The sequence below is a fragment of the Pinus tabuliformis genome, chromosome 6 (assembly GCF_031772625.1).
Source record: "Pinus tabuliformis cultivar Carrire ecotype Pingquan chromosome 6, CPIR1, whole genome shotgun sequence".
Classification (NCBI taxonomy): Eukaryota; Viridiplantae; Streptophyta; class Pinopsida; order Pinales; family Pinaceae; genus Pinus; species Pinus tabuliformis.
The window spans coordinates 83,722,740-83,794,828 of record NC_142292.1 but is presented as its reverse complement, the minus strand read 5'-3'; positions in this window follow the sequence as shown (position 1 = coordinate 83,794,828).

The window sequence follows — 72,089 nt, the reverse complement described above, 5'->3', positions numbered from 1 at the left end:
AAAGAACGACGAGTGTGAGCATAAGTCTTCTGAAAAGCCTACATGCCCTATAGTGGGGGATGAGTGTAACTCTGCCAAAATGCGAATTTTGAGGGAGGATGTTGGCGATATAACTACTTGATCCTTATAGCAAAGAATGCCATCCTTCCAAGAGTAGCCAACTGAGGAATTAGGATATGCTCTCAAGTTATTAATGATTTGGGAGAGAGGGGTGTGAAAACCATTCCTTGTGAGCTTCTTCAATCCAATCTTGTATGGGAAGAGAGATTGATAGCAGGGTGATTTCATCCTCAAACTAGTGCGATAAAGCATATCCTACTACGTTGTCACACCCTTTCTTGTAAATTATCTCATAATCATCTCCCAACATTTTTGCCAACCATTTATTTTGTTGTGGCGAGGATAGACGTTGCTCCAAAAAATATTTGAGGCTTTGATGGTCTGTGCAGATTTGGAAATGCCTCCACAATAAGTATGGTCGCCAGGTATCTACTACATGTAAGATAGCCATCATTGCTTTCTCATAGGTAGATTGTCCCATATGTTTCCCACTTAGTTGTTGCTTGGTGAAAGCTAAGGGTCGAGCTTCATGCATTAAGACAACACCAATACCAGTACCTAAAGCTTCACATTCAATCACAAAATATTTGGTGAAGTTAGGTAGTGTTAATACTGGATTGGAACACATGGTCTGTTTGAGAGCCACAAATTCCTTTTGTGCTACATCGGTCCATAGGAATGAATTTTTCTTGAGAAGGTTAGTGAGGGGTCTAGCAATGCGACCATAATTGCAGACAAATTTGCGATAGTAGTTAGCAAGACCCAAGAATCTCCTCAAACTCTTCAAGGTTTTTGGTTGGGGCGAATCTTGCATTGCCTGTATCTTTTTGGGCTCAACCCTAACTCCTTCATGACCCACAATGTGTCCCAAATAATCGACTTCTTCCACCCCAAAAGAGAACTTGGACAATTTGACAAATAATTTGTGATTCTGGAGTAGTTGCAAGATCAAGTTGACATGATGAAGATGTTTTTCCCAGGTGAGGTTGTAGATGAGAATCTCATCAAAGAAAATGAGGACATTTTTTTGGAGATTTGGTTTCAGCAGGTGATTCGTGAGGCTTTCAAAAGTAGATGGAGCATTACAGATACCAAATGGCATGACCAAGAATTCATAATGGCCTTCATGAGTTCGGAAAGCAGTCTTGGGAATGTCTACTTCTTTCATGCGTATTTGGTGATAGCCCGAGCGAAGATCTAGCTTGGTAAAGAATTTACCACAATGTACTTCATCAAGCAGATCATCAACAACCTGAATAGGTAATTTTCCTTTGACAGTGAGCTTGTTGAGGGCCTGAAAGTTTGGACACATGTGTCATTCCCCATCTTTCTTTAGCACCATGACCACTGGTGATGAATAAGGATTGATGCTAGGATGAATAACACCTACTTCAAGGAGTTCCCTGATGATTTTTTCAATTTCATTCTTTTAGGTGAAAGGATATTGATATGGGCGCACAATCGGTGGTTAAGCCTCTGGGACCAAAGAGATGTTATGATCATGTTACCCTCTAGAGGGTGGAAGCTCTTTAGGTTTGTCAAAGACCTGCTGGTGGTAGTTTAAGACCTGTTGCATCTTGAGATGAATATGAGCTGATGATAGAAGGAGCACCTGCATGGAGTCCATAGAGTGTATGAATGTGGTCATTCTGCTTAAAGCTCATATATAAGTCCTACAAATCCATTGTGATTGGGTCGAGTGTGCGAAGCCATTCAACACCCAAGATAATGTCAGAACCACCCATGTTAATTGCAAACATGTAGGTTATTAGGTGGTAGTCTCCCATATGAAGTTTAATATTTTCACAGCAGCCTTCACATTTCACTTTCCCCCCATCAGCAATAAGGACCTAGAAATTAGAAACTACCCTTACAAAACAATGAACATCTTCGACGACTCGCTTATGGATAAAGTTATGAGTGCTTCCACTATCAATCAATACTACTATAGGGGGATGTTTAAGAAAGCCTCTAATTTTGAGAGTTTGGGACACACAAACGCCTGCCAAAGCATGTGGTGAGATAATTGGTTCATCTGGTGTAGCTGTGAGATCATTTTCCTGCTGGGTTTCCTCAACTTCGTCCTCTGCCCCCCCAAGGGGTGGGGATTCCGCTGATGAGCTGTGATCCATAACATCAATTTGAAAGAATTTTGGCTCCTTTCATTTACGCCCCAAGGATTATTTGTCATCACAATGGTAGCACAATCCTTGTTTTATTCTTTCAGCCATTTCTGCTGGAGACACCTTTTGAACCTTAAGTGTTTGGATAGGGCATTGAGCCTGTGTGGAACGCCCCTTGGCTATGAAATTTGGATGAGTAGACTGGGCAGCTAAAGCAAGTTCCACTTCGATAGCCTTTATGTAAGCATCTATCCATGTAGGTGGGTGGTGAATCTGGACATGTGCTTGGATGGCTTCTTTGAGACCACTGATAAAACACTCAAATTAGAATTCATCTCCTAGACCTTTTATTCAGATGACTAATGTCTCAAAGGCTACAATGTAGTCTTTTAGCATGCTTGTCTATCGAAGGTTAGTAAGATGGCACAAAAAATTAGATTCTCTATCAAAGCGATCACAAAGGGATTTTGAGAACACCTACCAAGTTATGTTCCCCCGATAACATTTCACATGCCACTTCCACCATTGCCATCTCTATTGGTCCAAGTAAAGAGTTCCCACACGTAGTTTAGTTGGATCATCGCGGATATCATTCAGAATGAAATATTATTCCATTTGTGCTACCCATACTACTGGATTAGAGCCATCAAATTTATACAGGTCTAGCTTGGGTTGTAAGGTCCCACCTTACCAACACTCAGTATTATAATAAGGCTCACTCAAAATGTGATTTAAGTTTAAGTTTTTAAGATGTAAAAGTTAATGCAAGGTTATATATCTATATTTTTATTGGCATTCTTTACACAAGATACTAATTTCTACTAACTAACTAACCCATGGTAATATTAAATTTCTCATTAAGGCTAAAGGGTCATGGTTCCTCAAGATCCAAAACTTACAACCATAAGTCTTAAAATCACATTTAAATGATAGAGTCTTTAGTGGGATAAATAATATCAATATTTACAAACCACAATTTTCAATAAGCTAATTGTTCATTCTATTGCAATTAAGACTGTTTAAGAGTGACTAATTTGATTTTTTTCTAGATAATATGCGTATGAATTCTTTGATAAAACAAAGGGAAGAAAAACAAGATAATTCAACTTCTAAAGGAGTGGTTTTTGATTATTATGAATTCATATGTGAGCTAACAATTACAAAATTTCACCTAACAAATTTGCCTTCCATGTATTTTTACTTCAATGGAATCATCATGCTTATTCTTTGTGATATTTCCAAAAACACCTTGGTTGCAAATCCTAAATTTACCTAGTCATTTTTATAGACAATTCATAGATGTAATTAGCTATAACCATTGAAGCATTATGACAAACAGTTTTCAAGCATGAAATGTACAACCATTGAGGCATTTTGTCAAACAATTACAACCATAGCCCTTAAGGCAATTTCACCAAAATTAACTAACATGAATCTAAGATTACATAATTTCTTTTTCTTTGTTAGTAATGCCAAGAAGTGAACCTAATACATAAGTAGAACTATCATCCATCTTGATTGCTGCATATACAAAAATTTAGGCACATAATGACTATAAATATTTATGATTTTTTACAAATAGATCACATCGATGTAGCTATAGCCATTGGGAATTTTGAACAACGGTTAGCAGTCAAAAAACAAGTTGCTAACTATTAAACTATAAAAAAAGTAGTCACAAGTTTATTAACTATCAATGTATTAACCATTGATACTTTAAAATAATAATTCCAAGTTTATATAACCAACTGATTTCATAAAAAGATATTACTAGGTAAATCACAACTACAAAAACAAAGCAACAAGACAAACCACTAGGCACCAACAACAAATACGTAAAATATAGAAGATTATAGAACTGGATTCTGAAACTCTGTTTTTTGACATCAAAGTTGGGGCGACATGGGCATAAGTTACATACATCCCCTGAAGTTAAAATAAATCAAAACAAAACACCCAGAAATGCTATTATTTAAAACCACAACCAAAAACAAATTCATACTATCTCATTTATTTCTTTTGTCAAACATATACTCTGAAAACTTATCTACAGTTGTAAAAAGAGAAGGAAAAACCAAATTTATACTATTAACATGTTTTCATAAAACTCATGGCAGCCTGAATGCTTCAGCCATTAAGACATGATGTAAATCAAGTTGCAATGGAACTGTACAAAAAAAACTTACATAAAATAAACTACCTTTATTGCAAAATTCCTTCAAAACTTAGTTTGTAGCATTTGATATTTATCTAAGTTTCAGTCAAAAACCAAATAAGAAAAACCATGTAATGAACTACAAAAATAAACACAATATAATGTTGTCAACATACCTGGCAGTGAATTTATACAACTTAAAAAATGGGAGTATGCTCCAGCTCCAATGAGAGTATGCTCCAGCTCCAATATCCTTACCAACTCATTGTGAACCACCCTGTTTTCCTCCCAACCATATCCAAGAAGAATTTCTCCCCATGTAACCCCCGAGATACAAAATCTCACAAGCAGTACCAAAAGACAACAGTAGAGAGATTTGAAAGGAAAACTAAGGAAGCAAATTTTCACTTCCTCTCAATACCACTCATGGCCAACCTCAATAGCTAGAGACCTTAGTATATAACAATAATTTCAGATTTATTATGGAAGCAATTGGCTACTCTCCATATCTCTCCCTCTCACTAATTTCCTCAAGACTCTTCCACTCTTGGCCTCCTCATCCCCAAGTGAGAATACATGAGACTCATACATAGGAGATGCAACAAATTCTTGTCATAAAGGAGGAGCAATGTGCATGCATTGGATTCCATTTATAGGAGTGTAACTTATGCCATTAAGGAGAGTTATGCATGCCTTAGTTAAGGAGAGTGAAACATATGCATTAAAGAGAGCGTAAGAAGAATATTTTATGACATATTTTTAATGAGTAAAAAGGAATATGTCATTCTTTGATGAGTGCATAAAATAGAGTATAATGAATTATTTAAAAGAGAGAGAGAGAAAGAGAGAGAGAGAGAGAGAGTCATGAAGGAGATGTGTGAATTGATTGAGGAGACAAAATTGACTTGTAATTCCTTTTTAATAATAAGATCATAGTCTCGTAAAAGATAATAATAATATTGAGGATTCAATCAAGATTGAACTATTAGGATTGATTAATGATAAGTTAATTCATTTCTCTTCAACTCCACTTGATTACCAATTTATGTAAAGTGATTTACTATTTTTGGGAAGTCGTGCTTGAGATGTTGGACATGACTTTCTATTTTTAGAAAGTCTTTCCAGAATTGCGAGAATGAAATTTTATTTAAGGAAATTCATCCACGATTGGTATTTTTATTCTGGATAATAGGAATTCCGCACCCCTATTTCATGCATCTCCTTGCCTTAGTAGATTGAGGACTCCACGCCCTGATCTACTCTAAAGATCCAAGATTCCACAACTTGATCTTTTTAAATATTCAGGATTCTGTGCCCTAAATTTACAAGACTCCACGTCTTTATCTTTCTTGGATTTAGGACTCCACGCCATAATTCCCATGCCCTCTCATCTACTGTGCTTTGAAACTTTGTGTTTCTCCTTATGGTATTGATTGTGAGCTTTTACCCATCTGATGGTTCGCTGGTAAGGCCTTGTTCAAAGACCTGCACACATTACAATCTCATAGATCAAAGGAATCAAATGAATTTCATAATGAAATTAACTTAATCAGATTTTACCCAGAATGGTGCATGGATTCCATGGTCATTTTTTTTTTGAATAAATGACTTCCACAGCCATTCATAGTTGAACATCCTTGTTGGAAAATGACGAGGTACCCTACCACATCCTGCTTAGTACAATATTAGACATATATAATCACACAAATAATGTATCACCCATAAATCATAATTAACCATCTATTCCACATAACCACGAGAATCCGTGGGTATATGTGTCTCAATCTTGGATCACCATCCATGTCATACACCTGCTTCATAAATCAGATACAAATAGAAAAACATATGTATAAAATTTTACTTAACCAAAACCATCTAATACAGATAATCAATGATGCCACATATAAGAGAAAATATAACTATATAAAACATTTCTCCCCAATCTAGTGATCAATTTGTCATACATAAAAATAAAAGGAAATATAACTATGTATCTAAAACATTATTCCTCAATCAAGTGATCAACCTATCATATATATATAACCCTTGATAGGAGTGAAAAAACTATACTAGAAAAATAGGACACTACATACTCCCCCTCTTGGAGTAAACTTGGCTCGAAGTTTAACTAAACAAAAAAGGAAACTCAAGATGCAAGAAGATGCATCTTCCCAAGTGGCGTAAATAGGGCTGTACAAGTCCCATTGGACCTTTACTTGGTCCACCATGCGACATCTGAGCTGTCGAGTGCGATGGTCCAAAATGAAAACAGGGTCTGCCTTAAGATTTCCTTCATCCGTTACTTCTAATTGATGCCAATGTAAAATGTGAGAAGGATCATGAACATACTTACGTAGTATCGAAATATGAAATACATCATGCATACGATGAAAGACTGGTGGTAAAGCAAGACGATATGCCATAGGTCCAACCCTTCCGATGATCTCAAAAGGCCCAACAAATCGAGGAGAGAGCTTAGATCCTTTCCCAAACCAAATAGAGCGTTTCTAAGGTTTTACGCGAAGAAAAACAAATTCCCCTACTTTAAAACTATGATCCACTCTATTCATATCAACATAGCTATTTTGTCTATCATGTGCCTGCTTTAATCTTTGCCTTATATGACACACTTATTCTTCCATTTCTTGAAGAATTTCAGGACATACTGAGATTCTGTCCTCTAATCTATCCCAACTTAAAGGTGTTCTCCATGGTATTTCATGCAATAACTCATAAGGTGACATACCAAGGGAGAGGTGATAACTGTTATTGTAAGAAAATTCCACTAGAGGAAGATAATATTCCCACTTAGATTGTTGATCCATTACATGCATTCTAAGCATGTCCTCTAACACTTGATTTACTCTTTCAGTTTGGCCATCAGTCTCCAGATGATAAGCTGTACTGAAATTTAATTATGTCTGAAGGGCTCCCAGGAAACTAGTCCAAAATATTCCTCTAAATATAGAGGCCCTATCTGATGTGATTTTCTTAGGAAAACCATGAAGTCTAACCACCTCCTTGATAAATACTTGTGTTATTTCATATCCTTTGTAAGTATCTCTAACGGGTATAAAATGGGCACTCTTAGTAAGTTTATCTACCGCCACCAAAATGGAGTTGTGCCTTTTGGTTGTTTCAAGTAATTCCATAATAAAGTCCATAGATATTGCTTCCCATGGACTTAGGAATGTTATGTGACTACAACAATCCTATCGGATGACCATGTTCTGCTTTAACTAGCTAACATTCCAAACATTTTGCCATGAAATTTGCTACATCCTTCTTCATGTCTACCCAAAAGAAAATTTGCTTTAAATCAGCATACATCTTCTGGACTCCCAGGTGAGCCATATATGTTGCATGGTGAGCTTCTTTCAAAATGAACTGATGAAGCCCATCTTGATATGGAACTACAATCTTTTGCATGAATCTCACCATATCGTTGTCATCACAAGAATACCCTTCTACCTTGTTTTTCTTAGCCCCCTCCTTAGAAAGAGAAACTTTAACTTCCTTGCAGCATTCATCTACATCTTGTGCCCTCAAGATGTGCTCCTGTAAATCAATCTTCAATGGAATTACTAAAAATATTCGTGGTCTTCGACTGAGTGCATCGGTTACTTTGTTCAATGTACCCTTGATGTAAGTTATGTCAAAATCATATTCACTTAGGAGTTCTAACCACCTTCTTTGCCTAGCATTTAGATCACTTTGAGTAAATATATGTTGCAAACCTCTGTGATCTGTTTTCAATTCAAATTTCTTTCCCACCAGATAATGTCGCCAAAGTCGTAAGGCATGAACTATAGCTGCTAGTTCTAGATCATGGGTTGCATAGTTTTCCTCATGCGTCCTTAACTTCCTAGAGGCATATGCAATCACCCTACCATCTTGTGATAAGACTGCACCCAATAAATCTTTTGACGTATCGGTACATACTATGAATGGTCTATCCATATCTGGAACCTTAAGTATCAGAGCTGTAGTCAAACATTGTTTGAGCTTGGAAAATTCTTGCTCACACTCATTTGTCCAATTAAATCGTACTCCCTTCCTAAGCAATGAAGTGATAGGGTTGGCTATTTTTGAAAACCCCTCCACAAATCTCTGATAGTATCCTGCCATACCCATGAAGCTACGCACTTCATGCACATTAGAGGGTGTTGGCCATTCTGAAATTGCATCGATCTTTGCTAAGTCAACATCAATGCCTTCACTAGAGATAATGTGTCCAAGATAATGGATTTTTTATTGGAAAAAAGAACATTTGGACATTTTTGCATAAAGTTTATTTTCTCTTAAGCATTGTAACACCAATCTCAGGTGTTGCTCATGCTATTCTAGGGACTTTGAATATATTAGGATGTCATCGAGGAACACTTGGACAAATTTGTCCAAGTAATTCCTAAATACACCATTCATCAGACTCATACACACTCTTGGGGCATTATATAACACAAAAGGAACAACCACGAATGCATAATGACCAAAACAAGTTCAAAAAGTAGTTTTGGAAATATCCTCTTCCTTAACTCTGAGTTGATGATATCCAGATCGAGGATTGATCTTGGAGAATACAGTGGCTCCCTTCATTTGATCAAATAGATCATCAATGCGAGGAAAATGATATTGATTTATAATATTTGCTTGATTCAATTTCCTGTAGTCAACACAAAGCCGAAGGGATCCATCCTTATTCTTTACAGATATCATTGAGGCTCCCTAATGTGAAACACTAGGTCTAATCATACCCCTATCCAATAACACTTGAACATGCACTTGCAACTCACGAAGTTCAACAATAGACATTCGGTAGGGAGCTTTGGATATAGGTTCAACACCAGGCTTTAGCTCTATGGAGAAGTCAATCTCCCACTTTGGAGGTAAACCAGGCAACTCCTTTGGAAAGACATCAGAGAATTCTGAAAGGAAAGGATATTGTTCAAAGGATGAAATCTCTCCCTCATTTAAAGTCATTACAACATACATTTGACATCTTTTCCTAAGACTTCTCTTCATCTGCAAGAATGAGATAAGTCTTAAAGAAACAGGCCTCCTTTTCCCCTTGGATAACCATAGATTGGCCCTCATCACTAAAAAAATGAAGGGTTTTGCTTCGACAACTAAGCACAGCCCAGTGGGATTCAAGTCAATCCATCCCAATTATCACATCATAGTGATCAAGCGGTGTCACATAAAGATTCACATTTGTGACACACACTCCCAAGTCTAAAGGGAACTCTTGCACTAAGCATTCAACGTTTTGAGATCGCCCTGAGGCCATCTGAACCTGATCAAAATCATTTTGCTCTATCGCCACCAATTTACATTTCAATAAAGCATTAGGAGAAATAAAACTTTCAGTTGCGCCAGGATCAATCAAAATAGTAACAACCATACCATTTATCTTACTTGATGCTTCAAGCACTGTACACTGATGCTCGACCTGGTGATTTTGCACAACTGCATGAATACTATGGGCTCTACCCATATCTCTAATAGTGGCTTGTTCCTACTCTGATTGTGATTCAGTCTTCTTTTCAGGGCAATATCACTCATAATGAGGTCCTCCACAAGTATAAAATCCATTAGTGGGAGCAGTTTTCATAGATTTCACCCTTTTATTAGGTGATTCTTGAGTGCAAGCATTACTTTGTTGAAGATGTTGCCTTGGGTTATTTCTTTGGTTCTTTAAAGTATGATTTTTTTGAAATCCATGATGATGTGAACCACCTGACTTATGTCTTACATATTGGCCTCCCCTTCGAGGAGGTTTCCCATGGAATGATAGATTTGGGGTTTATCCCCCCCCTTCGTTCCCCAATAATTCTTCCTCGGCTATAATTGCTTGTTGCATTACCTCATGCAACGTAGTAGGCCTCAAAATGCGTACCTTTTCCTTTATAATAGGATTCAATCCATACAAAAACTTGTTTACCTTGAGGGCTTTAGTATTTAGATGGGTAGCATATCTAAGCAACTCCATGAATCGTGCTTCATATTCAAGGATTGTCTTAGTTCCTTGCTTAAGATCATGGAACTCATTCAATTTCCTCTCCAAGTATTCAAGAGAAAGGTACTTTGCTTGAAATTCCTCTTCAAATCGTTCCCATGTCAAGGTAGACATGGATTATCCCAATTGGGATTCTAATTTCCTCCACCATAATAGTGCACACTCCTTAAGTTGGTATATAACCAACTTTTCCTTTTGGTTGCTAGAATAATTATGCAACTCAAAACATAGGTGCATGTTTTCCAACCAAGCTTCTGCTACCTCCCCATGTTTTCCAACTCTCTATGTACATCTCCATCAGATGGTATTTCTTGCCTCTCTAATTGAGATGAAGAACCAAGCACTGAATGATTTCCCCTAACCCTACTAATCAAGACTTCAATCATCTTTTGGAAAGATAACATCATATCCCTTACTTCCATGATGGATATTTGCTTAGATTCTTTATCTTGGGGAGGTGGAGATGAGACTTCCTTCCCCCTCCTTGATGTTCTCTCCATGATTACTTAACCTGACCAAGGAAAAATTTAGGTAAGTAAATAACTATTAGCAGGAAAGCCCTAGGTCCTAGAGTTTTAACCTTCTCTGTTACCATATGTAAGGTCCCACCTTACCAACAATCAGTATTATACTAAGGCTGACTCAAAATGTGATTTAAGTTTAAGTTTTTAAGACGTAAAATTTAATGCAAGGTTATATATCTATATTTTTATTTTTATTTTTATTTTTATTTTTATTTTTATTTTTATTTTTATTTTTATTGGTATTCTTTACACTACATACTAATTTCTACTAACTAACTAACCCATGTTAATATTAAACTTCTCATTAAGGCTACAGGGTTAGGGTTCCTCAAGATCCAAAACTTACAACCATAAGTATTGAAATCACATTTAAAAGATAGAGTCTTTAGCGGGATAAATAATATCAATATTTACAAACAACATTTTCAAATAAGCTAATTGTTCACTCTATTGCAATTAAGAGTATTTAAGAGTGACTAACTTGATTTCATTCTAGATAATATGCCTGTGAATTCTTTGGTAAAACAAAGGGAAGAAAAACAAGATAATTCAACTTCTAAAGGAGTGGTTTCCAATTATTATGAATTCATATGTAAGCTAACAATTACAACATTTCACCTAACCAATATGCCTTCCATGGATTTTTACTTCAATGGAATCACCATGCTTATTCATTGAGATATTTCCAAAAACACCTTGGTTGCAATTCCTAAATTTACTTTGTCATTTTTATAGACAATTCATGGATGTAATTAGCTACAACCATTGAAGCATTATGTCAAACAGTTTGCAAGCGTGAAATGTACAACCATTGAGGCATTTTTTCAAACACTTACAACCATAACCCTTAAGGTGGTTTCACCAAAATTAACTAACATGAATCTAAGATTACATAATTTCCTTTTTCTTTGTCAGTAATGACAAGAAGTGAACCTAATACATAAGTAGAAATATCATCCATCTTGATTTCTGCATATACAAAAATTTAGGCACATAATAACTATAAATATTTAGGAATTTTTACAAATAGCTCACAACGATGTAGCTACAACCATTGGGAACTTTGAATAATGGTTAGCAGTCACAAAACAAGCTGCTAACTATTAAACTATCAAACAAGCAGTCACAAGTTGATTAACTATCAATGTATTAACCATTGACACTTTAAAATAATAATTCCAAGTTTATATAACAGATTGATTTCATAAAAAGATATTACCAGGTAAATCACATCTACAAAAAAAAAAGCAGCAAGACAAACCACCAGGCAGCAACAACAAATCTGTAAAATATAGAAGATTACAAAACTAGATTCTGAAACTCTGTGTTTTGAAATCAAAGTTGGGGCGACATGGCCATTAGGTACAAATGCCCCCTGAAGTTAAAATAAATCGAAACCTAATTTCCCATAAATGCGATTATTTAAAACCACAACCAAAAACAAATTCATACTAAATCATTTATCCCTTTTGTCAAACATATACTCTGAAAACTTATCTACAACTATAAAAAGAGAAGGAAAAACCAAATTTATTCTATTAACATGTTTTCATAAAACTCATGGCAGCCTGAATGCTTCAGCCATTAAGGCATGATGTAAATCAACTTGCAATGAAACTGTACAAAAAAAATCTTACAGAAAATAAACTATAGTTATTGCAAAATTCCCTCAACACTTAGTGTGCAACATTTGATATAGATCTAAGTTTCAGTTAACAACCAAATAAGAAAAACCATGTAATGAACTACAAAAAGAAACACAATATAATTTTGTCAACATACCTGGCAATGAATTTATACAACTCGAAAAATGGGAGTATGCTCCAGCTCCAATATCATTACCAACTCATTGTGAACCACCCGATTTTCCTCCCAACCATATCCAAGAAGAACTTCTCCCCCTGGAACCCCCGAGCTGCAAAAGCTCACAAGCGGTATGAAAAGACAACAGTAGAGAGATTTGCAAAGCAAACTAAGGAAGCAAATTTTCACTTCCTCTCAATACCACTCATGGCCAACCTCAATAGCTAGAGATCTCAGGATTTTAACAATAATTTCATATTTATTATGGAAGAAATTGGCTACTCTCCATATCTCTCCCTCTCACTATTTTCCTCAAGTATCTTCCACTCTTGGCCTCCTCATCCCCAAGTGAGAATACATGAGACTCATATATAGCAGGAGCAACTAATTCTTGTCATAAAGGAGGAGTAATGTGCATGCATTGGATTCCATTTATAGGAGTGTAACTTATGCCATTAACGAGAGGTATGCATGCCTTAGTTAATGAGAGTGTAACATATGCATTAAAGAGAGTGTAAGAGGAATATTTTATGACATATTTTTAATGAGTAAAAAGGAATATGCCATTATTTGATGAGTGCATAAAATAGAGTACAATGAATTATTTAAGAGAGAGAGAGAGAGAGTCATGAAGGAGATGTGTGAATTGATTTAGAAGACAAAATTGACTTATAATTCCTTTTTAATAATAATATCATAGTCTCGTAAAAGATAATAATAATATTAATAATATTGAGGATTCAATCAAGATTGAACTATTAGGATTGATTAATGATAAGTTAATTCTTCTGTCTTCAACTCCGCTTGATTACCAATACTATTTTTAGAAAGTCATACTTGAGATGCTGGACATGACTTTCTATTTTTAGAAAGTCATTCCAGAATTGTGAGAATGAAATTTTATTTAAGGAAATTCATCCATGAGTGGTATTTTTATTCTGGAGAATAGGGATTCCACACCCCTATTTCATGCATCTATGTGCCTTAGTAGATTGAGGACTCTGCACCCTAATCTACTCCAAAGATCCAAGATTCCACAACTTGATCTTTCTAAATATTTAGGACTCCGTGCCCTAAATATACAAGACTCCACGTATTTATCTTTCTTGGATTTAGGACTCCACACCCTAATTTCCATGCCCTCTCATCTATTGTGCTTTGAAACTTTGTGTTTCTCCTTATGGTACTGATTGTGAGCTTTTACCCATCTGATGGTTCACTGGTAAGGCCTTGTTCAAAGACCTGCACATATTAAATTCTCATAGATCAAAGGAATCAAATGAATTTCATAATGAAATTAACTTAATCACATTTTACCCAGAATGGTGCATGGCTTCCACAGTCATTCATAATTGAACATCCTTGTTGGAAAATGACCAGGTACCCTACCACATCCTGCTTAGTACAATATTAGACATATATAATCACACAAATAATGTATAATCCATAAATCATAATTAACCATCTATTCCACATAACCATGAGAATCCGTGGGTATATGTGTCTCAATCTTGGATCACCATCCATGTCACACACCTGCTTCATAAATCAGATACAAACAGAAAAACATATGTATAACATTTTGCTAAACCAAAACCATCTAATACAGATAATCAATGATGCCAAATATAAGAGGAAATATAGCTATATAAAACATTGTTCCCCAATCCAGTGATCAATCTGTCATACATAAACATAAAAGGAAATATAACTATGTATGTAAAACATTATTCCTCAATCAAGTGATGAACCTATCATATATATATAACCCTTGATAGGAGTGACAAAACTATACTAGAAAAATAGGACACTACATGGGTGGTTGAGGGTGGGAATGTTGGTGATTTCCATTGAAGTGAATATGATGGCTAGATTCTCCTTCAAGGTGTTCATCATTACTATGTGCCTCATGATGCAACCTTAGTGTGCTCTTAGTGATGTGTTCAATGAATTGTGAAATTTCTATAGGTCCTCTTAGAAAGCATCAAACCTTTTTTCAAGGCGTTCAATCTTCTCATTGGCCATGACTTGAGCTCTGGCTTCTACCATGCATAGATCTTGATCACTTGACATCACTTCAAAAAAAATTGGGATTGCCAGAAAATTGAAGCTGACAAGTGAATGGTATGACTGCGATCAACTTGTCGTCCTGAATCTTATGGGCCAAGTCTCTTGTAAGCATCCTGGGAAGGCCTTAGATTTTTTTTTTCTTTTTTTACTCCAAACAGAGTTTTACTCCTTGCTGATCAATACTGTAATGGCCAAATTCCAGAAAACGTGATCTTGCCCAATTTCCTATGAAAATCTGGCCCAGACTATAACAGAAGCAAGCCTCACTACGTAGAGGGTCAGATCTCCCTGCAAAACCCCAATTGTTGAATGCCAGTTGTACTACGATGGTAGAACCCCAACTGGTGGATCTGATTGGTGCAATGGCAACAGAACCCCAACTACTAGATCAAAATTGTATTGCGTCGGTAGAACCCCAACTGGTGGATTTGATTTGTGCAACGGAGACAAAGCCCCAACTGCTAGATCTGAATCATACTGAGGGTCAAGGGAAGTATGGTCACAAAGAAGTGTCAGGTGCTACAGATCACAATATACATAAGGGTCCAACAATAATACTCGTCCCAATATTTCAGGGCACTAACTAAGGAGGATCAAAAATACCCTTAGTTGTACTACCTAACTACCCTATCATACATGTGAGTCATCTCCCTGAGTGTTGTTCTCAGTGTATTGTAGCAGCAAGACGATCGAAGGCTTATCTAAGGTGAGGTTCAGGTGAGCCTAGGGGTCTTCCGATATGCCTGAGGGAGTCCAACAGGCATGACCACATCTTGTATTTCTTGCATGCATGCCTCCCCAAATCCACAGGTTTATGCACTCAATGATAGATCATGTCGTTTAAAGATGTTGAAACACATCTCTAGCCTAAAAAAAAAATCTACCCAAAAATGGAGGTATGACCAACCCTGAAAGTGCTCTGATACCACTTGTTATGCTCTTGACCTGTGAGAAATTCCAGAATACCAAATATGCAAAGAAATACAACCAAGAACACATAATAAAATGAGAAAAACAACAAGTATTTTATTATTAAGAGATAAAAGCAATGTTGACTTACCTCTTCGAGCGACCAACCTCCAATAGAGCAAAGCTCGATTACAAAATAAGACTCAATGATCTTTCCCTTCTAACTACGACTATTTATAGCTAAATGACCTTCAATAACCTAACGACTAGTGGTTCTTTGCATAAAATGGGTTAACCACTTTATTTATTAATTATGGCTAATTTGCAACTAACAATGGTCCTTTTCTTAACTGTGGGTCAACCACTTACAATTATTAATGCATGATTTATTAACTCTTTAACTAACTATGACTATGACTTGACCCTATTGGGTTTATTACATAAATAAAGGGGTTAGGTTTGGACCCTAACAACCATGGTAAACCATGCTTAACCATGGTTGAATCTGGCATTGTGGCAAAAATTGTCTCCATATGAAAATCATGGACAATCATGGTCAACCATGGTCGAACATCGCATTACAACAAAGATTGTCTTGATATGAAAATCAACCATGGTCAACAATATTCAACCATGGTCTAATGTTGCATTTTGAGAAATATTGTATCGATATGAAAACCAACCATGTTCAACCATCGTCTAGTGTCGCATTGTGACAACGATTGTCTTGATATAAAAATCAACCATGGTCAACCATGATCTAACATCACATTGCGACAAAGATTGTCGCAATATGTAAATCAACCATGGTCAACCATGGTCTAACGTCACACTGTGATAAGAATTCTCTCAATATGAAAATCAACAATGGTCAACCATGAGTTTATAATATTTATCTTAGGAGTTATATACCTTGGGTGATCCAGATTTAAATAGGAACGCAGCAAATCACAGATATAACCATACATACAGAGATGCAGCAAAAATAATACTTCATTTCATTACTATAAAATACTAAAATATGCTTACAAATAGAAATGGAAATAAACTAGCTAGGGCGATGGTAGCTTATCTCTGAGAAGAGATGTGACAGCTACATGCCTCTGAACTGAGTTACAATGAAGCTCGAAGGCCTACATATTGTTGAGAAACAATAAAAAAGCCTAAACATCCAAAAACTTAACCCTAGGAGATGAAGCACCACACTATGGGCCCCGTTTAGGTAAATTGATACATAAAATTCTCGAGGTCGTAACTTTGGCATACAATCTCCGTTTGACACGCACCATAGCTCATTAGAAATATTTATCTGAGGATTACAACTTTGGGAAGAGAAACATTGGTCCATGTGATGAGCCCCAAAAATGGATAATTATATGGGCTCATTCAACATCCTAATTCGACTTAATCCACCATTCTCATTAGTTTATTGCATGTTTTTGATTATATTTATGCTAATAGAGTGAATTGGGTTAGCCATTATTCCAACAAGTATAATGGGTGCTTTGTGCAGATTTTTAGTCAATTTTGAGACAAAATCAAAGGTTTTTATGAGCACTTGGCAGCCAAATTCGTGGAAGAACAAGGGAGAGGATTTGTAGGAAGGTGTCCCCTTCATTTATGGGCCCTTACCTCGAATTCTCCACCATCAGCTCGAAGTTCAAGAGCCACCAAATCGATTATCACAAGGGCAACCGAGCAAGTGCTAGTAAAAGTGTTGTTAACTATAAGTTTTGGCAGCCGAGTTCCTAAAGTTTAGGAGGGCTATGGGGACCTCAATTTGTATAAATAAGAGGGCTTAGGGCCTCATTTCAGTTAGTCACTTTGTAGGCAGAAGTTAGCTAGTTTGTAGTTCGATTTTAGTCATTTTTTAGGCAGTAGATTAGCTTTGCATTTCAGCACATTTTCAAGTTTTCCTTGTGGACAGTTTTTGGAATGTAACTATTATTTTGATCAATAAAGATGAATCCAGCTTTGCACCAGCTCTAAATCTCTCTTAGGAGGCTGTAGCTCTTGGGGTTGGTCCCATCTCAAGTGCCCAGTACCTCCTTTGCTTATCTTTATGTTTTTTTGTTTCATTCTTAAAATAAAATCTGCTATTTAGATTTAAATCTGTCTTTGTTATTTAGATTGCTTTTGATGATTAAAAAGTATTTTTATGTTCAGATTGATTTGATAGGTTATTAACAGGGAAGAGCTTTAGAAAAAGGCCATCAAGAACCTCTGATTTCACCTCTCCCTCAATGGGACCAGGCGCTGGGATCAAGGTGACCTTGCTGCCCATAAAAACATTGACTTTGCTTTGCCATGCAATCACTAGTGTTTGATTTTCATTTGTATAAGTTGGTTACATTTTCAGATTCTTGATTTCCTCATTGCATAGCTATTTCACATGGTTTCAATCAAAATAAACTTCTGTTCCATTTCTTTACTGTTATCTAGGCCAGAATAGACTAACGTAACTAGGTCGTTGATTTTCCAAATCCTTGTTTATTTCGTTTGAAAAACAACTTGCAGAGCACCTGTTATCCTTCTTTGTCTACCCATTCTCCATAAATCCCACCTACTTCATCCTCTACTTAGAATCCTTTCCTTACATTTTCCATTTGCTCACTCTGCCCTAAATTCCCATATTGTTGTGTAACATTGCTCTACCTCTCCTTGAACAAATCCAACCGTCGTCGCCACTTCTCAGTTCCATTCCCCAAGTCCTGGACCTCCTCACACCCTTATCTCGCCTCCATACTCACTCCATATTTATTCCTCCATCCATCCTCCAAAATCTCATTTCTGAACATCCTGTGGAAAAATTACAGACATCCTGTAGAAATTCCAGAACATCCTGTAGAACCCCTGCAGACTTCCTGTAGAAGCTCACGAATGAGGTTTCTTGATAGCCAAACTCTGTGAAACTCTCTAGAAGGGTGTTAGGGACCCCTTAGGCCCTCTCTGAACCTTCTTGACCTCCTCCAAGCATTTCCTCTCACCAATCCACCTTTGCACATTCAAAACGAGTTAAAAGCACATGCATGATAATTCTAACAACTTATTCAAAAATACAAAAAGATGTTTCTTTTCAAATGTTACTATAGAAGTAGCTTAGACACATGCATTTTATCTTCCTAAAAGTCAATGGCATCTCTTTCAGTAGCTTGCATCCTCTTTTTTGCATCAGTAGGGCTAGCTGGTAAAATTAGGGTTTGCTAGGGTTTGCGTTTCCTTTCAGCTTTCTAGTTTCTTTCTGCAAGTAGATTAACCTTCTTTGAGTTAGCTTTCTTCCATCAGTTAAAAAGCTTCTTCTAAGAGCTCATAGAAGTTGGCTTAAGCTCCTAGCAGACTTGTGCCAGCTGATCAAGTGACAACCGCGGCAAGAGCTAGTACTTGTGCATACAACACCGTCGCTTCCAAGTTTGTTACAAACTACCGGGTTGATAAAATTAAAGAAGGGAGCCCTAGGAGTTGCAGCATTATTGCTGCAATACTGGGGCCCACCACTATTTTTGGCACCATTTCCGGGGAAGCGTTAGAGTATTGGTGATTGCTGCTTTTCTTCTATTTTCCACTACAACCTTCTGCTAAGTAGTTTATTTCATTTCAATTCTGAAATTTCAATTCTGCAAGTGTAGATTAGCATTTCAATTCTGCAAGCGTAGATTAGCATTTCAATTACGCAATTTCAATTCTGCAAGCGTAGATTAGCATTTCATTCCTGCAATTTCATTTGAGCAAAATAGATTAGTCCTTTCCTGCTTTCATTTCAATTCCACATTTTCATTTCAGCAAGATAGTTAGTTGCAATTCAATCTATTTTAATTTTGTAGGTACAAGCAGAAAAAAAAAGAAGAAGCAGAAATCAACCAAAAAGTTTCCTTTCATGCCTTGTAGGAGTAGAGATAACTCAGAAAAATGATTTCACAACACCCCCACTGCTTCACACAGCCAACCTTCTCTCTTCTTCGATGGCTGTGATTAAACAACCCTTAGGTGGACCGCAAGACAAATTTGAAGAACCTCAAGGGAAGAAGAAGAAGAAAACATTCCTCTGGGCAAATGGCTACAAATAGAAATGTTGGGAGCAGTACCTTGTCCAAAAATGAATTTGCAGATCAGATGGAAGATTTCAAGAGCGAGGTAAGGCAGTTTCTTGCCATGCAACTGGATACCTTGTAGATCCAAAAGAAGCAAGAAGAAGCCAAGAGGGCTTCGGCCATATTTTGTCCCAGGTGCACTGGAAAGCATCCTATGGATGAATTTCCAATTCACTCCCTAGAAGTGTGTTTCGTCTGTGAAGGATAGCATCCTACGAATCAGTGCCCTTCCTTGCTTGGACTTAAAGCTACATATCAGAGGGCCAAAGGAGTCACTGAACCACCCTATTTCATGAACCAAAGGAGGCCACATGGACCTAGAACTTACCAGGAGGGAATGCAAGAGACATCCCAGACCTATTATAACCCCTATCAAGCCACTTCCATGCCTTCTTGGGGTCCCCCTGCTCATCCTTCCTGGTCCACACCCCCTCCTTGGTCGTATCCTCCGCAATACCATGATCCTCCAGTTGCTCATTCATTTCACTCTTATTCTCAGCCACAACCTCAGTGGAATGCACCTCATCACGGGTGGAGGCCCCAGTACAACTCTCCTCCCACTCCTTTGCCTCCAACACCTGCTCAACCGCAACCATCACCTGCATCTCAATTATACACTCCCACTCAACTACCCATACCACATGAGGCACAACATGTCCAAACAACTCCTCTTGAGCTCCAAGATATTCACCATAGCTCAGGAAGAGTATTGGAGAAAAGTGATTATATTGACAGCACTGAATGATCACACCCAGCAAAAGAAGATTCAAGAGAGGAGATCAAAGAACCATGGGTTGCACTTGATGAAGAGAAGAGATCAGAATCAGAGATCGAAAAATCTCCCTCATGGTTACCATCAAATCCTCCATGTACTCAAAAGAAAAATCAGCAAAAAGAGGAATATGAGAAGGTCATGATAGAAGGTGACATGAAAAATGATCTAGATCAGCAAAAGGACCAAGTATATCAGAGCTATATTGAGATATGGTTCCAGACAGTCACTAAGTTGCAGCATTACTCTCTTCCTCAACTATGTTTGATCCCTTCAAAGTCAAATCATTTGGTCTCTGAAATCCGGATAGATGTCAAAGCATGCATCTCAAGCCGCCACATCATTTTGTTTCTAATATCGATGTGCACATGGCTCCATTGGAAGTATTCTTATACTTGAAAATGATTTTTTTTTTCAAGTAGGGTAGGGTAGAAAAAAAAAGATAAAAAAAAAATATGAAAATAAGAGGAAAATAAAAATCTAAGGTGAAAGCCTCCTCTGAGGCACCTTAGATTGGCTCATTGATTGAAAACCTCCATGAGGCGGTCAATGGGTTGGGAAAAAATAGAAAAGAGAATAAGATCCTTGGGTGAAAACCTCCCTTGGAGGCACCCAAGGCAGGTGGTTAGGGTGAAAACCTCCATGAGGCGCCCTAGTTGTTTTCAAAAAAAAAATGAAAAAAGAAAAAAGAAAGCAAGACTAATCTTTGTGAAAAATTGCAGGTTGCAGTGAATACTTTGCAGGAAAAGAGGGGCGCGAAAAACGAGGATAGGAGTCTGTACCAGGCTCCAGCACATCCCTTTAGACACTCTCTCCATGGCAACTTACCTCTCCTAGGATTTGGTCACATTCAGGTCAGGATTTGGCTTTCTACACGAAGTTCCAGGCTTTCCTACAGGAAGTTCCAGGCGTTTCTACAGGAAGTTCTGAAACATCGTGTAGAACCTTCGGACGAACCAGATTCAGTGTTAAAAGGGAATCTGATGGTTGGAATCGGTTGGTTAGGTCTGCAAGCACCCATGTTTCCATCCCTCACCTTTCTCCATCATTTTTTCCACCTCGTTGTGCTTCTACAGGAAGTTCCTGTAGAAATTAAAGGAAGCTAGAAATGGATTTCAAAAAGGTAGTTTGGCGAACATGATAGCTTTCTCAAGGGTTCAGAAGTCCTCCTACAATCTTCAAACTCCTCCTCCATCATCTCCATGCCTACATCACAGCCCAAGCTCAGTTTTCTTTCCATGCAAAAACTTGCAGAATGCTTTGAAGAAAAATACATAGAACAAAATTTGTTTTTTCCCTAGCTTGAAACCCGTGCATCCATTTGCAAAACTATTACAGGGGGAGTTGTATAGGGACGATGGCAACATGCCCGAGAAATTCCATCCAATTCTGGTGCACAGTTTCCAAGAAATCGGCCCCCATCACCTCTAGCCATTTTTGCATTTCCTCCCTATCCATACATTTGTTTCAAAACCCGTTTAATGGGGAGATGCATATGGGTGATAGTCACCTACCCAAGAAGTTTCAGCCGATTCTGATGCACCATTTTCGAGAAATTGATCTATGTAATATTTAGCCATTTTCCATTTTTCTCGAAATATGTGCATCCATTGATCACAATTTTGCTATGGGAGGTGCATAATGATGATAGAAACATGCTTAGCAAGTTTCAAATCAATCTGGTCTATCATTCGGGAGCAATGGCGAAAACACGTTTTTGTCCTATGAAAATTCAACATCAGTAGCTTGAGGGTGCAGATCTAAACGTGGAAGCCAGCTCCTGTATTGTGGATCTGACCAGAAGATACCTGCACAAGAAAATAGCCATGAATCAGCAGCCAAGCCATCATACAACCACCGAAACAAATGCATGCAGCAGCAAACAGCACCTCACAGCAACCATTCGACTTCCAGGTACGTGACTACAACTCATTCCTCTGATTGCATGAATGTAATTTGGAAACTGCATGAGCAATGAGATGGTTGGGATTAAAAAAATCAGTGGCTAGCTAACTGGCCACCTCATCCAGTTCAACAACACTCGGTGGGTGAATGAGACATGTGCACTCAACCATCTCAGGAGGAAATCGGGAAACAGGTAATGGTGACTGTTTGACCTTCAACGTAATTGATGGAGTGACCACAGGTAGGAAACATGATGTTTCGTGACAACACCACCGTCTGCATGGGCCAGCGCACATGTTGGCCACTTCACTCCCTCACTGCAAATCACGTGGCAATTAAAGTATGCTCGGCTGACTCTCACCACCTGCTAATTAATTTGCACTTGTAGCGTTCTTAGCCGAAGTATGTGTCCTTTGCTCCCACAATCTATTAACCTGTCGTCCTCCATGAGCTTTTCAGCTTAGTTCAAGACTCTGCTGTGTATCGAGCTCGCTCAGGGGCGCAGGGGCGTTCTACAAGAAGACGTTCTACAGGAAGTACGGTATATCCTTTTGAAGTAGAGAAGCCCGAGTTTTTCTTCATCAAGTTTGGAGCTTGAAAAGAGGTAGGCTTAGGAAACTACTCTGCATATTATATTTACATAAGGTGGAGGATTAAAGACAATATTGGGTTGAAATAAAGGAAGTGAAGCTTAAAAGACTGCCCGTGTTTTTTTCCTTCTTTGGGTTATTCAAAGTCTCTCTGTTTTCCTGCTCTACATCCAAAATATGTTTTTCTTCTTTCTCACATTCTTCTGAAAATAGAGATGCAACAATAGGAACTAAGCCTATGTGAAAGATTGAATTTGCAAGATTATCCACTTTCTGAAAGAAAAACTATGTTATTTGTTCTCTGATCTGTAAAAAATAAAAAATTGATTTCTTTTAAAAAAAAATTATCTGTTGCATGTTTATGCAAAAGAAGCGATGCAATTCTAGGGAAGAATCAAGCCTGAAGAATGTGAAAAAACCAATGATGAGGGAGCACAAATCATTCAAGCAGAGGGAAAAACGAAGGAAGAACAGAAAAGAAAAAGACTACAACAGAGAAGGCAGAAGCTAAACAAGATGAGAAGAAAGCCAAAACAGAGCGTGAGGAGGCAAGCTAACAGAGACAGAGAAGACAAAAGAAAAGGGAAAAAAAAGGAGGAAGAGCCACATCCAGCCAAGCAGACCAAAACAGTTGAAACTGTTTCTACAGGAAGCCAGAAAACAGTCAGCACATGACTTTCTATAGGAAGTCTGGGAAAAGGGAAACATAAGGAAAAATAGTCAAAATAACCAATCACAATTGTGGACACCCCAGCTACACAAAAGGAGAGGTCTCCCTCCAAGGCATCCATCACCTATGAACGGGGAAGCCCAAAGACATCCACCTAGAGAGAAAGAATGAAAATGTTGGACACAAAGGCCTCTCTACAAGATGTTAAGACAGTTCTACAGGAAGCTGAGAATTCTCTAGGAAAGGGAGCACAAGCAGTGGGAAGAAGCAGAGAGAAAAGCATGGTTTCATGACCGAGAAGAGGAGATCACTTCAGAGCTTGGCATGACAGGGAGGCCACCAAGGCCATCAAAGATGAGGAGATAGATTGGTTGCTCAGAGGATGAGCGACACTTTCAGTAGGGGGTGATGATGAGCCCCAAAAATGGATAATTATATGGGCTCATTCAACCTCCTAATTCGACTTAATCCACCATTCTCATTATTTTATTGCATGTTTTTTATTATATTTATGTTAATAGAGTGAATTGGGTTAGTCATTATGCCAACAAGTCTAATGGGTGCTTTGTGCAGATGTTTAGTCAATTTTGAGACAAAATCAAAGGTTTTAATGAGCACTTGGTAGCCAAATTTGTGGAAGAACAAGGGAGAGTATTTGTACGAAGGTGCCCCCTTCATTTATGGGCCCTTACCTCAAATTCTCCACCATCATCTCTGAGTTCAAGGGCCACCAAATCGATTATCACAAGGGTAGCTGAGAAAGTGCTAGTAAAAGTGTTGTTAACTACAAGTTTTGGCAGCCGAGTTCCTAAAGTTTAGGAGGGCTATGGGGACCTCAATTTGTATAAATAAGAGGGCTTAGGGCCTCATTTTAGTTAGTCACTTTGTAGGCAGAAATTAGCTAGTTTGTAGTTCGATTTTAGTCATTTTTAGGTAGTAGATTAGCTCTGCATTTCAGCACATTTTCAAGTTTTCCTTGTGGACAATTTTTGGAATGTAACTATTCTTTTGATCAATAAATATGAATCTAGCTTTGCACCAACTCTAAATCTCTATTTAGAGGCTGTAGCTCTTGGGGTTGGGCCCATCTCAAGTGCCCAGTACCTCCTTTGTTTATCTTTATGTGTTTTTGCTGCATTCTTAGAATAAAATCTGTTGTTTAGATTTAAATCTTGCTTTGTTATTTAGATTGCTTTTGATGATTAAAAAGGATTTTTATGTTTATATTGAGTTGATAGGTTATTAACAGGGAAGAGCTTTAGAAAAAGGCCATCAAGCACCTCTGATTTCACCTCTCCCTCAATGGGATCAGGAGCTGGGATCAAGGTGACCTTGCTGCCCATAAAAACATTGACTTTGCTTTGCCATGAAATCACTAGTGTTTTATTTTCATTTGTAGAAGTTGGTTACATGTTCAGATTCTTGATTTCCTTTTTGCATAGTTATTTCACATGGTTTCAATGCAAATAAACTTCTGTTCCATTTCTTTGTTGTTATCTAGGTCATAATAGACTAATGTAACTAGGTCGTTGATTTTCCAAATCCTTGTTTGTTTCGTTTGAAAAACAACTTGCAGAGTACCTGTTATCCTTCTTTGTCTACCCATTCTCCATCAATCCCACCTAATTCATCCTCTACTTAGAATCCTTGCCTTACATTTTCCATTTTCTCACTCTGCCCTAAATTCCCATATTTTTGTGCAACATTGCTGTACCTCTCCTTGAACAAATCCAACCATCCTCACCACTTCTCAGATCCATTCCCCAAGTCCTGGAGCTCCTCACACCCTTATCTCACCTCCATACTCACTCATTCATCTTTCTTCCTCCATCCATCCTCCAAAATCCCATTATTGAACATCCTGTAGAAAAATTACAGACATCATGTAGAAATTCCAGAACATCCTGTAGAACCCCTGCAGACTTCCTGTAGAAGCTCACGAATGGGATTTCTTGATAGCCAAACTCTGTGAAACTCTCTGGAAGGGTGTTAGGGACCCCTTAGGCCCTCTCTGAACCTTCCCGACCTCCTCCAATCATTTCCTCTTGCCAATCCACCTCTGCACAGTCAAAACCAGTTAAAAGCACATGCATGATAATTCTAACAACTTATTCAAAAATACAAAAAGATGTTTCTTTTCAGATGTTACTATAGATGTAGCTTAGACAAATGAATTTTACCTTCCTAGAAGTCAATGGCATCTCTTTCAGTAGCTTGCATCCTCTTTCTTGCATTAGTAGGGCTAGCTGGTAAAATTAGGGTTTTCTAAGGTTTGCGTTTCCTTTCAGCTTTCTAGTTTCTTTCTGCAAGTAGATTAGCCTTCTTTGAGTTAGCTTTCGTCCATTAGTTAAAAAGCTTCTTATAAGAGCTCATAGAAGTTGGCTTAAGCTCCTAGTAGACTTGTGCCAGTTGATCAAGTGACAGCAGGGGCAAGAGCTAGTACTTGTGCATACAACACTGTCGTTTCCAAGTTTGTTACAAACTACCGGGTTGATAAAATTAAAGAAGGGAGCCCTAGGAGTTGTAGCATTATTGCTGCAATACTGGGGCCCACCACCATCTGTTACAGGAATAAGTACCCTAGGGCTTTGGGTTAGAACCCCAACAGAGCAGAAGCAAACTACAACAAGAAACACTCATACAACTCGAGAAAAATTCTTATATAAACAAACTACGTAAGAGTGACCGTACCCGAATTTCCTTCACTCGAGTAGGTCTTGTAGGGTTCAGACCCTATGCAACTCCTGATGTTCTTCAAACCTGAAAGTCATTCAATTTGAACATACATAGCAGTATAGAAGTAAAGCATATTCACGAAATTTTACTTTATATCATATAAGTGAATGATCAGTTATACATCAAAACAACATTCATACATGAATTACAACATTATTTGATCCATAAACAAAGTTAATTTTGGAAATAAGAAAACATTTCTTTTATCATAGTAAGCTATAAATAACATGGAGAGAATTCACTAGAGTCTTCTTCTTCTAGCTCCAAATAGAACCATCCTCTGAATTCGTCCTATCCCAGCCTTCAACAATCTTCTTCCATAACCAACACCATGATATCTCAAGCAAAAGGGATAATATCTATAATCAAGGAAACAAGGGTTTCCTGAAGCTTGGGGAAGTGCATGAAGCACAGGGATTCATCAGACTCAGTCAGGGATAATCTCACTTTAATAAATCTATCCCTTCTCCCCCTTACGGCCTTCCCATAGAAGTCTATTTATACTTTTCCCAATTAGTTTTTTAGTTGGGAAACAGTTGGGCCATGGGCAATAGGAGGTAATCAACAGGTAAAACCTGTGAACTCCGCCCATAATTAAGGAAATTTAATTTTTTAAGTGTTTAACACATATACACGGGTTGGGTATTGACTAACCCACGTGTACACGCTTTTATCTAAGGGAAAAGTAGTGTACAAGGAATAAAACATTGTTTTAATATATTTGGACCAAGTCTGGAAGGAGGGGTTGCCTTAGGCCATAAACCAAGCATCACAAATACAAAGGGTGATAAATGGTGCTATAACACCATGGACCAATGTTTCTCCCAGGTTTCCCAAAAAACAACGTTTAGGGCCTCAAAACGGCTCCAGAAGTTGAGGACCCAAAAAACTACTAAAAATAGTAAAATGATCTACAGTTAAGGAAATTGAAAAAATGAAAGAGAAAATTGTGAGGGTCCAAGTGGGCTAGGTGGGTGGCCACCAAGATCCACCTAGATCATTCCTCCCCCCTTAGGAAGCAATGGTCCCCATTGCGTTGAGTTCCTCCCTAACATAAGGAAACTTTTGTTGAGTTGGGTCCTTTGTGAGCTATTCTGCAACCTATGATGTGTCCAGTAATGGTGGGAAGAATGGTCGAGGGTAGTCCACATTGAACACTCAGTGTAAGCGAATGAATGGGGAAATGTTGTGCTCCAAATCATTGTTTCCCACAACCTTGGTATGGGCTCTTGTAAGGCACTCTTTCTACAGATGCAACCAGAATTTGTTGCCCACTTGAAACTTGTGTGGTACCTGATGCTAATCATGTCATTGCTTGTACTTAGCATTTTCTAGAATGGAGTGATGATACATCGACCCACTGGGTGGAGGTGCTTTAGGTGTCAGATCGAATGAATGCTTGACCTGATAGTGCAGTGGTGTCCATGTGGGTGAGGAGAAGATGTTCCTGTCTGATTTCATGACTGTATCCATCTACTGCTACTGCTGCATGGAGGAAACCTTTGCGGGGGTCATGGATGTGGTGATGATCTTCCCCTTACTTTGGGAGCGAACTAGACATAAAATGAATTTCCTACTCTGGGAGATGAGCTTGCTGCCTTTCCTAGTAGTCATCAAAGAGGTGGTGGTAGGTGGGGCTATCTCCGGTATCCTGTATAATGAATTACGGAAAGAAATAATAACAGCGCGAGGCCTTGACTCATGCAAAGCATGTCACCTCCATAAGTATGGTTAGCCTAATAGTACATCACACACATCAAGAGGTGCAATGGAGATCTCGTCTTTGGTGAAGCCACCCGATACTATATGGCTGTGGGTGTGGTGTATTTGATAGGTCCAACCGCTTCAAAACCTCTACTAAAATGAGGTTCTTCTGGCTCCCACTATCAACAATGAATTGTAGTGGCGAACCCTTCACTCACATCTGTGAGTGGAAAAGACGCCCCCCCTCCTCTGGATCTTCGGGCTCATTCTTCTGGACCTTGGCAGTGGAAATAGTGGCATTGGGCTCCGCATCAATGATTTGCTTCCCTTTGCCATTCCCCTTGTCGGGTTTTGACTAAGGGTCAAAACATGCATCTGATTCTGAAGCCTTCAACTTGACCACCAGTGATTGCTTCGTCCAATAGTCACTTGTGTTGTGAGTGGGACTCTTATAGAACTCACACCGGTTTCATGTGTCCTTTTTCGACTTTGTGGTGTTGTTCTTTTCTTGTGGCTTTGATGGGTTGTTTTGGGTTGCCTTGTCTTGGCTTTGTCCTTAGTTTTGTGATTTGGGGAAGCCTTTCCCTTGCTTCGGATTCGTACATCCAAAGTCTCGGTTCTTCTGTTTAAACTTCTCCTCGATTTTGACAGAGTATTAGTACACCGTGCCGAGCGAGGAGATGTTCAAGAACTCCATCTCATCTTGGATGTACTTGTGTAGGCAACTGTGATATTTGAGTACCAAATAAAGCTTAGAATCCTTGATACCCAACTTTGTGCGAAGGGTATGAAAAATGTTTTTGAACTTCAGCACATCTTGGTGCCTTCCCTATCACAGCATGGCCCACTTTATGTATTTGTCCTCATAGCTTTTGACAGGGTAGTGTTGCTCCTTGATGGCATCTCGAAATGCATTCCAAGTGGGTGGGTTGAAAATAGTGAGCCCGTACTTTCATCCTTCTGCTCGCAGTAGGTTTCCCACCAGTCCTTGACGTGGGGGGTTGCTTTGAGAAGAGCGAAAATAAGCTTTTCTCGACTGTAAATATCATGAACAGAAAAATACCCTTGTAGAAAATTTAACCATTTATCTATGGCATCTGCGTCTATCTGACCCTCGAATATGGGGATTTCAAAATTAACTTGTACCTTAAAGGGTGTGGCATTTCCAAAGTAGTTGTTGGAAGCCGATGTGTTTCCTCTAGGTAGCTGCTGAAGGATTTGGGCAAAGTTTTCCATCATCACATTCCTTTGTTGCTCGAGGGCTTCTTTGAGCAAGATTTTGATAGGATCTCCCGCCCCTTAGTCTTTCTTTTCATTCTCCATGGGAGGCCGTCAGAATTTGCGAGGCTAATCTTGCAAAGGTTCAACCAGATCGAGCCCTAGCTCCTTATATTCCGATCTCATTGGGGACATGCAAAGAAAAACAGAGAAAGAGAAGACCGCTCTGATACCATGGATCTGAATTTAAATAGGAATGTGCAACAAATCACAGATATAGCCATACACATAGAGATGCAGTAGAAATAATACTTCATTTCATTACTGTAAAATACTGAAATATGCTTACAAACAGAAATGGAAATAAACTATCTAGGGCGATAGTAGCTTATCTCTGAGAAGATATGTGATGGATACATGCCTCTAAACTGAGTTACAATGAGGCTCGAAGGCCTTTTTATTGTTGAGAAACAATGGAAAACCATAAACATCTAAAAACCTAACCCTAGGAGATGAAGCGCCACACTATGGGCCCCGTTTTGGGTAAATTGGTACATCAACTTCCCGAGGTTGTAACTTTGGCATACAATCTCCATTTGATGTGCACCATAGCTCGTTAGAAAGATCTATTCGAGGAATACAACATTGGGAAAAGAAACATGGGTCCATGGACACATGTTGCTCACAGATTTCCTAGAAAACGTTGTTTAGGGCCTCAAAATGGCTCCAGAAGTTCAGGACCTGAAAAATTGCTAAAAATAGTAAACTGTGCTACAATTAAGGAAATTGAAAAAATGAAAGAGATAGTTGTGGGGGTCTAAGTGGGATAGGTGGGTAGCCACTAACATCCACCTGGATCATTGGGTTTATAATATTTTTCCCTTGGGTTTAATATTATCCCCTTGGGGTTTTAGTATTAATCCCTTGGGTTTATAATATTAATCCCTTGGGTTTATAATATCAATCATGGTCAATCACGGTCAATCATAGCCAGTCATGGTCAACCAAGGTCGAATATGACATTATGAAAAAAATTGTCTCCATATGAAAATCATGGACAAACATGGACAATCATGGTTAGCCATGGTTGGTCATGGTCAACCATGTTTTATAGAATGAAGCATGGCCGACCATGGGCAATCTTGGACAACCATGGTCGTATGTCACATTGTGACAAAGATTGTCTCAATATGAAAATCAATCACATGACAACCATGGTCAAAAGTCGCATTGTGGCAAAGATTGTCTCAATATGTAAATCAACCATGCTCTAACTTCGCATTGTTACAAACATTGTCTTGATATGAAAATAAACCATGGTCTGATGTCTCATTGTGACCAAGATTGTCTCGATATGTAAATCAAACATGGTCAACCATGGTCTAACGTCACACTATGATAAGAATTGTCGCCATATGAAAATCAACCATGGTCAACCATTTGTTTATACTATTTATCTTAGGGTTTATATAACTTGGTTTATAATATTTGTCCCTTGGGTTAAATATTACCCACTTGGGTTTATAATCCCTTGGGTTTATTATTCCCTTGGGTTTATTATTCCTTTGGGTTTATAATATCATTCATGATCAATCATGGTCAATCATTGCCCATCATGGTCAACCATGGTCAAATATTGCATTATGAAAAAAATTGTCTCCATATGAAAATCATGGACAATCATGGAAAATCATGGTTAGCCATGGTTAGCCATGGTCAACCATGGTTGATCATGGTCAACCATGTTTTATAGAATGACATATGGCCAACCATGGTCAATCTTGGTCAACCATGGTCAAATGTCACATTGTGACAAATATTGTGTCGATATGAAAATCAATCTTGGTCAACCATGGTCCAATGTCTCATTATGACAAATATTGTCTCGATATGTAAATCAACCATGGTCTCAAATGTTGCATTGTGACAAAAAAATTCTCGATATGAAAATCTACCAGGATTTCCATCGTCGAACGTCGTAGTGTGACAAAGATTGTCTTGATATGAAAATCAACCATGGTTTAACGTCACATTATGACAAATATTGTCATGATATGTAAATCAACCATGGTCAAGCATGTGTTTATAATATTTATCTTAGGGTTTATATGCCTTGGGTTTCTAATATTTGTCCCTTTCATTTAATATTATTCCATCTGATTTATAATCCCTTGGGTTTATTATATCAATCATGGTTAATCATGGTCAATCATGTTTTATATAATGAAACATGGTCAACCATGGTTGAATGTCACATTGTGACAAAGATTCTCTATATATGAAAACCAATCATGGTCAACCATGGTTAAACGTTGCATTGTGACAAAGATTGTCTCGATATGTAAATCACCCATATTCAACCATGGACTAACGTGTCATTGTGAAAATCGTTGTGTAGATATGAAAATCAACTGTGGTCAACCATGGTATGACATCACATTGTGACAAATATTGTCTCGATATGTAAATAAACCATGGCCAACCATCGTCTAATGCCACACTGTGATAAGAATTGTCTCAATATGAAAACAAACCATGGTCAACCATGTGTTGATAATATTTATCTTAGGTTTTATATACCTTGGGTTTATAATATTTGTCCCATGAATTTAATATTATCCCCTTGGGTTCATAATCCCTTTGGGTTTTATTATTAATCCCTTGGGTTTTATTGAAGCCCCGAAAATCGAGTCTACAACAAGGGGGATACCCACCCGGTCCAAACTTTGAAAGCAGCTCCTTTTTCGTTTGGGATGGTGTGTCTGACTAGGGATAATGGGACCAGTTTCCTAATTTGTGTGTGTTGGTAAGAGTTGATATTTCCTTTTTCTAACGATTTCTAAGTAAAATGCTTTTAATCTAAGTCTAATTTAAAACATGCAATTGGATTCTAATGAACATAAAGATTTAATTTTAAAACTAACCCAGGATTCAAGTTTTCACTTATGCGATCTAAAATAATTTCGAACATCAATTGGTAATAAAGATCATTCAATTTCTACAAGAAAATAATTCGATAAAAATGAATTATTTTGTATAAGAAATTAGCCGAAACAATTGTGAAAAACATATCGCATAATAATTCATTCATACATTGAGCAAAAACAGAATAGCCATCATCGTACAAAAGTGCCAAATGATAACTCAAACATTCAAGCTTTCATATATAAATAACTGAGCATAGAATATTTTTTTTCTAAATTGGACTATTTCTATATTAAAAAAAAAACAGAGTATTTTACAGCAGGTCGTAGCCTTGAAAGATCTAACCAATACCGTGGCATTTTAGTATACGCGTATGACAAAGTTGCATTAGATCAACATGATTTTGGTTCGAATGGAAATTAAACTCTGGTTTGCGCATGTCTCGGCTAAAACCTGAATGCGCCTGACGCTTGCACTGTCCATTCGGTGGAAGGGAGTGTTTCTGTCTGTCTTCCTGACCAACATTACGCTGCCAGCTATGAGCGTTCTCCAGCTCAGAGGTGGGCCTGTGTGAACAGAGGAGGACCGCCTTCATTGACTTGCGAAGCCCGTTTCGAGCCTTAGGGAGAGGAGCTGGACATTGGCGGTGACCAATGGCCCCTGTATGTGACCCATTGCCTGACATCTTCAACCTTATCCTGCTAGCTTTCCGATCAGTGCCTCTCTGCCTGGATTGAAAAGTCCTGTTGCGCCAGAGCGATGCATTCCTTCTGTAGTTGTTCATCATTTGTATCACTGAGAGGGCCTGAGAAGTTGTAAATCTGCTGACTGACCCCCTGGTTGGCCATTCTGTCTGCCACTTTGTTGGTTGTGCGTCTTATGTGCCTGAAAGTGATGCTTCGGGGAATCCGCAGTCTTTCCTCCATCTGCTCCAATCTGCTGAGTAATCTCCAACTTGTGGCTGTTTTGGAAGCTGGGGAGCCTGCCTGGATTCTGATGACCACTGCTATTATTATAAGGGAGTCTCCTTCAACCTCAAGAGGATACAAGTTTTCTTGCTCTGCTATGCAGATACCTTTCCAGATTCCTTCTAGCTCCGCTGCATTGTTGGTTTCGATGCCGATATTGTCGTGATAAATGTGTCTGATTGTGCCTATTTCATCTCTGAAGACTCCTCTGTAACTAGCAGGTCCTGGGTTTCCCTTAGCCGCGCCATCAAAGTTTAATTTGAACGAATTGGGAGCAGGGGGAAACCAGAATAGAGGAGAGGCAGAGCTGGACGGGGAACAGGGGTTGATTTGGACCGGAGAGGAAAAGTCCATGTTCCAGGCGTTTAAGATAAGGCGTTTCTGAGGGAGTTCTGGTAGGTCCGCCGGTTTCCATTGTCTTAACGGTAGAGTCTCTCGGAGATTGTGCTGGAGGAGAAGCCATAGAGTGTCGATAGGCTTGCTAGAGTTGTTGAAGACCCTATTGTTTCTCTCTTCCATAATATCCAAGAAGCGAAGCCTAGGATGAGGTTCCATAGCGAGTTTAACAAAGAGCTTTGAAAGGGATGCCTTGGCTAGTTTCTGATGGTTTCTGCAATATCTCCTTGTCTTCTGCCAGATCTTTTGTTGCAGTTATCAATTTTCTCCCATAGGAAAGTAGCAAGAGGACAAGTATCCATTAGATGCACAGTTGTTTTTGTGTTGAGGTTGCAGTTAGGACATCTTGAAGGTCCTATGAAACCTCGTTTTTGTAGCTTGTCCCATGTGAGAATGCGTTGTTTGCCTAGCAGCCATAAGAAAGTGGAGACCTTGGGCCATATACCTGGTTGCCATACTTGGTCCCAGAGTTTGTCTTTGTTTTCCTGCTTGGGAGTGTAGCGTAGGTGATGTGCTTCCTTCGTGGTAAACATACCTTTAGGCGTGTGACCCCAGCAAATTTTGTCCTATTGATCAGATTGCTTGATTTTCCTTTGATTCAGATCCTGCTCTATCTCTGTGTAGGATTCACCTTGCCAGTTGGCCTGCCAAGTGCTTGCTGATTTCCAGCAGTGAAAATTGTGAGATGTTTATTGTTGCCAGAATTGATGAACGTTGATAAGATCAGCATGCTGCATATGAGCCTGCCACCTTGGCTTGTAAAAGAGAGACACTAGATTTGGGAGTTGCTTCCATGAATCCTCCCAAAATCTAGTTGAGGTACCTGAGTGCACTTCCCAGAAGTTGTGTTCCTGTATGAAGGCACTGTGGAGCTTGGCTACATTCCAAATCAGGGAACCGGGAGTTGTAGGGAAGATTCTAATAAGATCTTTCCATTGGCATCCAGGTACATATTTTGCTTGCCAAAGACGAGCCCAGGGAGTGTGTGGTTTGGAGAGCCAGTTCCACCATACTCAGGCTCCCATTGTGTTGTTACTTTGGAGGGGATCTCTCAGTCCTAACCCGCCGATTGCTTTTGGTTGACAGACTTCATTCCAATTTACCAGTGCCCATTTCCTGTTGAGACCAGAGGAGCCCCACAAAAAGTTTCTCTGCAGATTGCGGATGCTTTTAAGAACCCATTTTGGAGCAGCTAAAACAGAAAAGAGATATAGGGGCATTGCCTGGAGAACGGATTTTATGAGGATTAGTCTGCTGGCCATATTGAGCGAGCGAAAAGTCCATGAGGAGAGCCTAGATTCCAGCTTGTCTATGAGGGTTCTCCAAGAGGCATTTTTAATAGCTGAGTCCAGGAGAGGAGCTCCCAGATATTTCGAAGGGAGCGTTGCAATGGAATATCCCAAAATTCTTGCTATGTTTCTTTGAGTGGAGGCCGGAGTATGAAAGAAGAAAAGCTGGGATTTGGAAGCATTGATAGAGGTGCCAGAGGCTTCAGAAAAGAGAGAAAGCAGATCTTTGAAGGCAGAGGCTTCGTGAGATGAAGGGTGTCCGAAGAGCATGGTGTCATCAACAAACTGTTGGTGAGACAAAGGGTGAAGACCATGAAGAGAGATGCCTTTCAGGGTTTGAGAAGAGATAGCTGAGTGGAGCAAACGGCTGAGGCCTTCAGCCATTAGAACAAAAAGAAAAGGGGAGAGGGGGTCCCCTTGACGGATTCCACGAGAGGGGCGGAAGGGCTTGGAGGGAGAACCATTGAGCAGGATTGAGAAGTTGGGTGAAGAGATGAGGTTCATAATCCATCTAGTCCATGTTGCATTAAAGCCAAACGCCAGTAACATCTGTTGTATATAAGACCAGCTGAGTTTATCAAATGCTTTTGAAAGATCAAGCTTCAGAATCATACCTGGCTTTTTTAGAAGCTTCAGTGAATGAATCACCTCGTTTGAGAGAATTATGCCGTCCATTATTTGTCTCCCCTCTACATAGCCAGTCTGCTCCTGCGAGATTAGGAGTGGGAGAAGGGGTTTGAGCCTATTGGCTAAGACTTTGGAGATTAATTTGTAGATGACGTTACATAGTGCAATAGGCCTGTATTTGTCGGGCGTGTTTGACTCAGCCCCTTTGGGAATTAATGCTAAGAAGGTGGAGTTAAGTGAAGGGAGAATCCAATGCATTATCCGTGATTCCTCCACTAATTCCCAAACTTCTGTGCTAATCAGCTCCCAAAATTCATGAAAAAAATTTGTTGTGAACCCGTCAGGACCTGGTGCTTTGCCATCTTTGATTTGAGCCATAGCCTCTTCCACTTCTTTCATTGAGATGGGTTGAAGCAGCTGTTTGTTGTGGTCTTCCGTAATTATTTTAGGGATGAGCTGTGTAATTTTTTTAATAGCCTGATCTCTGCTTTCTGGTTGTTCCTTGAGGATTTCCTTAAAGTGTTCTTGGAATTCCTTTTCCATTTCTTCATGCTTTTCTAATTTTTCCCCCTGCCTGTTGTTAATGAATGCTATATTATTGTGCATCCTCCTTTGGATTGCGGATCTGTGGAAAAACTTCGTGTTTTTCTCCCCCTCCTTTAGCCAGCGAATGCGAGATTTCTGCCGCCATAGAGTTTCTTCCTGCTGTCTGCGTGTCTCGATTTCAGTCCAAAGGATCTGCTCCTGGTGCGCTCTGTCTCCTGTTCGCCCCTCCATAATAATCTTCTGTTGTAAAGTGCACATTTGCTGCTCCAATTTTTTTCGCTGCTCAAATATATTGCCGAATTGGGTATGATTCCAATTTTTGAGAACCTGTTTGAGACTTTTCAATTTCTGTTGAAATTGGAACATTTTGGTTCCTTCAGAGGGTTTGAAGGTTTTCCATGCCTCCTTCACCACTGATTTGAAATTGGGGTTGGTGAACCAAAACGCCTCAAATCGAAAGGGTCTGTTGCTTTTTGTGCCTGGGCGTGCCCATTGCAGCATAATGGGCCAGTGGTCGGATCCTCCGTGGGGCACAATAGAGGCGTGAAAATCCCCTCCAAGGTGTATGGCATTGTCCGAAATAAGAAAGCGATCCAGTCTTGAGGCGATGTGCTGAGATCCACTGCGTTTATTGGACCAGGTATAGACTCCATTTGAGGTGTGAATGTCCATGAGGTGATTATTTTGAATAAAATTACGAAAGCCAATACTGTCTCCTTCTAATTTCGTTCTGCCACCGCTTTTTTCTTCCAGGGCTCTGATGATGTTGAAATCACCCCCTCCAATCCAAAGTGGAAATTGTCTATTTGAATTCAGAGTTGTGAGAGTATCGAGAAGCGCCAGTTTCTGATTTAATTGTTGCGGGAAGTAGATGTTTGAAAGGTGACCATGAATGTCTGTTCCTATGAGATGAAAAGTGGTTTGGATAAAGAAATGAGAAGCGTGGAAATCATGAAGAGTGAGTAGTTGTGGGTTCCAAATGATTGCTATTCCTCCCGATGCGCATGAGGCATCCATAGTGACTGAGCTGCAGCCGGCCCAGATCTTTCTCAGAATATTTTCTAAGATGGTACTGTTGCTTTTGTTTCTTGAAGAAAAACTATGGAGGGATTTTCTTGCTGTATCACATTTTTTAACATTCTATGTTTGGAAGCACTGTTCAATCCTCTTACATTCCAGGAAAGAAGCTTCATGAGGAACTGTGGGGTTGAGATTTGTAGAACTTTGTCAGCTTAGGAAATCTTCCAGATTCCATGAGCAATTCTCCTAGTATGATGGTCCTCTGCAGGTCCGTTTTGCGCCCTCTTTTTTTTGTTTCTTTTAGGATTTTCTTTCCATCCCATGGGCTTCCTGCTTGTATTCCTAAGCATTTGTTGTGATGCGCTTTGCTGAGAACTCCTTCTAGCCTTTCGATTTCCCATGGAGGGATTGAGTTGTACTCTTTTTGTTTGCAGGCTGTCTCCAGCTTGAGTATGTCTAGACCTTCTAAGCTGATACTCTCTGGATCTTCATCCATTTTTGAGGGCATGTTTTGTTCTTCCCTGAGAGTATTGTCCTGAGTGCTGAGGATTAGAGCCGCTTCCAGATCCATTGAAGAAGGTTGCGCTGCATTCTCTGGTTCTGATATCTTATGAGCAGGGGAGATGGGAAGGCTTGAAGGATCTGAGTCAGCTGAAGGAAGAGGAAGCTTGAGGATCCTGGAGGGAGAAGGTAGTTCAGCGTTATCCAAGGATGAAGCTGGAGGATTTTCAGAAGGTTCACTAGGGGTGAGTATTGCAAATCTGTTCTGGGAGTCTAGCTTTTTGGAGCTATCAGGGGCAGGGGTAGATTTCTTTGCATGACGATGACGATTAGGGATTTTGATGAAGCCTTCTGAGTCTGTGCTTGGATCATTGACAGGGGGTTTGGGTTGAGGATTGAGGGGACAATCCCTGAAGAGATGGCCATGCTCATGGCACTTCCTGCAATGAAAAGGAATGTGCTCATAATCTAAAGATTGAATCCACTCAAAGTCGTCGTGGAAAAGACTTACCGAATCTGCAAGATCTTTGGAAAGGTGCATTTGGACACAGATCCGGGCGTAAGAAGTGTATCTGCGAGTTTTAGTTTCCTTAGAAGCTTTGATGAAGGTCCCCAGGCTGTTGCCTATGTCCCTTAGAGTTTCCTTCTTCCAGTATTCTGCAGGGAGGGAATACATTCGTATCCAGACAGGAGCCCAGCTAAAATCCTCCTTGTCTGGATCGAATATTTCTTTCCATTCTCTTAAGTACAGTCCAGAAGAATTAAAGAAATACGGACCTCCTTCAAATATTCGAGATTTTTCCTCCAGACAGTTAAAGATTGTCGTGAAGAAGCCTTTGGGGCCAAGCTGCAAAGTGACTTGTCCCTTAGGCTTCCATTTTGAAGCGATCCAGCCATGCAGGGCCTTTTCGGAAGGCCAGAATCTGAGGAACTTGCCGATGAGTGCATGATCCCTCATAAATTGAATTTTGCCATTGATTCGTTCGCTGGGTAGATCGACTTTGATTCTTTCAGCCTTTTTTGGTATGCATGTGGATGAAGTCGCCTTTGTTTGTGTCTTAGGAGCTTTCTTATTCCCGCCACTGTCTTTGCCAATGTCATCGCATGCAACAACAGTTTCTTCTTCATTGGTAGCCGGATCTGGTCCTTGCTCTGTTTCAGGGAGGCTTGCTGGTTTGTGTAGAGGATCATTGTGTTTTTTCCTTGAGTTGTCAGATGTTGAGCCAAAGTATGGAGGGGGGGAGGAACCCGCCCCTCCTGGGAGCACAGTCATGGAGAACCTTCAGTCAGGGCACTTCAGATTGACGGTTGAGCGCTGCGTGAAGCAGGGGTTTCAGAATGGAGAGCCGAGGCAATTTCAAATCGCATTTGCAGAGCGCGCTTTTTGATCAACTAAGCATAGAATATTACTTTGACACATAAGTAGAAATCGTTATGAGATAAAAGTACCATTGATAACAAGTCATACTCATGAGCTTCAGCAATATAGATCTATCTCTTCCTAATTCAACATCTACTAAGATTACAAAAGTGCATTCTAGTAGCAGACATTAAACACAGATATCAATAAATCTCATTCCATTCATTCATCAAAACCTCCTATGAGGGTGCAGAAGTGCATGTTCTGAGGAAATGTTTTTGACAAATTTCAGGACCCTTCTCTTAATGCATGAGAGGGTTAAAATACTTCCTAAATACTAAAAATAGTTTATTACAAAAATATAGGAGGAGGTTTAAATGACCATCCTCATCTAAGGCAAAAATAAATCAAAACTAAAACTAAAATTGAATCCGAAATTAACTATCTATGTATCTATTCTTTGAGATCGCAAGCATTCAACATCGACTTGAGGAGCGTCAGTTGGCTGACCTCCGATTTTAGTTTCCCTATGAAAATAGAATTGGCAAGTGCTGGCACTATTTTCTCGGCAGAGTTTGTAAGGAATTTGAGAGTCATGCATTGACTGTGCGGTTTAACCAAGTACTGCCAGTAAGTATCCCAATTCAACTTGGTTAACTTCTTAATGGACTCTGCCCTTTCCTCAGCTTTTTGTTTCCAGCTTGTTTACAGTTGCTGTGCCTTTGGGAGAAATCCCGGTGCGGTCTCTGAAATGAGGTTTTCTTTGTGCATGTTTTCATTGACATAGTTAATGACGTTGTTTGTTGTTGTAGCTGCTTCTTCCGCTGCCTGCTCTGCCTTCCTAATCTGTGTGTCCCATTTATGGAAAATCATTTCTTTATGGGCTTCATTGATTCTGAGTGTGCCTGCTTTCTTTCCTTCTTCCGATTCTTTCCAAGTCAAATAATTAGAAATTCTCTTATCAATTAAATCATAATCATGTCGCAAGTCAACGACTTGATTGGTAATTTTATCGCTTATCTTGCAATGGGAATTCCATTGTGATATTCTTTGGCATAATGCCTCTTATTGTTGCAAGAATTGGTTGTTTAAGGCAAGGGCTTCTGAGACAAACTTTGTAAGCTTGGTATCATCTCTATGCATTTCAAGCATAGCCTGCAACTGATTTTCTTTTTCGGTCAAATTGTTCTGGTATCCCAACTGCATATGTTGAAAATCTTGTTGTAGCTTTTCTAACTTTTCCTCTGCTTCTCGGTTGGCACTGGCTTGCTGTAGCTGTTGCTGCAAAATTTGGATTTGTTCCTCTCTATCCTTAAGTAATTTTTGTACCTTGGATGCTTTATCAATGGTAGCAGAAGCATAGGCTCCTACGATCTGAGATAACTTAGTCATATTTTCAATAGGGTCAGTGGTAGGGTCTTGCCAAAGGACGACTAGTTGCTCTACCTCAGGTGAGAGCACGCTATCGAGTTTCCTTTTCTTTCTTTGCCTTCTTATCGCTGCCTTATGATGTGGAATATAGAATACATCTATAAGAGGAATTTCCTCTATTTTGAGCATGATTTCAGATGATGGGGTAATGGGAATATGCTCAATTTCTGGAGCATTACTGACTGTTTCCACGATCATATCTGTCATTGTCTGTAATGTACCCTCAGGTTTCTTCGTGTTTTGCTCCTCAGTATTAATTAATTCATTGAATGTTTCCCACTCTTTATCCAGCTTAGTTCTTACTGGCTTTGGTGGCTGGATGATGGTAGGTGGAGCCTTTCCCTATGGTGTAGTCAAGACCTATTGCTCTGGGCATTCTTTGGATTGGGAAGTGTCTCTAACTGACCCTTCACTTTTATTACGATCACTCTTGGACTGCTTAGAGCGTTCTGGTGATTCTTTTCCAGACTTAGACCTAGACTTGTCTGTACTTGAGCTTCCACTTAAACTGCTACTAGGAGTAGGCTCCCTTATTGGTTCCAAGCATAACTTATCCAAGGGGATGTTAGCTAATCTCCTTTCTCTATACAATTTGAATTCTTGGAATTCTGCTGGGGGAAATTGAATTTGAGCCATGTGCAAAACTTCTTTCAGTGTGCTTTTCTGTTGGAAGGCATCATCAAAAATATCATCTTCTTTGGAAAATACTTTTATCTTGACAGCAGTAGTGAAATTCTTAATGACATCAAAAGGGTCAAATTGTCTTCCTAGAAACTTGAACAGTCATAGACACAGCATATTGTCTACTTCTTTGAATGCATGACCTAAATCAAACAATGAAAAGGCTCCACAGGCCACAGGAAATTGCAGCCAAATGGCCTTCTTCTTATCTTTCAACTCTTTGCTCATTCCTCCCACCCCGTAGGTCTGGTAAGCAATCTCTCGAGCCAATAACTTATCAGTAACATATAAGGGTATGACATGAGGGGAAGAAATGCTCCCAAATGCTCTGACATAGGTGAAAAGTTCTTCCCCAAACCATCTTGCGACAGGGAGAATGTCAACTTCCACTTCAGGGGAAAATCTTGGGGCGCTCCTATTATACAACATTCTATACAGAGGCAACATAACTCCATGAAAAATTCTGTAAAAATATGGGATAAACTTGGAATCCCATAATTCCTTATGATAAATGTGAATGGGCAAGGGATTCTGTGTAGTCCACTTCCAACCCATTAAAGGAAATTTGGAAACATAAAAAATTGCATCCATAACATAAGCTGCTAAATAGAAAGGAGCATAAATATTGTGAGTAGTAGTTCTTTTGGAATGGTAGTTCCAAATAGTCGAAGCTAAATTATCAGACAATATCTGAGCCCAACCCATAATAGTGGCATTAGTGGCTGAATCTAATAGGGGTAGCCACTCAGATGAAAACTTGTTGACGTTAGGCTTTCCAAATAGTCTACATAGCATAGCAGCAGTAAAGCAATATGGGGAGGAGAGGGAACTAATATTGTACATACCGTGTTTGTCCTTTTTCAATGGTTCTTCCCTCATTGATCAGTTCTTGGTACACTTTTCCAAATCTTCATTTTCTTTGGTAAAATTCTCTACGAACTGCTTGTTATAGGTTGCCTGCGGCTCTGGTAGATGATACATAAACCTTAAATCTTGTGAAGTGAATGACCCAATGAGGTCTTAGCTTCGAGAGTTGAATTGTCTGTTTGTTATATCAGCACTGTCCAGTACCCACTTAACCATGTCTGTGTATGGAAGAATATTAGGTCTTGCTGCTATTCGATGAAGGAATGAGCATGCAAGTTCTGTGATTGATGCCTCAGATGACCCGCGTGAGTCTATTTTTGATTTAACCTCCATAACTCTAGGCTTTTATTCTTCGAGTAGACTGTACATGCCTTCCCAAGTAGTTATGCTGGCATCTCTGTTGCAGGTAGTGTCTGTGTATAAGGGCATCATCTCTTTGTCCTCAGCAACTGGAGCTTTTCCCTTCTTTCCCATTACGTTCTGCACTCTGCAGCGTATATTATTCTGCTTGCCACTCCTGCAAATTTAAAAGTAAGGAAAGAATAATTGTAAGAGATAAGGTGACGGGAAAGCTCTTTAATTCTGAAAGCATATCAAATATATCACCCTACATGAAATAACCTTTCGATCAGATTTAAATCTTATCTCATAAATGACCATCAACTAACCATTAAATTGACATTAATGCCCATAAATCGGTATCGGATTACGAGAAATGCTTTATTGGATCATGAGCCCTACAGATCTACGATAAAGCGATTTTGTGATTTGCTTTGCAATATTACAGATCACAATATCGCAGATCACAATACCGCTAATCCGTTTTGTTAACAATCATTTATTTTGTTAGGTGGTTGCGAGATACGATTTGCGATATGCTTTATTGCATATCACCAGATCATGATATTTTACCTTAGGTGATACTTGCGGTGTATGAAATCTGCGATGTGCGATGAGTCTTTAAGGCGAGCGATCTCGCATCGCATTTTCGCAATTTTGAAAGATTGTTTATATGATGTTTCCCCATTACCCTCTGCGATGCGATGTTTTATCGTTAAGAGAACGATTTTATTCGGAACTTATCACTACAACAAAATAGGCAATTTGCGCCAGATTTAGCACCAGATTTTAGTGCATTTTTTTCTCAATTGGGATGAGCAACCTGGCGCTAAATCTGGCTCTATTGTACAATTTTTAAAGCGTCCTTTTTTGCACCAAATTTTGCATCTTTTTTACACCAAATTTTCCATCATTTTTTGCATCATATTTTGCACCAAGATTTTCATTTGGTTTTACAACAGGTTTTGCTTCTAGTTTTGTGCCATTTTTTGCATCTATTTTTGCATCATTTTTTGCTTCCTCTTTTGTGGCATTCTTTGCTTCTAGTTTTGTGTCATAATTTGCATCGATTTTTACACCATCTTTGGCATCTGATTTAGTGCCTTTTTTTACATCTAGTTTGTGCCAATTTTTGCATCTGGTCTTATGCCATTTTTTGCTTCTAATTTTGTACTTATTTTTACATCTATTTTTGTGCCAATTTTCTCCCTTTTTTTACACCATTTTTTCCATCCAATTTTGCACCATATGTTGAATCTGATTTAGTGTCAAATTTTGCATGCATTTTTGCACCATTTTTTGCATCCACTTTTGCGTTTTATTTATCTCCCTTTTTTGCATCTTATTTTGCACCATATTCTGCATTTAATTTTGCATCATTTGTTTCATCCAATTTAGCATCATTTTTAACACCATATGTTGCATCCAATTTTGCATCCTTTTGAGCATCTAAATTTGCATCCTATGTTGCATCCACCTTTGCATCCCATTTTGTGTCTATTGTTACGTTCAATTTTGAGCCATTTTTTTTGGCTACTTTTGCATTTGTTTTTGCACCAAGTTTTGAATGATTTGTAGCACCTCATTTTACATCCAATGTTGCATCCAAATTTGAGCCATTTTTATGCCCATTTTTTCTTCTTTTATGTCCAATTTTGCACCATTTTTTCTTCTTTTGTGTCCAATGTTGTACCATTTTTTATGTCCAAATTTGCATCCTTTTTGGTATCTAATTTTTCATCCTTTTTGGCTTCCAAATTTGCATCCTTTTTTCTGCCACATTTTGTGTCCACATTTGCTTCTCATTTTGCACCTAGATTTTAGTTTGAATTTTCATCTAGTTATGCATCATTTTTGACATCCTTGGTTTCACCCTTTTTTAGTCCCATTTTGCATCTTTTCTTACATCCTTTTTTCATCCTAATTTTACACCATTCTTTGAATCCTCATTTTGGTGTCCATTTTTGCTTCCTTGTTTGTGCCCAATTCGATATCCTTTCATATGCCCTATTTTGTTCCCTTCTTTGTGTCTAGTGTTGCACCATTTTTTGATTTTACTTTAAAACCCTTTTGTTTCATTGTTTGCATCTTGTTTTGATGGCTAGTTTAACATCCAATTCTACTCCCAATTTTTCATCCATGGTTAAATCCACTTTTGGCTTCTTGTTTAGAGTTTTACTTTTGTTTCCATTTATGACCCCCTCTATGGGTTCATTTTACTAAGTTCATTTACATAGTGAAATATATTAAAGTTTCTAAATATCATTTTGCTGTAGGATTTAATGCACGGTTAGATGAAAATAAAACCCTCTCAGTTTATCCCGAAAACCTAGGACAAACCAATTAAGAGAAAGGTTGTTATAAGGCTTAGGATTCTTAGTAGATCAAGATGTAGAGTATAGATTAAGAAAAAGAGAATGAATTCTTGTGAGTCCTTGCATGCAGGTCTTCTTGGAGTTTTTAGAATAGCTAGGAAACGCTCCTAGCTAGCTCCAAAGCTTGGTCCTACACATAAGAGAGAGAATAAAGTAACCTTCACAACATAATATCTTGATAATCGAAACTATCAGAAACATATAAATATTATTGAATAAATAAATACAAACCAAAATTCCATACATCCATTAGTTAAATAGAAGAAGCAAAGAATGAATAGAAACATATGGAAGGAAGAACAACTGATCTATATGAATAAAGGAGTTGGAGGAAAGTTACAACAATCAAATGTAGTTGCAATAGCACCTCCCCCAACTCATAGCTCCAAAACTCTCCCTCTCAAGATAGATCTCAGCAGCATGACAATACAAGAATTCCCATCATTTTTTCAATGGCCAAGCCTCCAATATATAGGAAAGTGAAGGCTATGAAGATTTCCCAAATTCCTCATTAGTTCAATTTGGGAAAAATATTTTGGGTGAATAATGTTTCCTCATATAAAAATGGCCTTTTCCACTTTTTAGATGCTTTTGTGCTTAGGAAAAAGCTTCCCAGTGCTTTATGGCTCTTTCCTGCTTTTGTATGCTTTTATTTTTTAGGAAAAAGCTAAATATGAGGATAAAGAGATCACATTCCACCATATGAGTTTCCGCAAGTGAACAAGAGTGTCATATTCAAACTCTAGTTTTCTTATGTTTTAGTTTTTTTTAATATATATTTAGTTTTAGTATTTTTTTTTTCCTAAAAAAATATATTTAGTTTTTGGTATTTTTCTATAAGAAAATTTATATTTTGTTTTTATAAAAATGGATTTTAAACATTCCATTCATGCTAAATTTGTGATTTTATGTTAGGAGTTTAAATTATATACAAAAAAGTAACTCAATGCCATGTGTTGTGTCGTTGACATGGGTGTTATACATCTCTTCCTTGCTAAGTTATAGAATGTGCTTGGGTTTTCTTAATGTAATAAAACTAATTATGTTCTTCATGATATCTTGAAATGTTCATCTTGAACCAGGCTAATAAAACAATAAAGTTAAAATAGGTTTTCCTTTGTCCTTTGTAGATATTTGTCCCCATTAATCTTGATCTTAATAGATTAATTGTCTTATGGTGGCCTTGAGTGGTCACTTCCATTAGTTGCATGCTTTATAGTTTTCTGTTAGTGACATTTTTTAGGCTTGATAATATGTTATTTAATTTATCAAAATGTGTTATTGTCCATATTATTGTTAAATATGTTGGTTTTTGAGCATGTTTTAGCAAAACATTCCCAAAATGTTTATAGATTGTATTTTATAATGCAATGATTCATTGCTTGATGAAATTGTTTTGGATATTTTTTTTAATGATTCATTGATTGATGAAATTGTTATGGATATTTTTTTTAGTATATTAAATTGTATGTGATAAAGTCAAAAGTCACCTCTTTTTTAGATTTTCATTGGTCAATTTCCCTTAAGGCCATCAAGTTCAGCATTTGGTCCCAGGTTAAGGAAATATAGGAGTCATGAAGTGGAATTGTCCAAGCACTTAAATCTTGAGACATGTTTTTTTTAGTCACATTATACTTCCTTTCTATGTAAATTCTTGATGAAAATAGTCTCATGGAACATGAGGGGCATCAATAGTAAAGGAAAACAAAGACTCCTAAAAGAAAAATGGTACGCAAAGCACCCATCAATAATGTTGATATAAGAAGAAAAAATATTAAGTGAGGTTCTACCTCATATAATTAGAAAATGGGTGAGGAATTTCCAAGTAGTAGTGATTTATGCTTAGATATACTTGGGTGGAATCGTTATTATTTGAAATGATTAAGACATCAAGGTTACAAATATGTTTACCTCTTTTTGCATTATGACAATACAATTTTAGTTAATTGACATCTAGGACTACTACCATGTATCCAATGTCTATGACTCCAATATCGCAAATGGAAAACCTCTATTTCTCAATTCTATTTCTAGCACAAGTAATTTATACCCCCCATCTCCATGGATTATTGCGAGTGACTTCAATATTATCAAGTGTCTCGAGGAAAAGAAAGGATGAATCACAATGTTTAACAAGTTATTTTGTAAGCTATACCATTAAAACCATAAAGTAGTCTCCATTAAAGTTGTCAAGAAATGAGTCTCCAACCCACACATGTGGATCAATGAGATGTAATACATGTGTGTGTGGTGACTAACTTAATACACCACTCAAATAACTCCACAAACTTACGTATTTCACTCCGTCACATAAATTGACAGTAGTATGACATAAGTAAACCAAGAGTAGACATGAAAGCCTTAGGCAAAAAACATTCCCTAGATCCTCAATAGGTGCTTAAATGATGAAGTGAAAATGCAAGGAGAAAAGAGGAATTCATGATTTAACCATCACAAACATGTGATCAAGTGTGAGTAGGAGTGTATATATTCATATAGTTTCCAAAGAGGGAGTGAATACATGAGTTACCATTCATTGGCCCTTATTTTTATTTCTTTTTCATTTTCTTAAATATAGGACTTAGGGAATAAGCTTTTCATAAGTTTGACACAACTCGTAGATATAAGATTTACATGAATTTTCACTTCAACCTTAGAGTTTAGACTTAGATAAATCAATATAGTGTATCTTTAATGATTTTGGCTTTCACTTTTTTATTTTATTTCATCACAAATGACAAAAGGCAAAATATTTTGCCACAAATCTATGAATGCTTAATCATAAAGGTGTCATGTGATGAAAACAAATTAATGATGTTATTCTCTATGAAAATGATGGGTATTCTTGAGAAAATCTTATGCTTGTGGATGTCTCCTCTCTGGTTGAGAGGGAGTGAGGGTAGACACCATATTATCCATGTGTCATGTACTATGGCCAGGACTAACAATCGTAAGCCTAGTAAAGACACTAGTAGGGAGAATGGTGGATTGGATAAACATCTGGGACCAATATTCTTTGAGAATTTGGACTTTGACTAGGACTAATCACCATAAGTCAAGTACATTAATCCAAGATAAGAATAGTCATGAGGATTGACATTTCCTGGTGTCAAATATTATGATAGTGGATTAGGAAATGATCATGTGAGGACATACCTGGTGAACATCCTGGTGGGGTAAGTGCCTAGAGAGGCAGTGGTGTCCAAATTTATGCGTCCCAACATTGTGCTCTGATCTAATGGAGAGATAAACTTGTTAGTCAAGGCCTTACTATTTTGACAATGTTGACTATGATGATGTAAATCATCATTGATGCTTATCAATCCAGATCCCTTCTTATATGAATATTTCAACTTGAGAGTACTTTTTTGTCTCATTATGAGTACCTCCCTAGTTTAGAGGGAGGGTCATCATCTTCATTATCGCCATCATCACCACCATCAATGTCATCATTATTGTCATCATTTCATTATCGTCATAATCACCATTCATGTCTTCATCATCATCATCATGATTATGGATATTGTCATCAATTGTTCATAATTATAGGCACCATAATAAATATCATCAACCTAAAAAATGTTACGAGTGCTCGAAAAGGGTTGTTAGGACACATGATATATGCAAGAAAAATAACAACTTTATTTTTTAGAGATGATTGATGATGATGATCATTACTACCATTATCATCGTCATTATAATTGTCATCATCTCCATCATCATAACTATTATAATTTTTATCATAATTGTTGTCATCTTCATCATGAACATCATAATCATCATTCATGCCATTATTGTTCTTGATGATGACCAAGATGAAAATAATGATAATGATGATCAAATGATGATGACTTGGAAGATGACGCCAAAGATAATTATTATGATTTTGACCATGACAACATTTAAAAATTGGGAAGAATGGCCAAGGTCATTAGCATCATCATCATCATTGTCATTGTAACTCTCATCATCTTTATCATCATTTTCATTATCATAACAATCACAATTCATGTCATCGTCATCATCTTCATTATCATCATCGTTATAATTATTGGCATTGTCATCAGTTGTTCATAATTTTCAATGTCATAAGAAATATCATCAATGAAAAAAATATGATTTGTGTTGGAAAAGGGATGCAAAAGTAAACAAAAAAAATGGGGGTAAAAATAGATGTAAATTTGGATGAAGAGTGGACACAACATAAGTAGATGCAGAACAAGACAGAAAAATTGACACAAAAGTGGATGAAAAATTAGATGCAATAGTTGATGCAAACTTGAACACAAAATAGGATTCAAACATGGATGAAAAAGTGGAAGAAAACATGGGCACAATAGTAGGCATAAAACTTAGCATGAATTGTGGTGAAACAAATGTGGATACTACAATGAATAATAAGAAAAAAAGACACAAACTTGAATGCAAAAAGGAGGAAAAATTGGATGAAAAAAGGGATGTAAACATGGGCCAAACATGGGTGCAATAGTGAACACAAAATTAGTTGCAAAATTGGACGAATCAAAAGTGGATGTAAAAGTAGATTCAAAATGGGATGCAAAAAACATAAACAATATTTGATGCAAACTTGGACACAAAAGAGGATACAAATGTGGATGCAATAGTGGAAGAAAATGTGGGTTGCAACGATAGGCATAAGATATGGCACAAATCATAGCACAAAAAAAGTGGATGAGAAAGTGGATGTAATAATAGACAAAAAAAAGATGCAAACTTAGATGCAAGACAAGATGCTATAAGGGATGTAAAAGTGGATGAAAACATGGGTGCAACATGAGAAACAAAATTGGATGCAATGGAAGTACATGCAAAAGAAGATACAAAATGAGATGCAAAACCTAACACAAAAGTGGATGCAAAAATAGATGCAATGTTTTATGCAAAAGAGGATGTGAAGATGGATGCAAAATTGGAAGAAAATGTGGGTACAATAGTAAGTACAAAACATGGCACAAATTGTGTCACAACAAAAGTGGATGTAATGATAGATACAAAAAAAGAAGCAAATGAAGATGAAAAATAGGATGCAAAAAGGGATGTAAAAGTGGGCATAAACATGGGTGCAAAAATGGATGTAAAATATGATGCAACAAAATTCTATGCAAAATTAGATGCAATACAAGACACAAAACCTGATGCAAATATTGACACAAAAGTGGATATAAAAAGGGATTAAAAATAGATGTAAAAGTCGATGAAAACTTAGATGTATATGAGGATGCAATCGTGGATGCAAATTTAGAAACATAAAAGGGTGCAAAGGGAGGTGTCAAACTAGGTGCAAATTATGGCACAAGAAAAATGGATGCAATAGTGGAAACAATAATAGATGAAAAAGAGGATGTAAATATGGATGCAAAACAAGATGTAAAAGTCAATGCAACAAAAGTAGATGAAAAATTAGATGCAAAAACTAGACACAATCCTTGATGCAAAACTTGGAACAAAGGGGATGCAAAAAATGATTTAAAGAATGATGCAAAAGAGGATGCAAGAGATGATGCAAAAGTTGATGTAAGTGTAGGCGCAAAAAGTGGATGTAGTAGAGGATGCAAAAGATGGTGAAACAAAATTAGGTGCCAAACTTGATGCAAAACATGGTGCAAAGGATGGCACAAAACTTGGCATAAAACGTGGCGTAAAACTTGGTGTAAAATCTGGTGCAAAACCTATTACAATACCTGGTGCTAAACTTGATGTAAGACTTGGTGCAAAACGCAGTGAAAACTTTGCATCAAGTTTTGCACCATATTTGATAAATGGACACAAATAGCACCAAAAATGATCTCGAGACGCAAAAAAGGAAGCAAAAAGGGATGCTAATCATAGGGTTTTGTTGTAGTGAGGTTAACACCAATTCTACATAAGATCCACATACTGTGACTGTAATTAGAATTTCATTTATGTGCATCCATAAAATCATCTCATTAACGCCACATGCAGTGCATTTAAAACTCAAGCAAATTCTCTCATATGCTAAGGAATTTATAACATAGAGGGTAAGAAACCAACATACAGAACAATCCACGCAAGTGAGTCAAACTAGATCAAAAGAGAGAATGACACTTGGAAAACAGAGCACCGCTACCCAACCTAGAAATGACTCTTCAGTTCACCACTGAGTCGAGGTTCTTGCCATGGATCAACCGCCTCCAATTGATCTATGCAATGGGTATTTAATACCTTCTTTCATGATATGGTTTCCATTAGCGGTGTCTCGCTTTTATGGATCTTTTTATCCATTTGCGTAGGCTTATCTCATAAAAGCTCACCTTTCTCTCCCATGAGGATTTTCCTCATAGAAGATTGTCATTGTAACCACTATCGTCTTTATCATCATAATCACAATTCATGTCATCGCCATCATCTTCATTTTCATCATTGTCAATATTATTGACATTGTCATCAATTGTTCATAATTGTCAATGCCATAAGGAATATCATCAATGCAGAAAATATGATGAGTGTTGGAAAAGGGATGCAAAAGCGAACATAGAAATGGGGGCAACAATAGAAGTAAAATTGGATGAAAAGTGGATACAACATAAGTAGATGCACAACAACATGAAAAACCTGACACAAAAGTGGATGCAATAGTAGATGCAGTTGTCAATGCAAACTTGGATGCAAACATGAAGGCAAAAGTGGAAGCAAACATGGGTCCAATGGTAGGTGTAAAAATTGGCACAAATTGTGGTGAAACAAATGTGGATGCAACAACGGAAACAAAAGTATATGAAAAAATGGATGAAACAAAAGTGGATGTAATAGGGGATGCAAACGTGGAAGCAAATGTGGTTGCAATGGTAGGCACAAGATATGGTGCAACAAAAGTGGATGTAACAATAGACAAAAAATATGCAAAATAAGATGCAAAAATGGATGTAAAAGTGGAAGCAAACATTGATGCAACAGGCAAAACAAAATTGGATGCAAAAAATGGATATAATGAAAGTAGATGCAAAAGTAGATACAAAACGAGATGCAAAACCCAATGCATAAACCTGACATAAAAGTGGATGCAAAAATAGATGCAATATTTGATGCAAAAGAGGATGATGCAAAATTGGAAGCAAACGTGGATACAACAGTGAATGCAAAACATGGTGCAAATTGTGGCATAACAAAAGTGGATGTAATGATAGATGCAAAAAAAGAATCAAAGTATGATGCAAATGAAGATGTAAAAAGGGATGCAAAAAGTGAAATTTAAAATGGGTGCAACAGTGGATGCAAAATTGTGTGCAAAAGTGGATGCAAAATTGTGTGCAAAAGTGGATGCAATAGAAGTCGATGCAAAAGTAGATGCAAAACGAGACACAAAACCCGATGCAAATCCCGGTCCAAAATTGGATACAAAAAGGGATGCAAAAATAGATGTAGTAGTTGATGAAAACCTAGACGCAAATGAGGATGCAAACGTGGATGCAAAATTATAATCAAAAGTGGGTGCAAAAGGAGGTGCCAAACAAGGCGCTAATTGTGGCACAAAAATATTAGATGCAATAGTGGGTACAATAATAGATGCAAAAGAGGATGTAAATATGGATGCCAAACAAGAGGGAAAAGTGGATGCAACAAAAGTGGATGAAAATTTTTATGCAAAACTAGACACAAAACACAATTTAAAACTTGGCGCAAAAGGGATGAAAAAATGGATGCAAAAAATGATTTAAAAAAGGATGCAAAAGTTGATGCAAGTGTAGGTGCAAAAAGTGGATGCAAATGAGGATGCAAAAGTATGTCAAACAAAATTAGGTGCCAAACTTGATGCAAAACCTGGAACAAAACCTGGTGTAAAGGATGACACAAAACTTGGCATAAAATTTGGTGCAAAACGTGGTGCAAAACCTATTGCAATACCTGGTGCTAAACTTGGTGTAAGATTTGGTGCAAAACTTGATGCAAATTTTGCGTCAAGTTTTGCACCATATTGATAAATGGATGCAAATAGCACCAAAAATGGGCTCTAGATGCAAAAAAAGAAGTAAAAGGGACGCTAATCGTTGGTTTTGTTGTAGTTTTATCATAAAACTTAAGTTTTTCAGGTTTTGCGGGTATTTTCATAAGTTTATGATAGCATGTTTTATTCAAAGGGGAATATAGTGCTAGATTTTATTTTTTAGAAGGGTCCCCATTTATTTAGATTTATTACTAAAACTAAATAGAAAATGGGCGTTGTTGCTGGGCACAACAGGTTTATTGTAGGAATTTACAAGGTAAGTTCCTCAGACAGAACACCAAAGGACACCGCTCACAACCAGATTGCAGATCAATACACCAGTATTTTTGACGTGGTTAAAACCCTCGAAGAGGGAGACAATCCACGGCCTAAGCCAACGCGGCCACTTCAGGCAATTTATTAATAAAAGAATGAAAATTTACATAAGCTTCTCTCATAGACGGATTACCCTACAAATGACCCTCCATGCGCTTTAAATAGAAATCATGGACCAATCGGGTGTCAAGCCACGGATCAAGTGTCGGTAATACCGAGGAGAGAATGAACCGTCGGATCACTACATATCGTGACCGTCAGATTGTAAGTTACAAAATGTACAAGGTAAAGAAACACACTTTACCTAACTCTATACCTAACTCTATACTAGACCAAGTTGTACTTAACTATTTCCTATGTGTCGGAATATCCTAACATCCCCCCTTAAGAACAACTTGGGATAGGATTGAAGGATTTACAAATATGACACAATAGGAGAAGGAAGGAGGCACTAGAGCCTATCCACCCTTAGTGACAACTTCCTGAACTCCAACTATAAATCGAAGTTTAGTGAACTTCGCCTCTGTGAGAGCCTTTGTAAAGATGTCTGCAACTTGATCATCTGTTGAACAATATTGCACTTCAAGAACATGGTCATGAATGAGCTTTCTGATGAAGTGCATGTGTAGTTCATTGTGTTTGCTGCGCTGATGTTGGACTGGATCTTTGCATAGTTGAATGGCACTTTGATTATCACACCAAAGTGTAGTCGGATGCTGTTGCTGAAAGCCAAACTCTGACAGGATCTGACGAAGCCACAAGGCTTCCTTACTAGCTTCTACGGCGCCACGATACTATGCTTCTGCAGAAGAAATAGAAATGGCACCTTGTTTCTTGCAGGCCCATGTAATAGGTCCTGAACCAAGAGTGAACACATAACCTGCAGTAACTTCTGATCATTAGGGTCACCAGCCCAATCGGAATCAGTGAAACCAACCAATAGAGGAGATGCTTCAGCACTGTAATGAATCCCAAACTGAACAGTACCTCGAACATAACGAAGTATTCTTTTAGCTGCTTTCCAATGACTTTCACGTGGGTTTTGCATAAACCGAGCAAAAAGGCCAACGACAAAGGAAATGTCAGGTCGAGTATGGGTTAGATACATAAGTTTTCCTACAAGTTAACGGTATAAGGTAGCATCAACTTCAGGAGAAGTACAAGTGACTGAAAGTTTGACTCCAGACTGAAAGGGAGAAGGGGCTGGCTTACAGTCTTCCATGTGAAAGTGGCGTAGAATATCACAGGCATACTTGGACTGAGAAAGGGAAATACCTTCCTTGGATTGCAAGACTTGAAGACCGAGAAAATAATGTAAGTGTCCTAAGTCTCTCATTTCAAACTTCCTTTTAAGGCTAGACTTCACATGGTTTATAAGGTTGGGATCACTACCGGTAAGGATAAGATCATCAACATAAAGAACAAGAATGATAAGAGACTTGCCCACTTTCTTGGTGTAGACAGTATTGTCAGAATGACACCTAGAAAAGCCAGATTCTAAAAGAAAGCTATCCATTTTGGCATACCAAGCTCGAGGAGCTTGCTTGAGACCATAAAGGGATTTTTTAAGCTGACATACAAGGCTGGAGTCTGTTTTTATGAAGCCAATGGGTTGTTCCATGTAGATTTCTTCATGCAAGTCCCCATGCAAGAAGGCAGATTTAACATCCATCTGATGGACTTCCCATTTGAACGAGGCAGCAAGGGAAAGAACAAGGCGGATAGAGTTCATTTTGGTAACAGGGGAGAAGGTTTCAGTGTAGTCAATGCCTTCAACTTTTGAAAAACCTTTAGCAACAAGACGAGCTTTATGTTTATCAACTTTCCCATCTGGTCCATACTTGGTTCTGTAAACCCATTTGCATCTAACAAGTTTTTGTCCCTTTGGTAGAGGAACAAGATCCCATGTATCATTTGCCAATAATGAATGATATTCTTCATTCATAGCTGCTTCCCAATCTGGATGGGCTGAAGCTTCTATAAAGGTGTTAGGATCATAATTTACTAGAGCTTGAGCCAGTAAAGAAGAGGCTCTGTCAAACTGAGAATGTGTGCGTCACTGATCTGTAGGATCACCGGCAAGATCACCTGCTGCATCTCGAGTAGCACGAACCCATTTTGGAAGCTGAGGAGCTGAAGGAGGATCCTGAGATGGTGGGGGAGGATTGTCATCCTCACTTTCATCATCTGAAGAAGAAATGTTTTCAAAAGTAGAAGAGATAGGGAGAGGTGGCACATTCGCCAGACTAGGCTCGCAGGCCGATATATTTTCATCAAATTTTACATCTCTTCTAATGATAACATTTTTGGACTTAAATGGAATAAGTCTATAGCCTTTGACATCTTCAGAATATCCAACAAAAGTACATTTTTCACTCTTAGGTTCTAAAGCTTTATTCTTTTCATCTGGAATATGGGCCCACGCTTCACTTCCAAAAACACGAAAGTGACTTACATCTGGTTTGATTGAGCTCCATGCTTCTTCTGGAGTGATATTCTTTAAAGCCTTAGTAGGAGTGTGATTCATTATGTAATTTGCACAGTTAATTGCTTCTGCCCAAAAACTAAGACCAAGTCCTTTAGATTGTAGCATACAATTAGCCATTTCCTTTAAGGTGCGATTCTTCCTTTCAACTACACCATTTTGTTGTGGAGTATATGGAACAGTATGTTGCATTTGAATTCCATTCTCAGTGCAAAAGTTGATGAATGTGTTTTTAACATATTCTCCGACATTATCAGATATTAGCTTAAGAATTTGATGTCCAGATTGTTTTTCAACAAAGGCCTTGAAGGCCAAAAAAGTGTTAAATACTTCACTCTCGAGTTTTAAGAAGTATACCCAAGTGCGTCTGGAGAAATCATTAATGAAAGTTAAGAAATACTTGCAGCCAGAGAATGAAACAACTAGAAGTGGACCACATAAATCACTATGCACAAGCTGTAAAGGGGCTGAGACATGCCAAGAGGCACGTTTTTCAAAACTGTCCCGATGATGTTTTCCGAGTACACATCCGGAACAAACACCATCTCTGCAAGATACCATAGGAAGACCTGTCACCATATTTTCTTTACATAGATGTTGAAGGGAGCGATAGTTTAAGTGACCAAATCACTCATGCCAAAGTTTGCTCACTTCATCGTTATGAGAAACAAATACTGAGGGAAGATTTGATGACCCAAAGTTGTGAAACTTATACAACCTTGTAGAATCATCAGCAATGCCAGTAGCTAAAATCTGTTTAGGATCTCTTAGGTCCTTGATTACAACATCATGAGGTGAAAATTCAACGATTTTACCTTCACCTGAATGAGTTATCTGATATACAGATAGAAGGTTGCAGGATAAGGTTGGAACATATAATAATCATTAAACTGACCATTGTCTAGATGAACAGTTCCAGTCCCTACAACACTAAGAGATCTATCATCACCAACATATATATTTTTGGTGTTACAATCATTTAAAGAAGAAAACATGGCTTTGTTTTTGGCCATGTGATAAGAAGCTCCAGAATCAATGAGCCACTCATGAGAATGAGAAGAAGAAGATACATTTAATGCATAACCAAACCGAGATGATTGACAACCACATGCAGAAAGTGCCATTCTTGAAGATGAAGTTGAAGTTGAAGAATGCTCCAAATGGATGTTATGTTTCTTCATCGTTGTTTCCAAGGCTTCCATCTTTTTAAAGCATTTAGATTCTAAGTGGCCATCTCGATTACAAAAGTTGCAATGTCTATCAGTCTTCTTCCATTTGTTTTTATTTGTCTTATCATTTTGTTGAAATGATTTTTCATTTTGAGGCTGAGATTGCTTAGGACCCTTGTTTGGTTTAGGACCATTCTTTTTAGGATATGACTTCTTAGGATTCTTTGAATTTGTTTGTTGCTGGGCAGCTAACGCTTTCTTGGAAGAGTTTCCAAGATTAAGAAGACCAAGGTGTAAGAGTTTTTCTTGTTCTCTTATTAAAGAATCACAAAAAGAGTCAAAGGAAGGGGACTTGTAGTCTGTTCCTTGAGAAATGAAGGCTTCTCTTGTAGAATGGAAGGTGGAAACAAACACAGAGTAGGCTGGTCCCAACTTAGTAAGAATGGAATAGATAAGGTTACTATCTTCTTTCTTAACCTTAACACCTTCCAAGAGATATCTAAGGGTCTTGAACTTGGACAAGAAATCTTCGATGCAAGAAAAATTATTAGGGTCCAATGTAAGCAACTCATTTTCAAGTTGATGGGCTCTAAGTTCAATTTTAATCCCAAAAACTTTATTGATTTGTTTCATTGCTTCATCAGGAGTATCAAGTTCTGCAATATGGAATCTAAGATCTGGAGAAATAGACATCCCTATCAATCCACGTGCTTGATCTTGCCTATTTTCCCATTTAGCAGCCTTATCTTCATCCTTCAGTTTCTTTTCTTGGCCTGAGGCTATTCTGTAGAGACCTTTACTTCTAAGTAAATCCTCAATGTAGGACAACCATTGGAAGTAGTCGGTGCTGTCAAGGGCAACTTGGTATTGAATTTCCATTTCAATGGAAATTGAAGCTAAAGATTCTGAAACTAATTGTTCCAATGGATAGATCTTGAAAAATTAGGCTGGTTTAAAAAAAACGGCTCTGAAAACGGCTTCCGGATGAAGAAGTTATGGCTTTTTGAAAGCGTTGATAAAGTCGCCGACGAAGTACGGGAATGTGCGGAAATGAAAAAATCTGCCCCCAAAAAATGGAGACTTGAACCCAAGACCTCTACTCTCATAAATTAGCTTTGCACCAAGTGAGCTATACAAAAAGTTAGAGAGAGAGAGAGAGAGAGGGAGAGAGGGAGAGAGAGAGAGAGAGAGAGAGAGAGAGGTTGATGCTTTGGGTTGCGTGGGGTTGATGCTTTGGGTTGCGTGCTTGCTTTGAGAAGGCTCTTTTTCCCTACAAAACAAAAAACACAAAAGCTTTAGCCGAAAAACTAAATATTTTCAAAAATGAACCTTGCGGCTCAAAGTTAGCTTTAGCCGGAAACTAAATATTTTCCTCAATGTTTCTGATTTTCCGAGATCACACTAAGGCGCAGCGGAAAAGAGCATACGCATGAGAAAAATCCTTCCTTTCTGTTTCTGATTTGCCCAGATCGCACAGAGTCGCAGGGCAAAGAGCATACGCAGAAATGAAAGGTATAGATCTGGTAATAAAAAAAGATAAATAAACTGAAACCGAAATAAACAGAGAGAAAATAACTGTAAATTGCAAATAAACATTGTATACCTCCAGATCTTAAAAATGACACAGCTAGGGCTACCAGAAACCTTTTCGCGTGAAATGAAAGGGGTTCCTCACTGGAATAGATGCTCCCAACACAACAGAGCAGTCCTCTCGGCCCGAAAGCAGTCAGAAACAGTAGATCTAGGAAACGGCAGTCGGATGCAGTTATACCGGCTTCAGATTTGGATCACCAACAGACGCGGACCTCAAATAGCTTTGATACCATGTAGGAATTTACAGGGTAAGTTCCTTAGACAGAACACCAAAGGACACCGCTCACAACCAGATCACAGATCAATACACCAGTATTTTTGACATGGTTAAAACCCTCAAAGAGGGAAACAGTCCACGGCCTGAGCCAACATGGCCACTTCAGGCAATTTATTAATAAAAGAATCAAAATTTACATAAGCTTCTCTCATAGACGGATTACCCTACAAATGACCCTCCATGCGCTTTAAATAGAAATCATGGACCAATCAGGTGTCAAGCCACGGATCAAGTGTCGGTAATACCGAGGAGAGAATGAACCGTCGGATCACTACATATCATGACCGTCGGATTGTAAGTTACAAAATGTACAAGGTAAAGAAACGCACTTTACCTAACTCTATACTAGACCAAGTTGTACTTAACTATTTCCTATGTGTTGGAATATCCTAACATTTATAATATTAATCCCTTGGGTTTATTATTCATTCGGGTTTATAATATCAATCTTGGTCAATCATAGGTAGTCATGGCGAATCATGGTCGAATATCGCATTATGATAAAAATTGTCTCCATAGACAATCATGGACAATCATGGTTAGCCATGGTTGATCATGGGCAACCATGTTTTATAGAATGAAACATGGCCAACCGTGGTCAATGTTGGTCAACTGTGGTCAATGTTGGTCAACCATGGTCCAATGTCGCATTGTGACAAAGATTGTATCGATATAAAAATCAATGATGGTCAACCATGGTCCAATGTTGCATTGTGACAAAGATTGTCTCGATATGTAAATCAACCAGGGTCTCGAATGTCGCCTTGTGACAAAAAATTTCTCGATATGAAAATCGACCATGGTTTCCATCGTTGAACGTCTCATTATGACAAAGATTGTCTCGATATGAAAATCAACCATGGTTAACCATGGTCTAACATCACTTTGTGACAAAGATTTTCTTGATATGTAAGTCAACCATGGTATAACATTGCATTGTGATAAGAATTGTCTCAATATGAAAATCAACCATGGTCAACCATGTGTTTATAATATTTATCTTAGGGTTTATATGCCTTGGGTTTTTAATATTTGTCCATTGGGTTTAATATTATTCCCTTTGATTCATAATCTCTTTGGGTTTTAGTATTAATCCCTTAGGTTTATTATTCCCTTGGGTTTATAATATCGATTCCTTGGGTTTAATATTCGCTTGGGTTTATAATATCAATCATGGTGAATCATAACCAGTCATGGTCAACCATCAACGAATGTCACATTCTGACAAAAATTGTCTCCATATGAAATTCATGGACAATCATGGACAATCATGGTCAGCCATGGTTGAACATCAGATTGTGACAAAGACTGCCTCAATATGAAAATCAACCATGGCCAACCATGGTCGAATGTTGCATTATGACAAAGATTATCTTGATATTAAAATCAACCATAGTCAACCATGGTCCAACATCACATTGTGACAAATATTGTCTTGATATGTAAATCAACCATGGTCAACCATTGTCCAATGTTGCATTGTGATAAGGATTGTCTCAATATGAAAATCAACCATGTTCAGGCATGTTTATTTTAGTGTGTATAATATTTATCTTAGGGTTTATATACCTTGGTTTATAATATATGTCCCTTGGGTTTAATATTATTCCATTGGGTTCATAATCCCTTGGGGTTTTAGCATTAATCCCTTGGGTTTATAATCTAAATATCTTGGGTTTATTATTCCCTTTGGCTTATAATATCAATCATGGTCAACCATATCCAACCATGGTCAACCATGGTCAAATGCCACATTGTGACAAAGATTGTCTCAATATGGAAATCAAACCATGGTAAACCGTGCTCCAACGTCGCATTGTGATAAAGATTATCTTTGTATGAAAATCAATAATGGTCATATGGCAATTAACCATGCTCAATCATGCTTATTTTAGTGTTTATAATATTTATCTTAGGGTTTATGTACCTTGGGTTTATAATATCAATCCCTACAATTTAATTTTATTCCCTTAGATTTATAGTCCTTTGGATTTTTGGTATTGATCCCTAGGGTTTACTATTCCCTTGGGTTTATAATATCAATCATGGTAAACTATGGTTAACAATGGCCAACCATTTTCTACCATGTTTTATAAATTCAATCATGGTCAAGCATTGTCCAACGTCGCACTGTGACAAATATTGTCTTAATATGAGAATTAACCATAGTCAACCATAGTCCATTGTCACATTGTGACACAGATTCTCTCAATTTTAAACCAATCATGGTCAACCATGGTCCAAGGTTCTATAATGTAGATATTATAAACCCAACTAATTAACATTCTAAACCCAAAGGGTTAATAATAAGCGTAGGGGGTTAATAATATAACCCCAAGGGATTATAAACCCAAGGGAATAATATTAACCCAAGGGATTATTACTAAAAACCCTAGGATTTATATTCCCTTGGGTTTATAGTATTAATCCCTTTAATTTATAATATCAATCCCTTGGGTATATTAATTTAAGGGTTCATATTCCTAGGATATACTATTATTCATAGGTTTATAATATTAATTGCTTAAGTTCAATATAAATCATGGTCAACCAAGGGTTTATATACATTGGATTTAGAAACATGGTTGACCATGGTTGATTTTCATTTTGAGATAATTTTTGTCAGAATGCGACATTGGACGATGGTTGACTATGGCCAACCATCTTTATTCGAGGGTACATTATATCTTAGGGTTTATATACCTTGGGTTTATAATATTAATTCTGTGGGTTTAATTTTATTCCCCTGGGTTAATAATTCCTTGGGTTTTAGTATTAATCCCTTGGTTTTATTATCCCTTAGGTTAATATTCTTGCCTTTGGTTCATAATCCCTTGGGATTTTAGTATTAAACCGAGGAATATGAACCCTTACATTAGTAAACGGAAGGGATTGATATTATAAAACCAAGGCAATAATAAACCCAAGGGTTAATACTAAAACCCTAAAGTATTATAAATCGAAGGGACTAATATTATTAAACCCAAGGGACTAATATTGTAAATTTAAGGTATATAAACCCTTGGTTGACCATGATTTATATTGAACTTAATGGATTAATATTATAAACCTATGAATAATATTATACCCTACGAATATGAACACTTAAATTAATATACCCAAGGTATTGATATTATAAACCCAAGAGAATAATAAACCCAAGGGAATATAAACCCTGGGGTTTTTAGTAATACCATAAACCTAAGGGAATATAAACCCTAGGGTTTTTAGTTTATTAATCTAAGGGTTCATATTCCTAGGGTTCATATTTATGTTAGATAATTTCAAATTAAAAAATAATAAATAACATTTAATATTAAATAAAAATAGTAATTATAATGATAATAATAATATTTTTATTACAATAGTGTTTTTTAGTAAATACAAATGGTGTATTTATCAACGATAGATGCAAATGAAGTTTTTGACTTATATCAACCATACCAATACTTTTAATGTAGTTGTGCTAATTTTACCAATTTCAAATATTGAATACCAATTAACTAAAGAAAAAAAATAAGAAAAAAATATACAAAAAAAATATTATTATTTTGTTATTCAAAGTTTAAAAATAATTAAATTTAATAAATAATTTTTTTTTTAATTTAATTATTTTATAATAGCCATTCTATATATATGTTATACTTAATTTTTATAATACATATGAATAACTCTAGTTTGAGATAAATAACCATTTATACTTCTAAAAATTAGCAAATTGGCAAGTTGACATGTAGTGATGATGTGCTTATGAGCCTTACAATATTGTCATAATGGCTTTGACTTGTGAGAACCAAGGTCGGAATCACACATGATGTAAGATGGACAGGAATGCACCTTGGTGCTTGCATTGAACATTTCATATTTTTTTTTTTTAGAAACTAAGTGAAATAGGTAAGGCTTGTGATGTGTAAATAGGTATATAAAATTGTAATAAAAGGTAGAAAGTCTTAGGCTTAAATAATTATTTATGTAATCCTAATAGTTCTTTGCTTGTAATGAAAGTTTAAAAGATATAATGGTCGTAATCATAATATTTCTTTGCTTATAATGAAAGTTTAAAGGATATTATTATAGAAAAATAATAATAAACGACAATTCTTCAAAACGATTTTATTTTTATATTTTATATTTTTATATTTTGTAAGTTGAAATTTTTGGCATTTCCAAGTAGTATATTTATAAAAGTTATTTGAAATAATTTTTTAATTGTTATAAGTGGAAAACAAAATTCGTGGACGGCAGTTGTTGGTGTGCGGTAGAACTCTGCCAGCCTGTACAATTCACATTTACCGGCGGCTAGCGGTCGCCAAGATTATCCGACGTGAACAGTGTCCAGCTCACCGATAAAATTTAACCCCGTGTTCATGTCAGACACATAGACTTTAATAAACAAAATCCACGTGATAACAACGTGAAAAAAACAAAAACCATAATACTATCACCACATCACTCTCATTAAAATTTATAAATTTGATCATTTATTTATTTTTAAAATCTACATATTAGGATTGATGAATTTGGTCATTTACTTATTTTAAAAATTTAAATAAATATTTCGTTATTGATATGTAAGGAGTTGACAACATTAACGTAACACATCGAGACGAGGCGTATCACCTTGAAAACATAAAATACGATCGAGTTTTCATATCTTGTTAATAAGTTTTTTCAATTGAGTACGAGGATTTTGGAAAAAAAAATATTTATTATTTTGAAAAGATTATTGTTAATTACGAAAAAAAAAATTATAATTAAAAAAATAATGACAAATAAATAAATAAATATATATTAAGTAAATTAGTTTAGATATATTTTAATCTTGGATTTATTAATTATTAAGTGGATTAAATTTTTTGGTTTCGATTTCAAGGGATTTGATCTTTATGCACTTAAGAGATCTAGAATTAGAATATATCTAAATTGGTTTATATAGTTATTTACTTATGTCATATATATATACTTGTTATTGGTTCTTTTTCTTCAATTATAATTACTCTTTTCATTAATAATAATATTTGTTTCCAATATCTTATATATATATTTTCTTTCTTACATTCTTTTTCAATATTAAAATTTCATTTTACCATTTCAAAATTTATTATACAAGTCATTCCAAAAATGCATACAACATTTTATTATTATTATTATTTAATTTTGATTTTAAATCTCTCTTTAATTTTTTAATAGATAAAAATAAGGTTTCATGATTATTTTTCATGAACCATTCATTTTTATTTAATTATTTACAAAATAATGTGATGTATTAAATTAGTTAATCCTTTTTATTTATATTATTTAATAATAAATCAAGTAACAATAAATAATTGAGTTTATTTTAGATGATGGTAAAAAATAATTATTTATCCTTATCGGATCGATAAAAATTATATAATAAATTTTATTTTAATGACTCCTAGTCTTATTGATTATATGTATGTATGAATAATACTCTTATTAAATATAAATTATAAAAATAAAAAACCAATCACTATACAAAATTGTATGACACCTTTTAATATATTTTTCTTCAACAATAAACATGTGCACAACACAACATGATGTTCATTATGCAAAACTAGTTCTTACTTTCCTTGGTTCTGTTGTACTTAGTAATTTAAGGTACTTTCACATTATGTGAGGAAGCCTTCTCACCCAATGATTTTTGATTTTGGACTCATGTTGTTAAAAATATGATTACTATGGGAAGATTTAAACAAACCTATAGATAATATGAAACTCTTTTTTTCTAAATGTTTTTAATCTTAAGTGTTTGTATACAAGAAAAATGGAGGAGAAGACAAAGTGTACTGAGCATTAAAAAGCCAATTTGTGTTATTCACACCAAAACCAAATTACAAACCATATAAATAGTGCTAATGAGATCCAATAGATTTTAAACAAAGAAATACTTGTTGAGAAAATCTCTCAACAAAACTCAACAACAAACAACCCAATCTTACCTATTTACTAATGTAACCATTGTTTCCAAGTCCGCCTTTTAATGCTTACATTCACATCATTAAAAAGATTATTACAAAAAACTAGAATTCACAAATCACATCTATCGTCAACACTTATCCCGAGTCTAAAGTCTTCCAAACAATGCTCTTTCCACCACCAGAATATTCGAGCTTCCCGAGTGTAAAGTCTTCCAAACAATGCTCTTTTCACCACCACAATATTCGAGCTTCTCATTCAACTCATTTAATACATAATCGCCTTTGAACATCTTTGATAAACTTTGTATAATTGTCACTTCTCAATCTTTCTAAGGAAAATCTCCATATTGGACCACCTTATGGACAAACTCCCCTCTATTAAATTGTAACTACTACACTTTTGATAATTATATAAGTGAGTTGTGTGAGTACTAGACATATTCAATAGTCAATTATGCAAGTGACCTTTCTATACACACGTATATCCCATGACATACCCTGTAATTGATGATCTTGAAAATCTAAGCACAACAAAACTTATAAACATATAACAATTACACAATTAAATTAACGATGTTCTCTTGGCACTCAAGAATCTGGAGAACCACTAATTTAATTATAATTCAGTGTTCAATAATTAGTTTTACACTTTAAATTTACAAACATAATTTTGTTTCCAATGAAAACAGAATTTCACTCTAAATGTTTTCACACAATGCTAGAATCAATGAGAAACTTAATGCACGTAAGGACCAAACATGCCAACCCGTTGGATGAAACAGACCTGACCGCTATAAACATCGCCAGCAATGTTCCGAGCCCATTCGTCGTTCTCTTAACCAGTTGACCGATCTAGCCATCCACATGGACTGTTGAAACCAAATTCACAGTTCTTATGACATCGATGTCAAAAAAAGAGGAGCAAATGATAAGGTCACCGGTGCGGTGGAAGCAATTGGAAAAATTGTTGCAATTTCCAAAGATTGGGTCGTTGTTAATGCCAAGACGCTCGCATTGCTCGCTGCATTGAATCTCGAGATACTAAGAGATTCTTATAAAAGTAATGTCAAAAAAAGAGGAGCAGCTGATAAGGTCATCGGTGGGTGGAAGGAAGTGGAAAAATTGTTGCTATTGCCTGAGATTGGGTCGATGTTAATGCCAAGTCGCTCGCATTGCTCGCTGCATTGAATCCTGATATACCAACAGATTCATCTTTGGGGCACGATTATATAATTGGTTGCATTCTCTACAATGCCTTGAAATACAAATACAAACATGATGGATATACACGAATTCCTACTTTGCCAAAATGCCGCGTTGAGTTCTAGCAGAGTAAAGCAGAAGCGTTTACGGTTCCAAGTTTCGATGTTGTAGCGTTCATGTGTAATTTTTGTGCATAGAGTTACAGGATCCCACAATGGCAATCCTAATTCCTCTTCTGTTATTGAACGAGGTGTTGGGAATTTCTGATAATTCCAAACAAAAAAAACAGAGTTTCTACATCCGATGCCTACGATTACAAAGAATCTTGATTGGCAAAAACTTTCTTACCGATTCCGAATCCTAATTCAACTAATCTAAACCAGACGCTCTGTTCAACAAATTCAAGTCAAGAAACATACTCGACCGATTAGGATTGTAGAACGGAAATCATCTGATATATCAATTTAATTAAAAACATTTCAGAACAACAACAAAAACAGAGAGCAATACTCTATTTCTTAACACACACTAAGTCGGTTTCAGGATAAAAAAAAATGATGAGCGCACTGTCTTTGCACTGCTGTGCATTACAAAAAAAACTCTGTCTCTGGTCAGCTAACTCAGCTCAGAAACAAACATTCCTGCGATAAAAAATGGAGAGGGCCATTTTCTTTTTAATTCTTACGGGCCATGACGCCTTTTTGGACACTGCTGGTAGTATCCGGTCTTGTACTGCGGAGTGTGGCTCCATGTCTTCTCGTAGAAGCAATCCATGTTGTTGTACTCCTCAAATATTTTGCACACAACCCATTTATCATTCAACAACCATAATGAACTAACATTAATTACTTCACTGATAAAGCTGGCCATCAATGTAAATTCCAATTCTCATCAAGCAATAAATAGCTCCATGGTGCAGGTCTGTACATTGAGCCTTGGTATTAATCAGACGGTTGTCCGCAAAATCGCACGGCCCTTTTTACCGCACTTTACGCACCGGGGAAAAGTTGTTTTGACAAAACTGCTTAGCGTACGTGTCAGCAGATGGGCATGTTCGCTGCCTCCTGGTGAATTACCACCATTCGGCAAAAACTGTGCGGGGAATCCTCAGACGGTTTTCCAAACAAAAAGCTAAAGTTGAAAATAATGTTTCAACACTCCCCTTTAATTTCAACTGCTGGGTTATCAACCATACCCAGACATTTCCTCAAAAATTCAAAACTTTTCTGCCCCAATGGTTTGGTCAGAATATCAGCAACCTGCTCCTGAGCCCTTCAGTGTTCTAAAACAATTTCCAGTGTTCCACAGGGACGCGTCCCCCAGGGTCGGGTGCGCGCACCCCTCGCACCCCACGCACCCGGGACGGGGAGTCTCTTGGGGGTGCGTTTCCCCACACACCCTTTTTGGGGAGTCTTGGGGAGACGCAAGGGGGTGCGTTTCCCCAGTGTGGGAGTCTAGACTCCCCAAGCGTCCCCAAAAAGGGTGCTTTTGGGCGTCCCCCTTTAGTGTGGGAGTCTAGACTCCCCAAAAAGGGTCCGCCTGGGCGTCCCCCTTTAAATTTGTCTAATAAGACTTAAAAATTCAAAATTCAAAATCAAAAATTCAAAACTCAAAACCATTAATTTTTTTTTTTAACTTAATAACTAAAACTTAAAAGTCTAAAAAAAAAATTAAAATTAAAACTAAATAACTAAAACTTAAAAGCCTAAACCTTAAAGTTAAAAGCTCATTTCATTTCAACCCAAAGTCATTTCCATTTCACTCTTAACTATTTTTGAGTTTGAACTTTGAAACTTTGAGTTATATAGATTTAATGTTCAGACTTTGAAAATATACTAGTATGTTTTGCTTTCAATTTAGATTCTAGAATGATGGATGATGAATTTAGTTTTTAAATCAATGTAGATTGTAGAATGATGAACCATTGAATGATGAATGATATCGATCAATGTATTTGAATATTTTATTATTGATTTTTATTTTTGTTTTTCGAATCTCATGGTATGTATGAATAATAATTAATTCAATAATGAGACTTGTCACTTGAGTATGTCATATGAATGATGTGTGTATCAAAATTAACGATGAGGATGGATCAATGATTCAAATTTCAATTGTCTATTTAATAGTTTTATGCTTTCATTATTGAACAATGAACAACGAATATGAACTTGAATTTTATATATATATATATATATATATATATATATATATATATATTTTTTTTGAATAGTGAACAATGAATATGAACTTGAATTATATATATATATATATATATATACACACACACCTTGACGACTCCCCACACCCCCGAAATTTCCCTAAAATTTGAGGGTACTCCCACACGTCCCCCCTGTGCGTCTCCCCGCACCCGCGTCTCCCCGCACCAAAGTCTTGGTGGAAAATTGACAATTTCTCCATTGTTTACCAATTCCCTAATGTAATGAAATTTTGTGTCAATGTGTTTCGTTCTCTTATGAAACACAGAATTCTTGGATAATGCAATAGCTGAGCTATTGTCACAAAAAATCATAGTTCCTTTTGCTTGCTCTTGGCATAAACTCCTTAACATCCTTCTCATCCAAATTTCTTGACACGCTGTTGCTGTAGCTGCCACATATTCTGTCTCTGCTATAGACAATGCTACAATAGGCTATTTTTTAGAAGCCCATAAAATGGCTCCTGAACCCATGTGAAAAACATAACCGAATGTGCTTTTCCGATCATCTACACTTCCAGCCCAATCACTATCAGTGTATCCAATTAAATCTGAACATTATAAAGCAGTATATAAAATGCCAAACCTTTTAGTACCTTTAACATACCTCAGAATCCTTTTTGCTGCTTGCCAATGTGCTTTTTTTGGCCTCTCCATGAATCTGGAAATCAAACTAACAGCATGCATTATATCCGGCCTAGTTGCAGTCAAATACATGAGGCTGCCAACTATGCTCTTGTACAAACTAGGATCAAAATCCTTGCTGTTGTCCTCTTTGCTGAGTTTTAATCCCATCACTGTGGGAGTGATTGCTGCTTTGCTCTCCTGCATATTAAATCTTTCCAACACTTCATTAACATATTTCACTTGTGAGATAAAAATCCCATTTCCATTTGTTCTACTTCTATTTCTAAGAAGTATCTCAGCAAACCCATGTCAGTCATTTCAAATTCTTCTTTCATGACTGTTTTGAAATTTTCAATAAGATAATCATCATTACCTGTGAAAATAACATCATCAACATATAACACAACAATTAGTATTTTACCATTCTTTTCTTTGATGTAGAGGGTGAGTTCTCCCTCACACTTTTCAAATCCATTTTCCAGTAGATAGGAATCTATCCTACTGTACCACGCTCTTGTTGCTTGCTTCAGCCCATAAAGAGCTTTCTTCAATCTGCATACTTTGTGCTCTTGGCCTTTCTTTTCATAGCCTAGAGGTTGTTCAATGTAAACCTCTTCCATTAACACTCCATTTAGGAATGTTTACTTCACGTCCATTTGGTAAACTTTCCACTTGTTTTGTGTTGCTATGGACAACACTGCTCTCATGGTTTCCATTCTAGCAACCGGTGCAAAAGTTTCCTCATAGTCTCTCCCATGCTGTTGCTTATATCCTTTGACAACAAGTCTTGCCTTATGTCTTTCTATTTTGCCTTCAACATTACTCTTGATCTTGTAGACCCATTTAACTCCAATGACTTCTTTTCCTTTTGGTAGTTCAACTAAATCCCATGTCTTGTTTCTTTCTATGGCATTGATCTCCTCATCCATAGCTTCTATCCATTTCGTATCCTTAATTTCTTCTTTGAAATGAATAGGGTCATCAACATGACAATATAAAGCAAACAAAGAGTTCATACCTTCATTTGCTGCCTCTTGTTCATAAATGTCACTTAAATTTCTGAACTTTTTACCTCTTTCATTTGGTGTACAAGTGCTTGAAGAAGTACTTGAATTTCCTCCTTGTGGTGTGCTTGGAGAAGCACTTTCATTTCTCCTCAAGGGTGTCTCTTGCTGCCCTTGTGTTGGTACTACTGTTTGAGGATGTATTTCAGACATCTCCTCATCATCTTCATCATGAGACAAAGAGTTTTTAACATTGACTGTTTTCTCTATGCTTCCATCCCAAGCTTCCTCCTCAATGAACTGAACATCTCTACTCACAATAAGCTTCTTGGTGGATGGGTTATATAGCCTATAAGCTTGGGATTCTTCACTGTATCCAATGAAAATACATTTCTCCCCTTTGCTGTCCAACTTCTTCCTTAGTTGATCTGGAATGTGTGCATAAGCCACACATCCAAAAACTTTCATGTGGGTGACTCCTTGCTTTGTCCCACTCCATGCTTCTTCCGGCACTCTGTTAATGACTACTTTTGTAGGGCATCTATTCAAAATGTATGCTGAAAAATGTACAACTTCAGCCCAATAATCATTTGGAAAATGCTTTACCTTTAACATACTCCTTGCTATATCCATGATTGTCCTATTCTTCCTTTCGGCAACTCCATTTTGCTGCGGAGTGTACCTAGTGGTAAACTTCTTATGAATTCCATTTTCTCTACAAAAACGTAGAAATTATTTGGAGATATACTCACCTCCTCTATCAGTTCTTAGAACTTTGATATGCAGCCCACTTTGGTTTTCTACAAGTGCTTTGAAATTGAAAAATCTTTCAAACACTTCACTTTTGTTCTTCAGGAAATAAACCCAAGTTTTTCTAGTAAAATCATCAATAAATGTTAGTATATAGTGGCTGCTTATAAGTGATGGAGTTTGTATCGGTCCACATAAATCTGAGTGGACAATCTCTAAGGGTGCTTTTTCCCTTATGCTTTTCCCAGATGGAAAACTTTCTCTGTGTTGTTTCCCCAAGATACAACCTTCACAAAGGTTGTCTGGTTTCTCTATAAATGGTAATCCTCTTACCATTCCTTTTCTATTCAACAAGTTAAGACCTCCATAGTTGAGGTGTCCAAATCTCAAGTGCCACAACCAATTTTCATCTTTTGGTTCGCTTTGGAAAGCCTTTTGTGTCACTGCTGCTATTTCTTCTCCATTTTTTAAATTTGCTTTCATTCTGAGAGGGAACATCCTGTTCCTTGTCATCTTCACTTCAGCAATACAGTGTTTGCTGGGTGCTTTATCCATGATGGTGCATACATCATTCACAAAGAAAACATTGTACCCCTTTTGAATAAGCTGTCCAATACTTATAAGGTTACATTTCATTCCAGGAACATAATAAACATCTGATATGGTTTTCTTTTCACCTTTCTTTGTTAAGACATTTACTTCTCCTTTTCCCATAACAGAAACTTTATTATCAGTCCCTAGTATGACCTGTGACTTCACACTCTGATCTAACATAGAAAACATGGCTATGTTTCTTGTCATATGGTTACTGCAATCGGAGTCTAGAACCCATACATCTTCACTCTTTTCTTTAGTCATATTATAGGCTAAAACAAATTATCTTGGCTGATATTTTCTCTAGTGAAATTTGAACTAGTTCTATTACTCATATCATACTGCTTCTTCCTACATTCATTTGCATAATGCCCATATTTTTTACAATAGTGACATTGGACATTGGGTTTATCATACCTTTGTCCTTGAGCATGATGTTGTCCACTTTGTTGGCTACTGCCTTGGCCTTGGTTTTGATTTGGATTGCTGCCTCTTCCTTGAGCATTTGCTGGACTATTTCTTCCACCTATGTTTTGGCTTCTGCCTCTTCCTCTCTTGTTTCCTCTGCCTTGACCTCTTCCTCTTCCAAAGAACATCTGGGTCTTAAAGGCCTGCTCTAGAGATGAGTTTTCATTTCTACTCAATCTCTGCTCATGTGTTATCAGTGATGCATGTAGTTCATCAACTGAGAAGTTTGTGAGATCCTTTGTCTCTTCTATGGTGGTGACAATCACATAGAACCTTGATGGTAGGATCCTCAATAGTTTCTCCACAATCCTCCTTTCTTCAAGAATCTCTCCATGAGACCTTATCTGTGTGACCAGACCAATCACATGTGTGAAGAATGAGTCAATGTTATCTAACTTCTTCATGCATAGATTCTCAAAATCTCTCCTCAGCAACTGTAGTTTTGTTGTCTTCACTTTCTCCATGCCTTGATAGGCTATCTTGAGAGTTTGCTATGCTTCTTTGGATCTCTTGCCTGCTGCTATCCTTGGAAACACACTCTCATTCACTACTTGATACAAAAAGTAGAGGGCTTTAGAATCCTTCTTCTTATTGCTCTTCAATAGATCTTTCTCTTCCTGAGTCAAATTATTAAACTCATCTTCATCTGCTGGTTCTTCAAAACCATCCTCAACAAATTACCATAAGTCTTGGGAAGCAAACAAAGCTCTCATAGTTATTGCCCAATAGTCATATTTTTTTCCATTAAATTGTGGGAGTTGAGTATTACAGACACCCATGCTAGTGCTAGCT